Genomic DNA, 72,089 nt, shown 5'->3' on the forward strand with positions numbered 1-72,089 from the left:
GTTCGCATTGAATTTGGACAGTCGGTAAAGAAACAACGGAGCCAAAAACTGGTGGGCCATCATTTTTAATCCTAGCTTGCACCCAGCGGGCAAGTAAAAACACACACTGGGCTCCAAAACCCACTCACATTCAGTGCTCACAAAGCTACTGACTTATCCGAGTTTCCTAGAATCAAAGGTTTCTAGCTCACCAGACTTATTGACCTCTGTTCCCCATCTCCTTCCTTCTCTCTACACAAACTCTGCACAAACTGGCTTCTCACTCAACACTCCGCCATCTTGGCTGCTTCTCCTGGCCTCTTCCACGTGGCCTTTCTCTGCTCTCTACTCTCTAATGCTAATCTCAGGAACCAAGAGAGCAAGCTTTCGTTCTGCCCCTATTTTATACTGTAGAAATCCAAACCTTTAATCCAATATACAAAATAGGGAAGTCTCTAATACAAAGTCACTTATCAGAGACATGATGGGATTGTACCACCCCACATCAAAAAGGGTGGGAAAGGCTCAATCCCAAAACCAAGCCCCAGGCTACAAGGATTCTGCCTGCCCACAGCCAGCAGAGACACACATTAATATCATCTGGGCAACGGCCTCCATGTGGGCAGTGTCATCTTTAACAAAGTGAGCATAATACATTTTATCTGCCCAACAGAGCATAATATATTTTATCAGCCCAACAATCCCTTTGGGCTAAGTATTAGTAGATAAGGCATCAACATATGCTAAGTACTAATAGTTGCTGGAGGTACATAAAGATAAATAATATGTGGATCTTGCCCACATATTATTTACAGTCTGGAAGACCTGTAAATAAATTTCACAGGATAATAAAGTTTGGCTTGTCTGTCTCAGCTTCAACTGCAGTACCAGTGAATAGATATCAGTGCATTAAAGTAAGTTGACAGTAACCATCCCCTCCCCCCATGCAGAATTTACACAGGAAATGAAAAACACCTTGTTTTGTGGTAAGGTGCCAAAAAACTGTAAAACTTATGTAAAGCCAGCAGCCAGGGCCAGGGCCACTATCACAGCCGCCTGGCCCATGCAGGTTCGCATTGGATTCGGACAGTCGGTAAAGAAACAGCGGAGCCAAAAGCTGGTGGGCCATAGTCTTTAATCCTAGTTTGCACCCGGTGGGCAAGTAAAAATACACACTGGGCTCCAAAACCCAATCACATTCAGTGCTCACAAAGCTACTGATTTATCCGAGTTTCCTAGAATCAAAGGTTTCTAGCTCACCAGACTTATTCTCCTCAGTTCCCCATCTCCTTCCTTCTCCAGCGTCAAACTGCACAAACTGGCATCTCACTCAGCACTCCGCCATCTTGGCTGCTTTTCCTGGCCTCCTCCACGTGGCCTCCTCCTGCTGCTGGCTCTACTCTCTCTGCTCTCTCAGGCTAATCTCAGGAACCAAGAACCAAACTCCCGCTCCGTTCCCATTTTATAGTTTAGAAATCCAAAACCTTAATCCAATATACATAATAGGGAAGTCTCTTAATACAAAGTCACTTCTCTGAGGCATGATAGGATTGTACCACCTTACACCAAAAAGGGTAGGAAAGGCTTAATCCCAAAACCAAGCCCCAGGCTACAAGGATTCTGCCTGCCTTTAGCCCACCCCAACACACATTAATATCACCTGGGCAACGGCCTCTTTAACAAAGTGAGCATAATACATTTTATCTGCCCAACAACTTAGTATTGGCAACGCCATTTTATAGAGGAAAAATCAGGCTTTCTGTCCCGTCCTTTCTTTGGAAAATGGAGGGAGAAGGATATGGAAGTCTCTTGACTTACAAGAACAACTGGGTCATTCAGTTTTAGTTCTCTAAAAGGATTAAGGTTATCTGAAGAACTTCTTTTCCCTTTCAATAAGAGACCCTACACTGATTTTAACTCTCCTTCCCTTCCTGGAATCCTGAGAGTAACATACCTCTGGCAAAGGAAGGGAGATAGACACTAAAAGATTTGTGAATGTCTTTGATTGTATTACCTTGAAAGTTTTAATGTTTGTTTTTTGTTTTTGTTTTTACAGAGACAGAGAATCAGAGAGAGGGATAGACAGGGACAGACAGACAGGAACGAAGAGATGAGAAGCATCAATTATTAGTTTTTCGTTGTGCATTGTGACACCTTAGTTGTTCATTGATTGCTTTCTCATATGTGCCTTGACCATATCTGCCTTCAGCAGACCGAGTAAGCCCTTTCTCGAGCCAGTGACCTTGGGTCCAAGCTGGTGAGCTTTGCTCAAACCAGATGAGCCTACACTGAAGCTGGTGACCTCGGGGTCTCAAACCTGGGTCCTTGGCATCCTAGTCCGATGCTCTATCCACTGCGCCACCGTCTGGTCAGGCGAAAGTTTTAATGTTTTTTGTTTTTTTTTGTACTTTCCTGAAGCTGGAAACGGGGAGAGACAGTCAGACAGACTCCCACATGCGCCCTACCCGGATCCACCTGGCACGCCCACCAGGGGCGATGCTCTGCCCACCAGGGGGCGATGCTCTGCCGTGACCAGAGCCACTCTAGCGCCTGGGGCAGAGGCCAAGGAGCCATCCCCAGCGCCTGGACCATCTTTGCTCCAATGGAGCCTCGGCTGCAGGAGGGGAAGAGAGAGACAGAGAGGAAGGAGAGGGGGAGGGGTGGAGAAGCAGATGGGCGCTTCTCCTGTGTGCCCTGGCAGGGAATCGAACCCGGGACTTCTGCACGCCAGGCTGACGCTCTACCACTGAGCCAACCGGCCAGGGAAAGTTTTAATGTTTTTAATGGGTAACCTAGACCAGTGGTCCCTGACCTTTTTTTTGGACCACGGGCCGGTTTAATGTAAGGAAATATTTTCATGGGCCGGCCTTTAGGGTGGGATGGATAAATGTATCACGTGACTGAGACAAGCGTCAAGAGTGAGTCTTAGACGGATGTAATAGAGGGAATCTGATCATTTTTTAAAAATAAAACATCATTCCAACTTAAATATAAATAAAACGAAAATAATGTAAGTTATTTATTCTTTCTCTGTGGACCGGTACCAAATGGCCCATGGACCGGTACTGGTCCGTGGCCCAGGGGTTGGGGACCACTGCCCTAGACAAATGTTATAAGCTTGTTAATGATTGTGTCTTAATGTCATGTTCCCCACAACCTGTATGTAATTAAGACTATATAAGCAGCCTCTGAGATATACTCTAGGCTGCATGATTTGAGTCAGATATGCCCCATGTCAATCATATGCGACTGGCATAATAATAAATCTCCTCCTTTTAATAAAACTCTTCAAAATTCATTTGGACTTGGTGTCTCTACGTAAACCCATGGAAGTGAGGTACGGTACTTTACAAGTTTTATATTATAGTTCTTAGATTACTGTATGACCAGGAGCCGCCATCATGGCCATTCACATGCAGGTTCCCATTGGATTCGGGCAGACGATAAAGAAATGGCGGAGTCGGAGGATGATGGGCCATTCTGTTTATTGGTGTCTCACCAAGACAGGCAAGCCACAAGAGAAGACAAAGGAAAAGCAGAAAACCTGCTTTTCCCATGAAGGGCAAGGGATCAGGGAGGCTCCTGCAATTGTGATAGCAGGAACCGAGAGAGCAAGCTCCCAGTCTGCGCCACTTTATAGTATAGAAATCAAAACCTTTAATCCAATATACAAACAAGGAAGTCTCTGATATACAGTCACTTATCTGAGGCATAATGGGATTCCTCATGAGAGTGCACCACCCACATCATGCAACAGTCAAGGGTGTGGGGAAAAGCTTAGTCTTAAAACTAAACCTCCAGGCTCTAAAGACTGGCCTGCTTATAGCCTGTCCCCCACACCCAATGCAAACTATAAGTGAGCAAACATATATATCAATTTACAAACTTATTTGACCAGCAATTACTTAGTCTGATCAAGTCTGTAGAAGGGGAGACGGCTCAATCCCTGACAGAACAGACCTGTAATGTGACCTTTTTAATCTCATGCTTGAGGGTTACCCCAAGGGGATACCTTAGAGAGCTTTCCAATATATTTCTTTTGTTTGTTTGTTTGTTTTTTGGGGTTTTTTTGTATTTTTCTGAAGCTGGAAATGGGGAGGCAGTCAGACAGACTCCCACATGCGCCCGACCGGGATCCACCCAGCACGCCCACCAGGGGGCGATGCTCTGCCCATCCGGGGCGTCGCTCTGCCGCGACCAGAGCCACTCTAGCGCCTGGGGCAGAGGCCAAGGAGCCATCCCCAGCTCCTGGGCCATCTTTTGCTCCAGTGGAGCCTTGGCTGCGGGAAGGGAAGAGAGAGACAGAGAGGAAGGAGAGGAGGAGGGGTGGAGAAGCAGATGGGCACCTCTCCTGTGTGCCCTGGCCGGGAATCGAACCCGGGACATCCGCACGCCAGGCCGACGCTCTACCACTGAGCCAACCGGCCAGGGCCCAATATATTTCTTTAGAGAGAATAAAAGGGAAAAAAATGACAGACTTAAGCCTTAACAAATCATTAAGTGTAAATGGTCTAAATGCACCAATTGAAGCATAAGACTTAGTGGAGTGGATAAAATGCATGACCTGATTTTAGGCTGTTTGCTAATAGGGTTGCAGGCAGGGACCATGACCCCCTCCACCCTTAAGTAGATGAAGGGACATTAAAAAACTGGACGTTTCAGCAGTGGCACAGTGGATAGAGCATCAGACTGGGATGCCGAGGACCCAGGTTTGAGACCCCGAGGTCGCCAGCTTGAGCATGGGCTCATCTGGTTTGAGCAAAAGCTCACCAGCTTGGACCCAAGGTCGCTGGCTCCATCAAGGGGTTACTCGGTCTGCTGAAGGCCCGCAGTCAAGGCACCTATGAGAAAGCAATCAATGAACAACTAAGGTGCCGCAATGCACAAGGAAAAACTAATGATTGATGCTTCCCATCTCTCCATTCCTGTCTGTCTGTCCCTGTCTATCCCTCTCTCTGACTCTCTCTCTGTCTCTGTAAAAACAACAACAACAACAAAAAAGACTGGACGTTTCAGATCACCTTTCCCCAGACATCCGGATTGACTCACCCAAGTGTGGAAGGTCCCCTAGTTTACTTATGGTTAATCTTCCCCCGCACCCCTAAGGACTACAAGCCCCCACCCTAGAATCCTCTATTTAACTACCTGTTAGAGAACTGGTTGCTGACCTCCGCCTTAGGAGTCAGCCTGACAAATGACCCCCTAATAAACTTTTCTTGCCTGAACTCGGCTGTTCTCCTTCAGCTGACCTTACATCTACAAGGAACTCATTTCCAATATAACCATACAAGTGGGTTAAAATGAGTTTGTTCCAGTTGAGAGAAGCAGAGCGCAAGCTTGGGAAATTTCAAACATGCCATGGAAGAGGGTTTGGTTCTCATTTTGGACTATTTATTTATTTATTTATTATTATTTTTTTTACAGGAACAGAGAGAGAGTCAGAGAGAGTGATAGATAGGGACAGACAGACAGGAACGGAGAGATGAGAAGCATCAATCATTAGTTTTTCGTTGCAGCGCCTTAGTTGTTCATTGATAACTTTCTCATATGTGTCTTGACCGCAGGCCTTCAGCAGACCGAATAACCCCTTGCTTGAGCCAGTGACCTTGGGTCCAAGCTGGTGAGCTTTTTTTTTTTTTTTTTTTTCTCAAGCCAGATGAGCCTGTGCTCAAGCTGGCGACCTCGGGGTCTCGAATCTGGGTCTTCCGCATCCCAGTCCGATGCTCTATCCATTGTGCCACCGCCTCGTCAGGCTCATTCTATTCAATTTAGTGAGAGGGAGGGGTGCTGCTTTGGTGGTGGAGTCAGAAGACTGCCCTGCGCTGGAATTGCTCTGCACTCGCTGTGTTCTCTCCAGTAGCACTGACTGCATAGAACAGAGAGAGGCTGCAGGGCCCCAGAGGCCAGGGGCTGAGACTGGAGGCACACATGACTCTTCAGAGAAGCAGTACATCCTCCTGTGCAGGGAAATGGTGAGAAAGGGGCCCATTCACCTTCCTTCCGACTCTGATCTGGCAGTAGTAGGGAAGGAAGTGAGCAAGGAGAGAGCAGAAGGATCCAAGTTCTCTTTTGTACTGCAGGGGGAAGATGGACAGGAACATAGACATTCTGATTTTTGTTTTCTTTTTTTTTTTTTTTGCAAAAGAGAGAGATAGGGACAGACAGGGACGGACAGACTGGATGGGAAAGAGATGAGAAGTATCAACTTATAGTTGCAGCACCTTAGTTGTTCATTGATTGTTTTCTCATATGTGCCTTGATGTGTGTGTGGGGGAGCTCCAGCTGAGCCAGTGACCCCTTCCTTGCTCAAGCCAGAGACCTTGGGATCAAGCCAGTGACCATGGGGTCATGTCTATGATCCCACTCTCAAGCCGGTGACCCTGCACTCAAGCTGTTGAGCCTGCACTCAAGCCAGTGACCTCAGTATTTTGAACCTAGGTCCTCAGCATCCCAGGTTGACTGTGACAACATCTGGTCAGGGCGTTCTGATTTCTTAATTGAGAGTGTATTTGATTTGCTACTGTAAAGCCAGTAGCCACGTAGCCACGGCCACCATCACAGCTGCCTGGCTCATGCAGTTTCACATTTGATTCGGACAGATGGTAATGAAACAACGGAGTTAAGAACTGGTGGGTCATTAGCTTTTAATCCTAGCTTGCACCCGGTGGGCAAGAAATACACACAGTGGGAAAACACTTCCCTTTCCATTCAGGGCTCCCAAAGGCACTGATTTATTCGAGTTTCCTAGAATCAAAGGTTTCTACCTTACCAGCCTTATTCACCTCTGTTCCCCATCTCCTCTCTGCACAAACTCTGCACAGACTGGCTTCTCCTTCAGCACTCCGCCATCTTGACTGCTTCTCCTCTCCTCCATGTGGCCTTTCTCTCTTCTCCTCCTGTATGGGCTCCTCTGCTCCATTTTATAGTATAGAAATCAAAACCTTTAATCCAAGATACAATCAAGAAAGTCTTTGATACAAAGTCACTTATCTGAGGCATAAAATGGGATTCCTCATGAGAGTGCACCACCCCACATCATGCAACAGTCAAGGGTAGGAAAGGCTTAGTCTTAAAACTAAACCTTAGGCTATAATGACCCTGCCTGCTTACAGCCTGTCCCCCACACCCAATGCAAACTATAAGCTAGCAAACATATATATCATACAAACTTATTTGACCAACAGCTACTTAAATTGAATGTAGGAAAAGTGAGCATCTTACCTGACAGACACCGGTCCCAGAGCAGGTCTGCCAAGGGCAGGTAGTGTATGGGTTCTTCACTTTGTGCAAGAAAGATTTCACAGCAAGTCCAAGTGATTTTGAGAGTACCTTTATTATGGCTGGGAATAGTGAAACAAGTAATGGCTTAAGACAGAAGAAGCAATAGGAGAGTGCCTGGAGGGGATTTTGCTCACTGGAGAGTCTGAGAAAAGGGGGCTTTGGAAACAGGTTCAGGAAGTTATCCTGGGATGAACTGCTGCTGCTCATTGCTCCCCTGGTTGCAAGTCTCATGGGGACTCTTAGAGTTGGGAGATGCATGCCTGAGAGAGAAGAAAAGTGTGGGCGTGAGACCAGGAAGGGGAACGCTCCCTGGGTCCTTCTTGAGGGTTGTAAGGACTAGGAGTTTAGGAGAGGTCTTAGAATAGTCATCAGTTTTATGCTAATGTGCCAGAATAAGATTTATCCCTTTAATTTCATCTGTCCTTGGGTGTGGTTGGCACAAATGGCACTAATTAGATTTCTGCTATCTCTCTTCCAGAGTAGGGTGATTTAAGCTATTTACCCTTTGCTTGGGGAGAAGTGTAAACCATTTACTATTAAATGTCCTTGGTTAGGGAAGATAAGATTTTTTTTTGATTCACTAGATGGCTGTAAACTGCTTCGCCTTTTAACTATCGATCTCAGTTTCTCTAATCTACTTGTCCTGGCTTATTGGCAGGTCTCAAGTCATAAGACTACTTGTAAGATTGAGCAGAGGTATCATGGGCCAAATGAACCTTCAGCTAGTGCCAGGAGAAGAGGAACTCCACTGAATAAAAAAAGACAGCATTTTATGGATATTGACCCATCAAGGAATTACAGTTAATTTTTAAAGAGTGACAACAGTCTCTATTATTATTATTATATTTTTTAAAAAGATTCATCATTTAGAGATACATCCTGAGGTATCTGTAGATGAACTGATATGAAGTCTGGTATTTGCTTCTGCATAACCCTGTTGGGAGGAGCAAATGGCTGCAGGCCTAGATGAACAATTTTGGCCTTGAGCTGATGTTTGGTGAAGCTGGGTGGTGAAAGCTCGAAGATTATATGATTCTCTTTACTTTTATATGTTAAAATTTTCCATTCTATAATGTTAAAGAAAAAAGAAAGCAGGAGAAAGTTGGATTTTGATCACAATCTATGCAGGATGTTTGCTCAACCTACTGGTTCCAGATAAGTTAAACATTTGGTGCTAGGGGCTATAAGATAGCAAAAAAGAGAGATATCAGCCCCGAACAAGAATATCTAATGCAGGAGAATCAAGAATGCTTTACACAAGAGAGCTACTTGTTTTGGCTCTAGAAAGTGAATTAAGAGTTGCTAGACCGAAAGTGGGGGAGGACATTGCAGGTAGAATAAATCATCATGTTCTAAGACAGAATTGTAAAGGGACATAATATGCTTAGGGGATGGTGGTGACACCACAGGCCCAAAATGATGTCACTTACCATCTGTCCCCATGTACAAGACACACATTTTTTTTGAAAAATTTGGGGTCTAAAAACTGGGTGCATCTTATACAGTGGTTATAGATTTTTTAAAAATGTTTTTTATTTTATTATTTATTTATTTTTTAAAATTTTTATTTATTCATTTTTAGAGAAGAGAGAGAGAGAGAGAGAGAGAGAAAGAGAAGGGGGGGAGGAGCAGGAAGCATCAACTCCCATATGTGCCTTGACCGGGCAGGTCCAGGGTTTTGAACCGGCAACCTCAGCATTCCAGGTTGACGCTTTATCCACTGCACCACCACAGGTCAGGCGGTTATAGATTTTTTTTTTTACTTGCATTTCCAGCTTCTTCGCACTTGTTTTTGCGCTCATGTTGAGACAGTGATTCGTCATCAGACACAGATGAGGACAAGCTAATGGACGGGAATTTTGACAATGATGAGGAGTTGTATGAATTTTATGATGAAAAAGCTTGAGTTCAATAACTTTGTATAATATATTTTTCTTCATATTTTGGGCCCCAAAATTAAGGTGCATGTTATACATGGGGAAATACAGTATGCTAAAAACCTATGATACCATGAGTCGATCAAATAAGTTTGTAAATATGATATATGTTTGCTTGCTTATAGTTTGCATTGGGTGTGGGAGACAGGCTGTAAGCCTGCAAAGTCATTATAGCCTAAGGCTTAGTTTTGTTTTTTTTTAATTTTTATTTATTTATTTACAGAGACAGAGAGTGAGTCAGAGAAAGGGATAGATGTTAGGTTCAAGGAAGTGTGCTGTGGCTGCCAGAGTCTAACTCTTAGAAAAACAGGAGCAGGGAAGTGCGGACAAGGTCCCTGTGAGGCTGAGAACAAAGAGTTCAGCACAAATGTAGACCGAACATTCTGCATCCTATGAGTCAGAGACCCTTATCAGGGGTTTATGTTTGAAATTCTCCACTGAGCTATACCCCCCCCCCCCATTGCTATGCTGCGCGTGACCTCCCTAGCGAATAGCTAACTGCCACATCTGCTTCTGTATAATGCATGCTCAGCCTAGATAGCCACCTTATAAAAAGGAGCCATTTTAGAAGCTTGGGGCTTCAGTGCTCCCTTGCGTGGGTTGCCTGCAGTCCCTGCGCAGGTTTGCAATAAAACTTATAAAATTCACTTTGGGTTTGCTGTGCTCTATCTCCTGGAATGTAACAATAGACAGGGACAGACAGACAGGAACGGAGAGAGATGAGAAGCATCAATCATTAGTTTTTCATTGCGCGTTGCAACACCTCAGTTGTTTATTGCTTGCTTTCTCATATGTGCCTTGACCGCGGGCCTTCAGCAGATCGAGTAAACCCTTGCTGGAGCCAGCGACCTTGGGTTCAAGCTGGTGGGCTTTTCCTCAAACCAGATGAGCCCACACTCAAGCTGGCGACCTCGAGGTCTTGAACCCGGGTCCTCTGCATCCCAGTCCGACGCTCTATCCACTGCGCCACCGCCTGGTCAGGCAGCCTAAAGCTTAGTTATAGACTAAGCCTTTCCTGCCCTTTTAATACTAAGATCTTCTCAACACTAAGCTTTTACCCACATCCTTGACTGTTGCATGATGAGGGGTGGTGCACTTATATGAGGAATCCCATTTATGGTTCAGATAAGTGGCTTTGTATCAGAGACTGTCTTATTTGTATATTGGTTTAAAAGTTTTGATTTCTGCCCTGGCCGGTTGGCTCAGTGGTAGAGCGTCGGCATGGCTTGCAGGAGTCCCGGGTTCGATTCCCGGCCAGGGCACACAGAAGAAGTGCCCATCTGCTTCTCCACCCCTCCCCCTCTCCTTCCTCTCTGTCTTCCTCTTCTCCTCCCGCAGCCAAGGCTCCATTGGAGCAAAGTTGGCCCGGGCACTGAGGATGGCTCTATGGCCTCTGCCTCAGGTGCTAGAATGGCTCTGGTTGTGGCAGAGCAATGCCCCAGATGGGCAGAGCATTGCCCCCTGGTGGGCATGCCAGGTGGATCCTGGTCGGGCACATGTGGGAGTCTGTCTGACTGCCTCCCCATTTCCAACTTCAGAAAAATACAAAAAAAAAAAAAATTTTTGATTTCTACATTATAAAATGGGGCAGACCAGGGGCTTGCTCTCGCTTGGTTCCTGAAATTAGCATTGCAGAGGAGAGGCAGCCAAGATGGTGGAGTGCTGAAGGAGAAGCAAGTTTGTGCAGAGAGAAGGAGATGGGGAACAGAGGTGAATAAGGCTGGTGAGGTAGAAACCTTTGATTCTAGAAAACTTGGACGAGTCAGTGGCTTTGGGAGCCCTAAATGGAAAGGGAAGTGTTTCCCACTGTGTGTATTTCTTGCCCACCGGGTGCGAACTAAAATTAAATATAATGGCCCACCAGTTCTTGGCTTTGTTATTTCATTACCATCTGTCCAAATCAAATGCAAACCTGCATGGGCCAGGCGGTTGTAATGGTGGCTGTGGATACTGGCCTTACACCATGATACCAACTTTAATACATGACCTGCCTGACTTGTGGTGGCACAGTGGATAAACTATCAACTTGGAATGTTAAGGTAGCTGGTTTGAAACCTTGGGCTTGCCTGGTCAAGGTGCATACGGGAATTTATGCTTCCTGCCCCCCCCCCCCCCGTCTCTCCTCTCTAAAAAAATGAATAAATAAAAATAATTAATACATGACCTAACTTCAGTTATTTTGAGAGAGAGAAATAGAGACAGGGACAGATATGAGAAGCATCAACTCATAGTAGCAACACCTTATTTCTTCATTGATTGCTTTCTCATATGTGCCTTGATGGGGGAGGGGCTTCAGTCAAGCCAGTGAGCCCTTGCTCAAGTCAGCAACCTTGGGCTCCCAGCCAGCGACCATGGGGTCCCATGCTCAAGCCCATGACCCCGCACTCAAGTTGGTGATCTTGGAGTTTTGAACCTGGGTCTTCAGCATCTCAGGCTGATGCTCTATCCACTGCATCACCACCTGGTCAGACCCAGAAATATAATCTTAATCAATCAGTATTGAATTTTCTGGTCAAGCACTAGTAAGGTAATCTGTCACATGGATCCCCATAGAGAAAAGGCAATCTGCATTATAAAAGCCTTTCCTGTTCTATTCCCCTCAAAGAAAAGGTGTCAGCCCCCAAATAATCTTTTTCTTCTTTCTTTCTTTCTTTCTTTCTTTCTTTCTTTCTTTCTTTCTTTCTTTCTTTCTTTCTTTCTTTCTCTCTCTCTCTCTCTCTCTTTCTCTTTCTTTCTTTCTTTCTTTCTTTCTTTCTTTCTTTCTTTCTTTCTTTCTTTCTTTCTTTCTTTCTTTCTTTCTTTCTTTCTTTCTTTCTTTCTTCTTTTTTATGGTTAATAGCTCCTTTACCCTACCCTTCTTCCCATAAGAACCTTCCATGTTGTGCAATCCCTCTGAGTACCCTTCTAGTTGCTAGATTGGATGCTGCCTTATTCATGAATCCCTTAATAAAACCAATTAAATCTTTACATTTACTCAGTTGACTTTTGTTTAACAGTGGCCATCCCACCATGGCCAGAGTGAAGGGCTTGTTTGTGCAGGGCAGGGAATGACTTGACTGGTAATGTGAGGCAGACTGAACAGTTCTGTAAACCATGCCAGAGAGTTTACCTAGTATCCTGTAGTTGATTGAAGAGAGCCTGCAGAGACCTTCAAACACATTTCAATTAGATTATATAAAGCTCTAATGACAGAAAGAACAAAAAATGTCCCACTAGGTGGGGGAGGCTGGTGAAAGGGAGACCAATAAGGAAGTTATTGCTGCAATGTAGTGCACACAGAAAAGGAGATGATGGGGCCAAATTAAGTCTTATCAGAGCCTGCGACTTCATTTTGTCTTGTCTTCTAAATAATTACTCTTTGTCCCCAACCTTTACAAACATCCTAATCACTTCTTGTTAGAAAACCGACCCAAACTCTCCAAACAAGAACAATCCTTCCCATAGTCTTCCCCACCAAACAGGGATGTCCCCACCCCAAAATAATCCTTTCTTTTCTTTTGTTAGTAGCTCCCTTGCCCTACCTTTCTTCCTATAAACACCTTGCTGCCTGATTCATACATTGCTTAATAAAGCCAATTAAATCTTCAGATTTACCCAGTTAAATTTTTTCCCTCGACAGTTCATAGGAAATACAGGGGATAGAGGATTGGGCTAATAGATACAAGCAAGGCAATCAGACAAAATCGGAAGGTGGGACAATTGTCTGAGTGTCCTCACTAGTCAGTGTCATGCTGCAACAGACCAGCTGAATAAGAAGGAGTTAAAGGAGCAGAATAACTAGATGTAATGGAAATCCTTCATTGAATCTTCTAAAACAAACCAAATGACATTGACTGTAGGATCTGTGATAACCTCTGGTTTTCATTTTTGTTTATCTGCATTTTACTTTTTTTACTGACCATACCTCTGTGCTGAGTGGGTTAATGTGTTGTCTTGATATACAAAGGTTGCAGGGTCGATCCCTTGTTATTCAGGGCACATACAGGAACAGATCAATGTTTTTCTCTCTCTTTCTCTTTTCCTCTCTCTCTGAAATCCTTTCCTCTCTCTCTGGGATCAACAAATAAATTTTTAGCCATTTAAAAAATGGTAGAAAATATTTAGTTCCATTTCATCTTCCTATGATTGATTGATCAGTTTACTTACTCTAAAAAAATACTGCCACACAAAAAGACAATGTTTAATTGGTTTAATTGTGGGAGATATTCAACTTCATATGTAACATTTCTAAGTTAGTTATTCATTGAAATGAATGAATGTGACTGACCAGGTGGTGGCGCAGTGGATAGAGCATAGGACTGGGATGCGGAAGACCCAGGTTTGAAACCTCGAGATCAGTGGCCTGAGCGTGGGATCATAGACATGACTCCATGGTCGCTGGCTTGAGCTCAAGGTCGCTGTCTTGAGGCCAAAGTTGCTGGCTTGAGCAAGGGATCACTCACTCTGCTGTAACACCTGGTGAAAGCACATATGAGAAAGCAATCAATGAGAAACTAAGGTTCTGCAAGGAAGAATTGATGCTTCTCATCTCTCTCCCTTCCTGCCTGTCTCTTCCTATTTGTCCCTCTCTCTGTCTCTCTCTCTGTGTCTCTCTCACTTAAAAAAAGAAAAAGGAAAAGAAATGAATGTATGTTGCATCAAATGATGTTTTTAATAGTTTACTTATGTCATATAGTTTGCTTTGTGCATCACATTCTGTTTGTGCTTCACCCTACATTCCAATGGTTTTATTCATTGTTATGTATTTTGTGATTATTTAATAAATGTTTGTTGATGATTTTATGTATAAAACATGCAATTAGAAGTTTGGGGCACTCTCCCTCCTGGAAGCACTTCAGTACCTTTCCTTTGCCCCTCCCTCTTTTCCTTTTTCATTGGTATATATCTCTTAAACTTTAAGGGTTCCCACAAGACTTGCACCAGGGAAGCAATGAGCAGTGGTAGCTCACCTTGGGCTAAGCTCCTGAACCTTCTCTAACTTCCCAGTGTGGGCTCATTTCTTTCTCATAAGGTTTCTAGCCTGACGAGGCAGTGGCGCAGTGGATAGAGCATCGGACTGGGATGCAGAGGACCCAGGTTCAAGACCCTGAGGTCACGAGCTTGAGCGCGGGCTCATCTGGTTTGAGCAAAGCTCACCAGCTTGGACCCAAGGTCGCTGGCTCAAGCAAGGGGTCACTCAGTCTGCTGTAGCCCCACGGTCAAGGCACATATGAGAAAGCAATCAATGAACAACTAAGGTGTCACAATGAAAACTAATGATTGATGCTTCTCATCTCTCTCCGTTCCTGTCTGTCTGTCCCTATCTATCCTTTTCTCTGACTCTCGCTCTGTCTCTGTAAAAATAAATAAATAAATAAATAACAATAAGGTTTTTAGAAAACCAAAACAGCCCTGTTGGAACTTTTTCCTGTTGCTTCTATCCTAGGCCCTTTCTTGTTTCACTGTCCCCAGCTCTAATAAACGTACTTGCAGAAGGAGAAGGAGAAGGAGAAGAAGGAGAAGGAGAAGATCTGATCTTTTTTCTTCCATCAGCACTACAGTTTGGAGACAAAGTCATGTGTTTCTGTCCTCATTTTCATTCTATTCTGTGGTTGAAGCTGATGACCCAGTTACTGTTTCCTGATTTTAAAGTAATTATGTGTGGGCATGAATGCTATTGTTATTTCACCTTCTAATAGTTCCATGTTACAGAAATAGCAGTGGACTTGCAGCTAGCCTACTTGACTTCCAATCCCAGTGAAGTCACCAACTCACTTAGTTTTTCACATATTTGAGGTGAAAAAGTAAGAGTAGATGACGTCTAGGGTTTCTCATAGCTCCAAAGTTCCATAATCTTAAAGCATTGCTTTCTTAAATTTTTTTCAATATGAAGTTCTCCAATCTAAAACAAACCACAACCAAATCCCATACATATTGTGGGGTTTTAGTCTGTGGCAATCTGTACGAATGGCATCCCATAATTGGCCCATGATGACTTCATAAATAAAGAGATAGAAATCAGAAATTACTGTTATTTCTTATTCCAGAAAAAATAAAAGCTATAGGTTGCCTCTAGTTTTACTGATGATCCAGCAGATTCCAAAACAACTACACATGCAAGCTGAATCTAACAAATTTGGCAATATAAGATGTATTTTCATTACAAGAAAATTCAAATTCATAATTCAGGTAAGATATTGTTAACAAAATGTAAGATATCTTTCTCTTATTTTCATAGGCTTTGGGGTCAGGCTAACTTGGATAAAAATGACAGTTTTGACACTTTCTACTTCATTTTTTCAAAACTTCTATTTATTTTTTCATATTTACTTTTAATTTGGAGGCCTTTCTATAAATGCTGTTTCCTTTTTCTCTTCTCAGTAGGGTCCTGTTACAGTTTCATGATTACTGATTGCCCTCTCTCTGCACTATCTCTGTTTCCTATAAGTTTCTTTTTTTCTCTTTGCTTGTCCTGGTTCACATCTTTGACATTAGAAGCTTCCTTCTGATGTCTGCTAATCTTCAGGTGTTTGCTTCTATTTGATTGAATATATATATTTGAGTGAAATTGCTGGGCCACTCAATGACGTCAGAGTAATGGCGGGGTAGGAAGCGATTCCGATAAATCTCCCCCAAAACTCAACAAGATCTTCAACCAGAAACAGAAAAACCTATACTTGGAGCCTCCAGATGCTTCGCAATACACCCAAAGGTATGGTCGAGTGAAAAATTGGCTAAATATATAACCAAATCCCAAAGGAAATAGGGAGTAAGAAATGCTCCGCCTTCCTCACTAACCTAAACAGGGCGGCTTTCTCTGGTAACTGTGAATATAGAAACTGAGGCGGGCAAAGGGGGTGAATAGATTCAGGCCACGGCACAAACGGCTGAACCAGGCTGTGGCACGGAGATCCAAGCCTAGGAAAAACTGATCCTGTGGCAACCCGGGCAATACAAGCTAACACTCGCGCCAAACCCAAACAAAGAAAGACAAGCGGGGCGGCCATTTTACCCGGTCTCCTGGTTGGTGCGCAGTTAGTGGGCGAGAGATTTCTTCCTAGGCCCCGAGAGTGGGTGCCCGTGTTGCCCCACGGAGAGGCAGGGTCAGAGGCCTTTCTGTGGGCCGAGGGCAGAGTCTCTGGGCAGCCCCAGCGCCCTGGGAAAGCCACGCACGGGAGGGAGTGAGAACTAATTCCAACGGTGGAAATTTTCCGTGCTGCTGGGGGTTTCACTCAGAGGGAAACGCGGCCGGCCTCATATCCGGGTTTGCGCGCGCAGATAGTGAATGAGAGATTCCTCCGAGTGCCTCGGCAGTGCGCGCCCGTGTTATCGCACAGAGGGGCAGAGTCAGGGGCCTTTGTGTGGGCCAAAGCGGAATCTCGGGCCGCCCCAGCGCCTTGCAAAAGCCGCACACGGGGACGGAGCGAGACTCAATTCCAACGCTGCAACTTTTCCCTGCGGTTGGGGGTTTCACTCAGAACGTGAGACTGCTGGCCGGGTATCCTGGTCTGCGCACGCAGCCAGTGAGTGAGAGTTTCCTCCAAGCGCCCCGGAAGTGGGCGCCCGCCTGTGTTACCGGACAGAGTGGCAGACAGAACCAGAGGTCTTTGAGTGGGTGGAAAGCCCGCCTGATTATGCTAGCAGCTCTGACTGACTGAGCCTTACCCAGAGCCCTGTGCTGAGTGGAAATAGAGTGGGGAGTTGCCAGCTCTTTGAGCCTCTTACTATCCAGGCAGAGGCAGCAGCAACCCCATAACTGGATTATCAGGCTACTAATTGAGGAAGGAAAGACTAGGAGAAAGGCTCCAGGAACACGGACTCTCTCACTGTCGGAGCCTATAAATGCTAATAGCCTCGACTGCCAACGAGATTAAAGCACAATACATGACATTGCCATAGAGACTTATCAACTGCAAACCTCTACCTGAGCGTGCCAAAGGGGCAGAACCCGGGGTACAGAGTCACCGACCAGGAAGAGGGAGAGAAAAGAAAAAGCAAGAAGATAACCTCTCAAAATCAAGAATAATCTGCAGACTTTATAACCTATCCCATTTTATTATATTTGTTCGTTTGTTTCTCTTATCTTCATTCTTGATACTTTTTTTCCTCCTCCAATTTGGCCGATTAACTCTCTGCCGGTCTTACTCTCTCCTCTCCTTGAACTACACTACCCATAAGTGTTACATCTCCCATTATCTTTTCTCTTCTCTTCCTTTCTCTCTATGAGGGTTGCACTCCAAAACCCTTAACTCTCTCTCTCTCTCTCTCTCCTTTCTTTTTTCTTCTATTAGTGGTTCCCTCTTTTTTTCTCTCTCTGTCTTTCTTTTCTCCCTCTATATTAGTTTCTTCCTTTCTCCTTTACATATCCTCTCATTCAAACCTCAATAACAAACAAATTATCTTATCTGGGACTCAAACTTATGTTTGTGGCATTTTGGGGGGGGTTTACTTCACCTTTTTAACTCACTAGCAGTGCTCCCATCCCTGGCTCCCCATTTTATCTAGTTCTTGATCCACTAAATACAATAGTAATTTTTTAATTTGTCTCCCCATTTTTCCATTTTCCTCTTATTCCTCTCATCATAACTCTTAGACAACCAACACCTAAAAGCAAATCATTTTATTCTTGACCCAAATTTTTTCATTATTTGCTTTTTGTGGGTCCATACGCTCTTTTTTTTTTTTTTTTGCCCCTTTATTACTTTTCCCCAATTCAGGCCCTCCATCACAGGCATTGTTTGTTATAATTCACAGTTCACCACAAGATTTTCTCAAGAAAGAGGGGAGAGGAGAGGAGAGGAAAAATGGAGGGGGGGAATAATTTCCTTTTTTAAAAAATTTTTATTTTATTTTATTTTTCTTTATTTCATTATTAATTTTTTTTAAAAAAAACAACTATTTTCGATTTTTTATTTTTTTTATTATTTTTTTAACTTTTTATTCTTTATTAAATCTCATTAATACTATCAACAAAACCATCCTCAGATGCCATTAAGGAAGATAAAATCGAATATCATGGATACAAAAGAAAGAGAGGTAACACAGCTAGATGAGGAAAAATCTATGGAGAAAAAATTTAATATATTGGAAACCTTGGAGCTAAATGACAGAGAATTCAAGATAGAAATCCTAAAAATCCTCCGAGATATACAAGAAAACACAGAAAGACAATTTAGGGAGCTCAGAAAACAACTCAATGAACACAAAGAATATATGTCCAAGGAAATTGAAACTATAAAAACAAATCAAACAGAGATGAAAAACTCAATTCACGAGCTGAAAAACGAAGTAACAAGCTTAGCTAATAGAACAGGTCAGATAGAAGAGAGGATTAGTGAAATAGAAGACAAGCAACTTGAGGCACAGCAGAGAGAAGAAGAAAGAGACTCAAAAATTAAAAAAAATGAGATAGCCCTACAAGAATTATCTAACTCCATCAAAAGAATAACATAAGAATAATAGGTATAACAGAGGGAGAAGAGAGAGAAAATGGAATGGAGAACATACTCAAACAAATAATAGATGAGAACTTCCCAAGCCTGTGGAAAGAACTAAAGCCTCAAGTTCAAGAAGCAAACAGAACTCCGAGTTTTGTTAACCCCAACAAACCTACTCCAAGGCATATCATAATGAAATTGACACAAACCAACAGCAAAGAAAAAATTCTCAAGGCAGCCAGGGAAAAGAAGAATACAACATATAAAGGAAGGCCCATTAGATTATCATCATATTTCTCAGCAGAAACTCTACAAGCTAGAAGAGAGTGGACCCCAATATTTAAAGTCCTGAAAGAGAGGAACTTTCAGCCACGAATACTATACCCATCAAAGCTATCCTTCAAATATGAAGGAGAAATAAAAACATTCACAGATACAGAAAAGATGAGGGAGTTTATCATCAGAAAACCCCCACTCCAGGAATTACTAAAGGGGGTTCTCCAATCAGATACAAAGAATAAAAGAAAACAGAGCCACAAGTAAAAGCTCCAAGAAGAACACAATAAAACCAAATTTAAACTGTGACAACAACAAAAAGAAAGAGGGGGAGAAGATGGAGATTAACAGTAGCAAAGGACGATGGAGTGCAAAAGTACTCACAAAATAGTTCGCTACAATGAACAGGGTAGGGACCCTTTTCATTACTCAAAGGTAACCACCATTGAAAAAACCACCACAGAAGCACATGAGATAAAAAAGATAGCAACAGAGGAAAGATGTATGGAATACAACCAAATAAAAACAAAAGATAGAAAAACGAAAGAGAAGGATCAAACAAGACACAAAACTAACAGAAAGCAAAATATAAAATGGCAATAGGGAACTCATAAGTATCAATAATTACACTAAATGTAAACGGATTAAACTCACCAATAAAAAGGCACAGAGTAGCAGAATGGATTAAAAAAGAAAATCCAACTGTATGCTGCCTACAGGAAACTCATCTAAGTAACAAGGATAAAAACAAATTCAAAGTGAAAGGCTGGAAAACAATACTCCAAGCAAATAACATCCAAAAAAAAGCGGGTGTAGCAATACTCATATCGGATAATGCTGACTATAAGACAGGAAAAGTACTCAGAGACAAAAATGGCCATTTCATAATGGCTAAGGGGACACTGAATCAAGAAGACATAACAATTCTTAATATATATGCACCAAACCAAGGAGCACCAAAATATATAAGACAGCTACTTATTGATCTTAAAACAAAAACTGACAAAAACACAATCATACTTGGAGACCTCAATACACCGCTGATGGCTCTAGATCGGTCATCCAAACAGAGAATCAACAAAGACATAGTGGCCTTAAACAAAACACTAGAGCACCTGGATATGATAGACATCTACAGGACATTTCATCCCAAAGTGACTGAGTATACATTTTTCTCCAGTGTACATGGATCATTCTCAAGAATTGACCATATGTTGGGACACAAAAACAACATCAGCAAATTCAGAAAAATTGAAGTTGTACCAAGCATATTTTCTGATCATAAAGCCTTGAAACTAGAATTCAACTGCAAAAAAGAGGAAAAAAATCCCACAAAAATGTGGAAACTAAACAACATACTTTTAAAAAATGAATGGGTCAAAGAAGAAATAAGTGCAGAGATCAAAAGATATATACAGACTAATGAAAATGACAATACGACATATCAGAATCTATGGGATGCAGCAAAAGCAGTAATAAGAGGGAAGTTCATATCACTTCAGACATATATGAACAAACAAGAGAGAGCCCAAGTGAACCACTTAACTTCCCACCTTAAGGAACTAGAAAAAGAAGAACAAAGACAACCCAAAACCAGCCGAAGAAAGGAGATAATAAAAATCAGAGCAGAAATAAATGAATTAGAGAACAGAAAAACTATAGAAAAAATCAATAGAACAAGGAGCTGGTTCTTTGAAAAGATCAACAAAATTGACAAACCCTTGGCAAGACTTACCAAGGAAAAAAGAGAAAGAACTCATATAAACAAAATCTAAAATGAAAGAGGAGAAATCACCACGGACACCGTAGATATACAAAGAATTATTGTAGAATACTATGAAAAACTTTATGCCACTAAATTCAACAACCTAGAAGAAATGGATAAATTCCTAGAACAATACAACCTTCCTAGACTGAGTCAAGAAGAAGCAGAAAGCCTAAACAGACCTATCAGTAGAGAAGAAATAGAAAAAACCATTAAAAACCTCCCCAAAAATAAAAGTCCAGGCCCTGACGGCTATACAAGCGAATTTTATCAAACATTCAAAGAAGACTTGGTTCCTATTCTACTCAAAGTCTTCCAAAAAATTGAAGAAGAAGCAATACTTCCAAACACATTTTATGAGGCCAACATAACCCTCATACCAAAACCAGGCAAGGATGGCACAAAAAAAGAAAACTACAGACCAATATCTCTAATGAATACAGATGCTAAAATACTAAACAAAATACTAGCAAATCGAATACAACAACATATTAAAAAAATAATACATCATGATCAAGTGGGATTCATCCCAGAATCTCAAGGATGGTTCAACATACGTAAAACGGTTAACGTAATACACCATATCAACAAAACAAAGAACAAAAACCACATGATCTTATCAATAGACACAGAAAAGGCTTTTGATAAAATACAACACAATTTTATGTTTAAGACTCTCAACAAAATGGGTATAGAAGGAAAATATCTCAACATGATAAAGGCCATATATGATAAACCATCAGCTAACATCATATTAAATGGCACCAAACTGAAGGCTTTCCCCCTTAAATCAGGAACAAGACAGGGTTGTCCACTCTCTCCACTCTTATTTAATGTGGTACTAGAAGTTCTAGCCAGAGCAATCAGACAAGACAAAGAAATAAAAGGTATCCATATCGGAAAAGAAGAAGTAAAGGTATCACTTTTTGCAGATGATATAATCCTATACATCGAAAACCCCAAAGAATCCACAAAAAGACTACTAGAAACAATAAGCCAATACAGTAAGGTCGCAGGATACAAAATTAACATATAGAAGTCAATAGCCTTTCTATATGCCAACAATGAAACAACTGAGAAGGAACTCAAAAGAATAATCCCCTTCACGATTGCAACAAAAAAAATAAAATACTTAGGAATAAACATAACAAAGAATGTAAAGGACTTATATAATGAAAACTATAAACCATTGTTAAGGGAAATCGAAAAAGATATAATGAGATGGAAGAATATACCTTGTTCTTGGCTAGGAAGAATAAATATAATCAAGATGGCTATATTACCCAAAGCAATATACAAATTTAATGCAATTCCTATCAAACTTCCAATGATGTTTTTTAAAGAAATAGAGCAAAAAATCATCAGATTTTTATGGAACTATAAAAAACCCCGAATAGCCAAAGCAATCCTAAAGAAAAAGAATGAAGCTGGGGGCATTACAATACCTGACTTCAAACTATATTATAGGGCCACGACAATCAAAACAGCATGGTATTGGCAGAAAAATAGACAATCAGACCAATGGAACAGAATAGAAAGTCCAGAAATAAAACCACATATATATAGTCAAATAATTTTTGATAAAGGGGCCAACAACACACAATGGAGAAAAGAAAGCCTCTTCAATAAATGGTGCTGGGAAAACTGGAAAGCCACATGCAAAAGAATGAAAGTGGACTACAGTCTCTCCCCCTGTACAAAAATTAACTCAAAATGGATCAAAGATCTAAACATAAGACCTGAAACAATTAAGTACATAGAAGAAGACATAGGTACTCAACTCATGGACCTGGGTTTTAAAGAGCATTTTATGAATTTGACTCCACAGGCGAGAGAAGTGAAGGCAAAAATTAATGAATGGGACTACATCAGACTAAGAAGTTTTTGCTCAGCAAGAGAAACTGATAACAAAATAAACAGAAAGCCAACTAAATGGGAAATGATATTTTCAAACAACAGCTCAGATAAGGGCCTAATATCCAAAATATACAAAGAACTCATAAAACTCAACAACAAACAAACAAACAATCCAATAAAAAAAATGGGAAGAGGATATGAATAGACACTTCTCCCAGGAAGAAATACAAATGGCCAACAGATATATGAAAAGATGCTCATCTTCTTTAGCTATTAGAGAAATGCAAATCAAAACGGCAATGAGATACCACCTCACACCTGTTCGATTAGCTGTTATTAGCAAGACAGGTAATAGCAAATGTTGGAGAGGCTGTGGAGAAAAAGGAACCCTCATACACTGTTGGTGGGAATGTAAAGTAGTACAACCATTATGGAAGAAAGTATGGTGGTTCCTCAAAAAACTGAAAATAGAACTACCTTATGACCCAGCAATCCCTCTACTGGGTATATATCCCAAAAACTCAGAAACATTGATACGTAAAGACACATGCAGCCCCATGTTTATTGCAGCATTGTTCACAGTGGCCAGGACATGGAAACAACCAAAAAGCCCATCAATAGATGACTGGATAAAGAAGATGTGGCACATATACACTATGGAATACTACTCAGCCATAAGAAATGATGACATCGGAACATTTACAGCAAAATGGTGGGATCTTGATAACATGATACGAAGCGAAATAAGTAAATCAGAAAAAACCAGGAACTGTATTATTCCATACGTAGGTGGGACATAATAGTGAAACTAAGAGACATTGATAAGAGTGTGGTGGTTACGGGGGGGAGGGGGGAATGGGAGAGGGAAAGGGGGTGGGGAGGGGCACAAAGAAAACAAGATAGAAGGTGACAGAGGACAATCTGACTTTGGGTGGTGGGTATGCAACATAATTGAATGACAAGATAACCTGGACTTGTTATCTTTGAATATATGTATCCTGATTTATTGATGTCACCCCATTAAAAAAATAAAATTATTATATAAAAAAAAAAAAAAAAAAGAAATTGCTGGGCCATAGGGTAATTCTATGTTTAACCTTTTCAGGAGCCGCTACACTATTTTTCTTTTTCTTTCTTTCTTTCTTTCTTTCTTTTCTTTTTTTTTTTTTTTTTTTTTGTATTTTTCTGAAGTTGGAAACAGGGAGGCAGTCAGACAGACTCCCGCATGTGCCCAACCAGGATCCACCCGGCATGCCCACCAGGGGAAGATGCTCTGCCCATCCAGGGTGTCGCTCTGTTGCGACCAGAGCCATTCTAGTGCATGGGGCAGAGGCTACAGAGCCATCCTCAGCACCCGGGCCAACTTTGCTCCAGTGGAGCCTTGGCTACAGGAGGGGAAGAGAGAGACAGAGAGGAAGGAGAGGGGGAGGGGTGGAGAAGCAGATGGGTGCCTCTCCTGTGTGCCCTGGCCGGGAATCGAACCCGGGACTTCCTCACGCCAGGCCGACACTGTTACCACTGAGCCACACCGGCCAGGGCCCAGGGCCTCTTTTAAAAATAAAAATTTCCCATTGAGCCCTAGCCGGTTGGCTCAGTGGTAGAGCGTCGGCCTGGCGTGCAGAAGTCCTGGGTTCGATTCCCGGCCAGGGCACACAGGAGAGGCGCCCATCTGCTTCTCCACCCCCCCTCCTTCCTCTCTGTCTCTCTCTTCCCCTCCCGCAGCCAAGGCTCCATTGGAGCAAAAGATGGCCCGGGTGCTGGGGATGGCTCTGTGGCCTCTGCCCCAGGTGCTAGAGTGGCTCTGGTCACAACAGAGCGACGCCCTGGATGGGCAGAGCATCACCCCCTGGTGGGCATGCCGGGTGGATCCCAGTTGGGGGCATGTGGGAGTCTGTCTGACTGCCTCCCCGTTTCCAGCTTCAGAAAAATACAAAAAAAATAAATAAATAAATTTCCCATTGATTTGAAAGAGGAAGGGGTAAGGGTGGAGGAAGAGAGAGAGAGAATCATCAATTTGTTGTTCCGCTTAGATATTCCATTCATTGGTTGCTTCTACTATGTGCCGTGACCCAGGATGAAACTTCATCACCTCTGTGTACTGGATGACGCTCTAACCATTGAGCATACAGCCAGGGTCTAGACTGCCTTTCAAAGAGACTGCACCATACATTTCTAAAGCAATATATGAGGGTTCCAATTTCTTCAAATCCTCACCAACGCTTGTCATTACCTGTCTTTTATTATAGCCATCCTAATAGATGTGAACTAATATCTCATTGTGGTTTTTTAAAAATTTATTTTAGAGAGGGAAAGGAAGACAAGGGAAGAGAGAGAGAAAGAAAGAGAAAAAGAGAAACATCTATTTATTGTCCACTTATTTATGCATTCATTGTTTGATTCTTGCATGTGCTGACTGCGGTTCAAACCACCTGCAACTTTGGAATGTCAATGATGCTCTGACTGAGCCACTTGGCCAAGGATCAGTTCATTTATTACTTCTAATGGTTTTTTGATTGGTTCTTTAGGATTTTCCAATATTTAAGGTCATGCCATCCGCAAATAGAGATAGTTTTACCTCTTTCTTTCCAATTTGAATGCCATGTATTTCTTTTTCTTACCTAATTACTCAGGCTAGAGATTCCAGTACAATAGTGAATAGGAATGGTAAAAGTGGACATTTTGTTTTGTTTCCTATCTTACAATGCCTTTAGTTGAAAGAGAGTTTTTGGAGACTAAAAATCTGATTGGAGGGCACTCTCCCTCTCGGGAGCAGCCCACACCTTTCCGTGCCCCTCCCCCTCCCCCTGCCAGCATGTTACCATTGCCTTTCTCTCTCCTAAGTTCCAAGGTCCTTCTTCTGCTTCTGTACCTTTCTAAATAAACTTCCTCTTATAATTTAAAAAGAAAATCTGATTTGAAGCTTTGGTCCGTGCATGGACCTTACTGACTGAATTCTCTGTAGTTGGTTTGGTTGTGCTAGTTAGTTGGAAGACCTTCAGTGTTGTTAACTTCAGGTTTCTCTGTCTGCTAAATTCCTTGCCTTCTGCTTTCCAGCTTTCAAAATTGTGTTGCCATTGTCTCTTTTCCCATTCTTCTTGTCCTTGTGGATTTTTGCCTTAAAAAAAAAAATCCTTCTAGCCCTGGCTGGGTAGCTCAGTTGGTTGGAGTGTCTTCCCAATATACCAGGGTTACAGGGTTTGATCCCCAGTCTGGGCACATACAGGAGTCAATCAATGAATGCATGAGTAGGTGAAACAGCAAACTGAAGTTTCTCTCTCTTTTCCTCTCTTTCTAAAATCAATCAAAACAATTTTTTTTTAAATCCCTTGACATTGTATACTGTTTTTTTAAGGGGAAAAAGTCTTTACCATCTTTCCTTGATACTCTGAAACTAAAATTGATAGGTTCTGTGCCATGTGGTTTTATTTATTTATTTGTTATTGTCATTTCTAACTCAAGCACTCAGGCCTAATTCAGTTCCATGGAAACATATCAGTTTCTCTTTCAGTAGACTTTCAGAGTTTGAAATGGCTTGAACTTTCTCTTTAGATGTCTTAGTAAGCCAGAGACACCACTAACATGCCCTCCTGGCCCTGCTAGATGTGGTGGTGGGCTGTCCTTTAGAAACACCAGAGTTATCCAACAATGTGAAGGAGTTAATCAGCAGCTAATGGGAGCCTCCATTGAGGTTTTCATCCTCATTCACTATTTTTGGGCTGTTTTTGCTGATCTGCATCACAGAATCAACTCTAGTCACAAAAACTACTTGTGAATTGGCCTATATCACACCAGGAAGAAGTCCTTCCTGTAGATCAGGGGTAGTCAACCTTTTATACCTACTGCCCACTTTTGTATCTCTGTTAGTAATAAAATTTTCTAACCGCCCACCAGTTCCACAGTAATGGTGATTTATAAAGTAGGGAAGTAAAAAAAAAAAAAAGTAAAAAAAAAAAAAAATAAAGTAGGGAAGTAACTTTACTTTATAAAATTTATAAAGCAGAGTTACAGCAAGTTAAAGCATATAATAATAATTACTTACCAAGTACTTTATGTTGGATTTTTGCTAAGTTTGGCAGAATAAATCCTTATAAAACAACTTACTATAGTTAAATCTATCTTTTTATTTATACTTTGGTTGCTCTGCAACCACCCACCATGAAAGCTGGAATGCCCACTAGTGGGCGGTAGGGACCAGGTTGACTACCACTGCTGTAGATCATCAGAAATCTGTTCCACCATCGGGCTTTACACAATGGCCTTCCGCAGAGATTTATTTAGACCAGGGGTCCCCAAACTTTTTACACAGGGGGCCAGTTCACTGTCCCTCAGACCGTTGAAGGGCCAGACTATAAAAAAAACAACTATGAACAAATCCCTATGCACACTGCATATATCTTATTTTAAAGTAAAAAAACAAAATGGGAACAAATACAATATTTAAAGAACAAGTAAATTTAAATTAACAAACTGACCAGTATTTCAATGGGAACTATGGGCCTGCTTTTGGCTAATGAGATTGGTCAGTGTCCGGTTCCGTATTTGTCACTGCTAGCTGTAACAAGCGATATGACGTGCTTCCGGAGCCGTGATACATGCGTCCCGCGTCACTGGAAGTAGTACTGTAGGTGAGCGACGCCGTGCTTTGTGGCGCTGCCACACACAGTACTCCAGGAGCACCAATGAAAGAGGTGCCCTTTCCGGAAGTGCAGTGGGGGCTGGATAAATGGCCTCAGGGGGCCGCAGTTTGGGGACCCCTGATTTAGACCCACGACTTCTGCTTGGGCCTGGGAGTCACTGGTTTCACTAACTTTAGGGCACAGTCTCCAAACCGTGACTGTACATGAGAATTGTCTTTTTAAAAACCTTGAGAACTTGAGTTTTCAAGGAACTTAAAAAAAAAAAAAATAAGCTTGTCCTCAGTCCTCACTCCAGGCCAATTAATTCAGAACATCTGAGAATGGAGAACAGACAGTGGTGATTTTTTGAACAGACCTGATGGTCTAAAGTGCACCTGGCTTAGGACCCCTGACTTAATGAGCCCCCTGGAGGGAAGTGCTTGGCTGGAGCTTCTGGAGAGTTCAGGAAACTCCTCCTCTAGGGAGGGCCAAGCCAGAGCAGCCCAGGCCTCCTCTCCCCAATTCTGAGAGCCTGGAAATGAAGCAACAAAATCTTTTGACATTTTGTCTTCTAAGGTGTTTGACATATGCATGCTTTTTATACATGATCTTAGCCAAAAGGCCAAGAAGCAATGACATAGGTGTGCTTTTTAAAAGGGCTTATTACTTGGGTGTGGCAAGGAATACTGAGCAGTCCTGCTTTCACATTTACACTCCTGAGCTGGTGTTGTAGCACCTCTTAGCTTCAGTTTCCTAATGTATAAAAAAATGAGAATAAAAATTTCATAGTGCTCAATAAATAACAGCTCTTCTGTTGTTTAAATAATAAAAATAAAATAAAAGACAAAATAAGAACCCTTTTCCTCATTTGAGAGAAAGAGGAAGAGAGAGAGAAGAGGCATCAACTTTGTTTTTTTTGTTGTTGTTGTTTGTTTGTTTTTGTATTTTTCTGAAGCTGGAAACGGGGAGAGACAGTCAGACAGACTCCCCCCGCATGCGCCCGACCGGGATCCACCCGGCACGCCCACCAGGGGCGATGCTCTGCCCCTCCAGGGCGTCGCTCTGCCGCGACCAGAGCCACTCTAGCACCTGGGGCAGAGGCCAAGGAGCCATCCCCCAGCGCCCGGGCCATCTTTGCTCCAATGGAGCCTTGGCTGCAGGAGGGGAAGAGAGAGACAGAGAGGAAGGAGGGGGAGGTGGAGAAGCAAATGGGCGCTTCTCCTATGTGCCCTGGCCGGGAATCGAACCTGGGTTCCCCGCATGCCAGGCCGACGCTCTACTGCTGAGCCAACCGGCCAGGGCGAGAGGCATCCACTTATTGTTCCATCTTGTATGTGCCCTGACGCAGGGGATCAAACCTGCGACCTTGGTGTGCCAGACACCTTATCCACTGAGCCAGCCTGCCAGGGCCACAAATCAAGAACTTAAAAATGGTACTAGTGAGGTGAAAGATACTACTGAAAAGTTGCTCTGGGTAAAATGTGTCTGGTTAGCATTGTGCGGTACAGGAATGTTGCAAGATTGGTGTTGCATAACAGTGCTTTGCAAACTTGAATGTTCCTGCTGCTCACCTGGAGGATTGTGTTTAGGATGCGTGTTTGGATTCAGTAGGTCTGGAGTAGGACTGGAAGTCTGCATTGCTAACAAAGTAATGCTCATGCTGCTGGTCCAGGAACCACACTTTACAGAGTAAAAATAGAGCACATGTCAGCCACAGTGTTTGCCACAATGTCAGCTGAAACTCACCATCTTCTTCCTTAGTCCTCCATTCAAGACTTTTGCAAGGAATGGGGAGAGGAGGGTTTTGACTGGAACAATGGTGGACTTCTGATCCAAGGAGAACTCATCCACAGGCTGGTCTTCAAATTCAGGATGATGGAGTTCAATGGGCCCCACAGGCAGTGCCTGTAGTTTCCAATGGGGCCAGCTAGGTTCTGGGGTTCCATTCCTTGTGTATAAAAAACACTCCTTCCACACTTCTCCAAAGAAAACACGTGAATTACCAGTAGACAAGAAAACATGCTCAATGTCATTAATTATCAGCGAAATGCAAATTAAAACCACAATAAGATATTACTTCACAGCTGTCAGAACGGCGCTCATCAATAAATCAACAAACAAGTGTTGGCGAGGATGTGGAGAAAAGGGAACCCTGTACACTGTTGGTGGAAATGTGGAATAGTGCAGACACTATGGAAAACAGTATGGAAGGTCCTCAAAAAATTAAAAATGAAACTACTTTATGACTCAGTGATTCCACTTCTGGGTATATATCCGAAGAAATCCAAAACACTAATTTGAAAGAACATGTGCACTCTTGTATTCACTGCGGCATTATTTACAATAGCCGGATATGGAAGCAACCCAAGCACTCATTAATAGAAGGGTGGATAAAGAAAATGTGGTACATATACAATAGAATATTACTTGGCCATAAAAAAAATGAAATGTAACCATTTGTGACAGCATGAATAAACCTAGAGGGTAGTATTATGTTAACTGAAAAAAGTCAGTCAAAGAAAAACAAATACCATATGATTTCACTTTATGTGGACTCTAAAGAGGAAAATAAATAAATAAACAAAATTGAAACAGACTCATAGGTACAGAGTACAGACTGATGGTTGCCAGAGTAGAGGAGGGTAGAGAGACTGAGTGAAAAGATGAATAGATTAAGAAGTACAAATGAGTAGTTACAAAATAGTCCCTGGGATGTAAAGTACAGCAAAGGGAATATAGTCAATAATATTGTAATAACTATGTGTGGTGCCAGGTGGATACTGGAAATATCAGAGGAACACTTTGTAAAGTATATGATTGCCTAACCAGTATGCTGCACACCTGAAACTCATACAAAATAATATTGAAAATAAATTATAATTGAAAAGTGAAATGTAAAAAAAATAAATAAAACACCCTTTCCTTCATATAGTCCGGGTACATTCCCTCATCCTTTCATTTATTCAATAAATATGGATGGAACAGTTACTCTATTTCAGGCACAATTTGGCCTCCAAGAATACCAGAGAAGGCCCTGGCCGGTTGGTTCAGCGGTAGAGCGTCAGCCTAGCGTGCGGAGGACCCGGGTTCGATTCCCGGCCAGGGCACACAGGAGAAGCGCCCATTTGCTTCTCCACCCCTCCGCCGGGCCTTCCTCTCTGTCTCTCTCTTCCCCTCCCGCAGCCAAGGCTCCATTGGAGCAAAGATGGCCCGGGCGCTGGGGATGGCTCTGTGGCCTCTGCCTCAGGCGCTAGAGTGGCTCTGGTCGCAACATGGCGACGCCCAGGATGGGCAGAGCATCGCCCCCTGGTGGGCAGAGCGTCGCCCCATGGTGGGCGTGCCGGGTGGATCCCGGTCGGGCGCATGTGGGAGTCTGTCTGATTGTCTCTCCCTGTTTCCAGCTTCAGAAAAATGCAAAAAAAAAAAAAAAAAAAAAAAAAAAAAAAAAGAATACCAGAGAAAAACAAGGTAGTTTGCATTTGAGTGAGAGATTTCTTGTGGCCAAATAGGTGAGCTAAATGCAAAAGGGATCCTCTCATAGGGCCTCTAGGATCTGTTAAACACTTGGAATGTGTTTAACTATGTTAAGGGAACTTGTTACAAAAGAGACTTTGTTAGCCAGAGTGTAAAAACATTTCAAAAGAATCAAACAAAATAATGTATGATGAAATCATAACTGTAATTAATGTATCAATTACATATGCATTTAGGTGACAAAGAATGTGGAAGGTATATGGAGGTACTGTTTAATCATTGATAATTTTGTACATTAGAGACCATTTGTCTTATCTGAAAATGATTTGGGACGGGCTATTGGCCACCACTGTTATGCTGAGCATTTTTAAGCACTATAGTAGGATACAAAAGAAAGGCACTGGCCTTGACTGGTGGTTCAGTGAATAGAGCATTGGCCTGGCATATGGACATCCTGGGTTTGATTCCTAGTCAGGGCACACAGGAGAAGAGACCACCTGCTTCTCCCCACCTCCCTCTCTCCTTTCTCTCCCTCTTTGCCTCCTGCAGCCAGGAGCTTGATTAGTTCAAACACGGCCCCAGGTGCTGAGGATAGCTCAGTTGGCACGCATCAGCCTCAGGCACTAAAAATAGCTTGGTACTCAAGCATCAGCCCAGATGGTGTTGCCAAGTGGATCCTGATGGGGGTGCATGTGGGAGTCTGTGTCACTATTTCCCTTCCTTTCACCCCAAAAGAAAGGAAGGAAGGAAGGAAGGAAGGAAGGAAGGAAGGAAGGAAGGAAGGGAGAAAGAGAGAGAGAGAGAGAGAGAGAAGGAAAAAAAGAAAGGAAAAAAACACTTATGCTGATAGTGTGAACTTGTAAGAAAACTACGAGTCTTTTTCTATAGCATTTAGTAACAAAACTATGCCTATATAAAACCTGTAGCACTTTTAGTAGTGCTTTATAAAATAATACTTAATGTATAAAATGGAGTGACTGACTACCAACATTTGGAATTCTGATATTCTGCACCTAGCCTCATTTTTTGTATAAGAAAGCAATAAAGTGCAGAGGTTAAGAACACAGAGTTAGTTCAGTCACATATACTTGGGTTCTTATCCCAGCTCTGCCTCTTGAAAGTAAGTAAGAAAGTTACTTAACCTCTCTGACCCTTGTCTGTAAAACAGAAATAATTATACCACCATCACAGGATTATTTTAGGGGCTAAATAAAACAATTTATATATAATTCTATATGTACTGATTTTTATGGCTTGCTGTACTTATAAAAAGAGATTCCTATCCCCTTTCCCTCACAGTGACCCTGCATTACTATTCGCAGCACCAAAGGGTGCTTCTCTAGTGACTGTCATGACACTCCCTTCTCCAGATTTGGTCCCTTTTGTCCACTGCTGCTGTCTGCAGCTTTAAGGTGATATTTCTGATTCCCATCCCCAAGGTGTGGTCTTAACATTTCCACTTCTCAAGAGCCTAAGAAGAGTGTTGAGGCAAACAGTAGGAGGAGGAGGGACCTCCTTTTCCTCTTTCTATTTTGTTATCAACAAGTCTCTCAGCGCCACTCTTTAATAGACCCTTTAATCTCATTAACTTCTGTCTGTAGTTCTATTTTCACTAGTGAGCTCAAAACGAGTCCAAGGAACTAGGTAGATGCCGGAAATCCTTTTCTCTCCTCCATTCTCCAATTCCTTAATTTGAGCGTCTCCCTCTCCGCAGACTTCCTCTCTGCATTCTGTTACAAAAGAAAACCTCCTTACAGATGAATAGGTATGTGCTAAATGATACTGACACGAAAGTAGGATCAGTGGTGTCTACACTGGCAGAAACCAGACAATGAACGCTCTGTTTATCCCTAAGTGTTTGGATGTTGATTGCACTTCATCCCACATATGACAACTCCCTTGTCCAACTTTTAAATTAATCGAGTAGTATAGAGCATAATTTTGTACAGGATGTACTCTATGAGAGACACACAATTTTTTATCATAGACAGGAGAAATCAATTCTACAGTGTCAAATATTTATTAATAAGATTTTGTAAAATGAAACAAAATGGGGTGCTGCTTCCACCTTGCTTTCCCAGTGGGTAAAAGAGATAATATTAATGTCTCAACTCTTAATGATCTGAATAGTTTTTTGCTTTTTTCTTCCTGGGATCTCCCCGCCCCCCCTTAATTGAATTTATTGGAGTGAGTCTGGTTATGAATGATTTTTGAGGCTAATGAACTGAATCCAAGGTTGGGACTCAGAACAAAAAGAACTGAGAGGGCCAGTTTCTGCTTTTAAATTGTCCAAATGAGCTCAGGGAGTTCCTTGGGATTGACTTGCCTCAGCAATTGAGTTTCTTTTTTCTTCTTTTTTTAAATTTTATTTATTTATTTTTTACAGAGTCAGAGAGAGGGATAGACAGGGACAGACAGACAGGAACGGAGAGAGATGAGAAGCATCAATCATTAGTTTTTCATTGTGCGTTGTAACACCTTAGTTGTTCATTGATTGCTTTTCTCATATGTGCCTTGACCGCGGGCCTTCAGCAGACCAAGTAACCCCTTGCTGGAGCCAGCGACCTTGGGTTCAAGTCGGTGGGCTTTTTGCTCAAACCAGATGAGCCCGTGCTCAAGCTGGCGACCTCGGGGTCTCAAACCTGGGTCCTCTGCATCCCAGTCCGACGCTCTATCCACTGCTCCACCACCTGGTCAGGCAGCAATTGAATTTCAAGGATTCCTTCCTTCCTTCCTTCCTTCCTTCCTTCCTTCCTTCCTTCCTTCCTTCCTTCCTTCCTTCCTTCCTTCCTTCCTTCCTTCCTTCCTCCCTCCCTCCTCCCTCCCTCCCTTCCTCCCTTCCTCCCTTCCTTCCTTCCTTCCTTCTTTCCTTTTCATAGTGACATGATAGAAACCTATCTACCATCTTCTCTACTCATTTTGGAGTCTCAGCATTATTTTAAAGTGGCAAAAAAACATGATGGGGAGGGGTTTCAGATTGAAAGTGAGGCAGCTGGTTCCTACTATCTTGAAGTAGAAAATATTGACTATGTGACCACAGGCACCATTTTCTTAGTCATCTGCTTCTCTCACAGATGGGTAGGACCAGTTTTCTTTGTGGGCTCTGTTCTGGCTACACAGGGAGTTGTTTGCCAGCATCCCTCCTAATTCGTTCATGCTTCATTTGGACTGGTTGGGGCACAAGCCAAATATTTTTACTATCACCACAGAAAGTAGCTATAATAACTATATTGTCCACTTCAAAGGGTTTGAATATTTCATTTTAATGTTTATTGTATTGATTTGAGAGGGGGGGAGGGAAAGAGGAGAGAAAGACAAGAACATCAATCTGCTCTTGTATGTGCCTTGACTGGGGATCAAACAAGCAACCTCTGTACTTTGGGACGATGCTCAACTGAGCTACTGAGCTATCCAGCCAGGGCTGGAAAGGTCGTGTGTGTGTGTGTGTGTGTGACAGAGAGAGGCACAGACAGACAGGAAGAGAGAGAAATGAGAAGTATCAATTCTTCATTGCGGCACCTTAGTTGTTCAATGATTACTTGACTGGGGCGGGGGGGGGGGGGCTTCAGCAGAGCAAGTGACCTTTGCTCAAGTCAGTGACCCTGGGCTCAAGCCAATGCTTTTGGGCTCAAGCCAGTGACCATGGAGTCATGTCTATGATTCCATGCTCAAGCCAGCGACCCCTGCTCAAGCTGGTGAGCCTACACTCAAGCCAGATGAGCCCGTGTTCAAGCTGGTGATCTCAGGTCTCAAACCTGGGTCCTCTGTGTCCTAGTCCTATGCTCTATCCACTGCAGCACTGCTTAGTCAGGCTGGAAAGGTCTTTTTTTTTTTTTTTTTTTTTGTATTTTTCTGAAGTTGGAAACAGGGAGGCAGTCAGACAGACTCCTGCATGCGCCCGACCAGGATCCACCCGGCATGCCCACCAGGAGGCGATGCTCTGCCCATCTTGGGGCGTCGCTCTGCTGCAATCAGAGCCATTCTAGCACCTGAGGCAGAGGCCACAGAGCCATCCTCAGCGCCCGGGAAAACTTTGCTCCAGTGGAGCCTTGGCTGCGGGAGGGGAAGAGAGAGACAGAGAGGAAGGAGAGGGGGAGGGGTGGAGAAGCAGATGGGCGCTTCTCCTGTGTGCCCTGGCCGGGAATCGAACCCGGGACTCCTGCACGCCAGGCCGAAGCTCTACCACTGAGCCAACTGGCCAGGGCTTGGAAAGGTCTTTTTTTTAAATTATTTTTATTTATTCATTTTAGAGGAGAGAGAGAGAGAGAGAGAGAGAGAGAGAGAGAGAGAGAGAGAGAAAGGGGAGGAGCAGGAAGCATCAACTCACATATGTGCCTTGACCAGGCAATCCCAGGGTTTTGAACTGGCAACCTCAGCATTCCAGGTTGACGCTTTATCCCCTGCGCCACTACAGGTCAGGCGGAAATGTCTTTTAAAGCAACTGAAAATATATTCAAAGAATAACAACCATAGAAAAAATGAAAGGATAGAAAAATACTAAGGATGACAACCCAAAGATCAAAATGTGCATGGCTCCATCTGGGGGCTCAGGGTGAGGTTATTTTTAATTTGTTTTGCTCTTTAAGCTAAATCTTTGTTTCTGCTATGCTACCATTTAATATGGGGGAAACAAATGCTGTTATGACCTTGAATTTTATCTAATAGTATTTCAAATATTTTTTTTTTTTATCACAGGAGAGTAAATTATGACAGAAAAGAAAAAAATCTTTTTAATAAATGGGTCATCATGTCATGGATCCATGTAAGCTCTTCTGAGACAAGATTTAATCACTTCATAAATTGCATATGTTGATTGTGTGATAATACTCCTGTGTGCCTCGTTAAGCCCCAAATGCATATCCTTGCATAAAACTCATTCTTTTTCTTGCCAGCCTGAGTGGATGCATTATTTTTGAGGCTGTCTTGGGAAACAGGTGCACCAGGCCCAGAGTTATGCAGGTGTGAGATGTCTCAAGAGCAGTGAAATTTTATGATCTTCCGTTTTGACAACCCATGCTCTAAATTAAATTAACTCTTAGGTTTTCCTGCCTCTACCCTTCCCCCCTTTTTTTTTTTAAATATTTGTTGATTTTAGTGAATGAGGAAGAGAGAGAGAGACTGGAACATAGATCTGTTTCTATATGTGCCCTGACTGGGGATCGAACTGGCAACCTCTGTGCTTCGGGATGATGCTCCAACCAACTGAGCTATCTGGCCAGAAAGATTCCTCTTTTTTTCCTTAACTGGTACAGTCATTAATTAAAATTGCCAGATAGGAAAAGTAGCGTAGCTCCTGAGACTCCAGACAATCTTATTCTATATTTAAGGCTTGAGATGGAGTTTTACAAAATGCATGCCTGCCTTAATTTCTTCTACCAAAACTATTTGAAATATATTTACTAGAATGAGCCAACTTCATTTGATGCAGTAATGAAAAATAAGCCATAGACAGGGAAAAGATTTTTTAAAGTAATAGAGAATGTAATAAGGAGTTCCCACCTTTTATATTGGCGTGTTTACAAGAAACCTACTTATTGAAAAATTGGACTATATGAAATTTGCCTTCCTAAAACAGCTGTGCTATTGAAGATGGGACCCCTTGACTGGTACCGGTCAGCGAACTGTTTATAACTTGCCCATGATAACAAAAGCACAGAAATTGAGAGTAAGCACCTGGGAAATTTTATAGCAATCTAAATATGTGATTATTTTTCCAGTACTGGACTTTATTTTCACTTCCCTTGGCAAGGGTGTCAGTTCATTTTGGATTAGAAATAAAAAAAAAATGTGGTCTTGAGAGAGTTTGAGTTTGAGAAATGCTACTGTAGGGGAGTCTTTCAGCACTTTACTATCTTTCCCAGGGATTACTGTTGTAGCAGGAAGTGGCCTGATAGAGGATAGACACTCAGATAACTTTATTAGAGGAAAAGAGAATGTATTAAAAGCTGGTGGAACACGCAGAGCTAGTAGGTTCAGAAACATGTGCTCCCCAAAGTTGATTATCTCACAGGTTATATACCTTTTACAGAATACGTGTGTCCATTCAAGGGGCTCGTGATCCCTTTGTCGAGAGGTATATGTCGCTCTCATGACTCCAGGAGGGGAGGGTGAGTTTCCGTGGGTCAGCAAGGGGCAAAGGGTTCCCGGACCACTGGTCTCAGCTATGTATAAGTCCTGTCTTTCTTGTTTTATGTTGCAACCAGCTCTAGGCAACCTTTCAGAGAACTGTAGGAAGCAGTTAATCTATAAACTGACTTGCTCGGCTGCCCCTGCAGGCTCCTTTCCCTTGCATTCTTTTCGTCTCTTCCTTCTCAGGGAAGAGGGGGCCTGCTCCTCCTTCCTCACTGTTAGCATAAAAGTTTTTTGGACAATAGACTAAAACTGTTCTGTCCTTTCTAGCTGCTCTGCTTCAAAGTGTGAAGACACATAACCAGTGTTTACCTGCAAATATCAGCCCTTTGACAGAGAACTAGTTACCATTCCTTCTGACCCATAGTCTCCCTCATTCTTTCTAAACAGTACTCATTTCCTCCCAGATCTTATGCAATATCAAAATTATGCCCTTTGTGAGCTGTCTGTAATACTGTGGCTGGCGCCTGTGTTCAGACAGGTGTGAAGAAACATCTCTTCTCTCTGTTGCCTCCACATTCCGCCTTCCTATTCTAGGAGGACCTGCTGTGTTACCATTCTTGCATCAGAGATGTTAGGTTACCTGAGATGTGAGGTAACTTGTAATGGAATATGAGGTGACCTTCCTTCTTCTTAGTCAGCCCTAGATTGTGACTGAGGCACCCTCCTGGTCTCTTTGTTTATTCTCCTGGCCCTAGTGCCTGTCTCCACCCTGACAAGCACATCTGGGAGCCTCTCAAAGCTTCACAGCAGGCAACTGTTTGTAACTTGTCCATGTGTGCACTGGATGATGGGAGGGTTGGACAATTTTTTAAATCAAATGTTTTGGCCTGACCTGTGGTGGCGCAGTGGATAAAACATCGACCTGGAATGCTGAGGTTGCCAGTTCGAAACCTTGGGCTTGCTTGGCCAAGGCACATATGGGAGTTGATGCTTCCTGCTCCTCCTTTTTTTTTTTTTTAAACATTTATCTATTTATTTATTTATTATTTATTTATTTTTAAGACTTTACTTATTCATTTCAGAGAGGAGAGAGAGAGAGAGAGAAGGGGGGAGGAGCATCAATTCACATAATGTGCCTTGACTAGGCAAGCCCAAGGGTTCAAACTGGTGATCTCAGTGTTCCAGGTCGATGTTTTATCCACTGCACCACCATAGGTCAGACCTCCACCCCTTCTCTCTCTCTCTTCTCTAAAATGAATAAATAAAATCTTTAAAAAAAACACAACAAAAACCTTTCGGCCCTGGCTTGTATGCTCAGTGGATAGAGCGTTGGCCCAGTGTGCAGATGCCCGGGTTCAACTCCTGGTCAGGTGACCATCTGCTTCTCCGCCTATTCCCCTCCCCCTTTTCTCCCTCTTCCTCTCCCATAGCCAGTGGCTTGATTGGTTCAAGCCTCTGCCCTGGATGTTGAGAACAGCTCAGTTAATTTGAGCATCCACTTCAGACAGGGGTTGCTGGGTGGGTCCCGGTCAGGGCACATGTGGGAATCTCTCTATCTCCCCTTCTCTTGCTTAAAAAAAGAAACCAAAAAACCTTTCAAACCCAGAAAGAACATGCTAATTTTACCTTCTTTCCTGATATATTTTGTTTGTATTTAGAAAACTAACACATAGTCTTCCCCAGTCTCAATCTTCTTTCTCCCTTTCCCAGATGCATTTACTATCTGAAGATGGCAGGTACACCTCCTGCCTCTGTTTTTATATGTTACTGCTTAATTTATTTTAATAAACACTTATAAAACACTATACAGTTATCTTTATCTGTTGCCACATTAAAAAACACTCCAAATTTTACTGGCTCAAGGTAATAACAATAATTGTATTATTATCGTTTGCTGTTCTGTGGGTTGACAGGGCTCATGAGGCGGTTCATTCATAAGATTGCAGTCAGATGGCAGTTAGGGCTGGAATCATCTTAAAGACTTCTCCACTTACAGACCTGGTGACTCATGCTGGCTATTGGCTAAGGACACATCTAGGGCCATCAGCTGGAACACCGACATGTGGCTTCTTCATGTGGCCTGAGCTTTTTCACAGAACGTGGCTGAATTCCAGGAGGAAATATTTTAAGAAGGCCAGGAAGAAGTTAGATTGCCTTTTGTGATCTATTTTCAGAAGTCACATGACATTATTTCTGCCATAGTCCACCCAGATTAAAGAAGAGGGAATAGTCCTGGCTGGGTAGCTTAGTTGGTTGGAGTGTGTAGGTTTGATCCCCAGTCAGGGCACATATAACAATCCACCAATGAGCCCTGGTCTGATAGCTCAGTTAGTTAGAGCTTCATCTTGAAGCACAGAGGTTGCCCATTCGATACCTAGGCAGGGCATATACAGGAGCAGATTGATGTTCCTATCTCTCTCTTTCATTTCCACTCTGTCTAAAAATAAAATAAATAAATAAAAAAGAAAAGAAAAATATCAACCAATGAAAGCATAAGTAGTGGAATTGATGTTACTCTTTTGCCCCTGCTCTCTATCTTTCAAGTCAATAAATAAAAATATTTTTAAAAACATCTTTTTATAAATGATATCATGTGGTATGCTAGAATTTTGTAACATTTTTTTACTCAGCTTTATAGTTTTGAGTTCTACCTAGATAAAAAGCAAGGATTAATTAACTTCTTTTAATTGCTATTTTCTATTGCATTGTAGGAACATATTACCATTTATTCATTTTCCATGTATATATATTTCTTTTAGTTGAAATGACATATTACTCTGTGACGTTCTTTTTTTTTTTGACAGAAACAAAGTCAGAGAGAGGGACAGATAGGGACAGGAAGGGAGAGAGATGAGAAACATCAATTCTTTGTTGCAGCTCCTTAGTTGTTCATTGATTGCTTTCTCATATGTGCCTTGACTGGGAGCTACAGCAGACCAAGTGACATCTTGCTCGAGCCAGAGACCTTGGGCTCAAGCTGGTGAGCCTTGCTCAAACCAGATGAGCCCATGCTCAAGCTGCCAACCTCGGAGTCTTGAACCTGGGTCCTCCACATCCCAGTCTGACGCTCTATCCACTGTGCCACTGCGTGGTCAGGCTGTGACGTTCTTTAAAAAACTACAGTAAATGGTCAGCACCTTCCCATGCCATCAAATACTCTCCCAACACAAAATTTTAGTGGCTACATTGTATTCCTCCATTATATGAATGGAACATAATCTTTAAACCCTTAGAGGTGAAATTTTAGATTGCTTGTAATTTTTTTCACTACTATCATACTTGTCCTTTACCCTACCTTGTTCAAACAAGCCTTCTCTGACTCCCCAAATAAGAGATGCTTTACTCTTACAAAGCACTTACCATAATTCTTTCTTTTATTTTTTTTATTTATTTTTTTTATTTTTTCTGAAGTTGGAAACAGGAGGCAGTCAGACAGACTCCCACATGCACCCGACTGGGATCCACCCGGCATGCCCACCAGACGGCGATGCTCTGCCCATCTGGGGCATCACTCTGTTGCAACCAGAGCCATTCTAGTGCCTGAGGCTGAGGCCATGGAGCCATCCTCAGTGCCTGGGCCAACTTTGCTCCAATGGAGCCTTGGCTGCGGGAGGGGAAGAGAGACAGAGAGGAAGGAGAGGGGGAGGGGTGGAGAAGCAGATGGGCTCTTCTCCTATGTGCCCTGGCTGGGAATCAAACCCAGTACTCCTGCACTCCAGGCCGATGCTCTATCACTGAGCCAACCGGCCAGGGCCTACCATAATTCTAATAAACAATTCATTGTGTAATTAGTTGTTTAATGTCTATTTCTCCCACTAGAGCAGTGGTTCTCAAAATGTATGCCCTAGAAGATTTCCAGGTGCGCCCTATGGTATTTTAGAGAAATACGTGCCTGTTGGGGACCAAAAAACCAACAGGGTTTTTGGAGTTTAGATTTTAGGGGGACAGAAATATGGGGAATTGGCTGTAAGCTGACAGTCTGCCCAACCCCCCACCTCACTGGCCTGATTAGGTTGCAAAAGGCTGTTAAGCTGTGGTGCTGGATTGTTTACACTACCCCCCATGTTCCCCAGAAAGACTGGAGGCAAGTTTCTTCTATCCTTTGTTTGGTGTAAAGTTAAGATTTGCTAATGGCCTCACTTTGTCCTATAAATAAAGCAAGATGCGGTTATTGGGTGCACTTTGTTCTTGCCAGCAGCAATTTCAGGGCCCTCCTAACCCCGTATTTTCTTAATTCCATGTGTTTTCTTAATTCCTCACTGTTCCCACTCAGGATCTGGAATTACTAGCTGCACTGGTTTGCAGCATGTGTCCAGATATAAAAATAAATATAATTACTCTACCATACCATTTTTATGGAAATACCGCTCTTTATGTTAACACATCATTATTATATTTATTATTAACACATTATTATATTATTTTTAGACAAATATATCCAATTAAAATGGATAAGTTTCTCAAAACGAAGCGTGGTTTTGAAGAATCTGATTCTGGAAGTGAGCAAAAGTTAAGTGTAAATAAAATAGGACTTGAAGGCTGATGGGCAGAATTTAATTTATAGCATTTTCCATCACTTAATACTGAACAATATGATTGGATTAGAAGAAACCCATTCATGGAAGCTTCAAGTTATTTTGGTTTAACATTAACAGAAGAAGAAGAACTGGCACTATATCCACTGATCGTGGATTGATGATTAAACATAAGAAATTGTCTCTTGAAGCCTTTTGGATTTCTATAAAAGAATATGTGACAATATCTAAAAAAGTTTTGAACATTTTACCTCAATTTTCAACATCCTATTTATGTGTATTAGGATTTTCTAACCTCAACACAATTAAGAGTAAAAAGAGAGGAATTCTTCAATGTACTGACGAGGAAATGAGAGTTTGCCTTTCAAATATATGCCCAAACATTGAAGAAATCACTAGGACACATGAGGCTCATGTTTCTCATAAACACAAGAATGAAAAAACTTCACATATTCGTGCTGGTACCTGCCGAATTTACTAAATCTTACTAAGAATGTATCTATATATATAAAAAGGTAACTTTTTTGTCATTTTTTATTTTTTAACCCTTCTTTTTTATGAATTCTAAAAAGCATAACTCAAAAAATGTAACATAAAAATGTTTTTAATGTCAGAATAAATTTAATTTTGTTGTATTTATTTTATTTAATTACATAAAAGCACACTTGGACTTTATATATTTTTTTAAATATTTGACTTAATTATTATAACATATTTCTCAGAAATTTGTATATAGTGCACCTACAATTATTTGTAGGATTTTAAATGTGCCCTGACTTCAAAAAGTTTGAGAACCACTGCATGACTAGACCATAAGCTTCATGACAGCAGAGCACACCTGTGTTTTTCATTTCTATAATCCTCAGAATCTAAATAACTATTTCTTGAATAATGAATGAGTGAGTGAATGAATGGAGAAATAAACAGATGGCTTGATGGTGCTCTCATCACCCTCTTGAATAACCTTAGTTTTCAGTACTTTGGTAACTAAAAATGTATATTGCAAATTCTCTTTCTCTTTTGAAACTAAGGAATAAAATGATATTCAGGGAAAGTCTTCTGCTATATTCTAAATACAAGTGCTAGAATATCAAAATTTAGGTAGATATTTTGAAAATGCCAACTGTCAACAAAGAGGGCACACAACTCAGCTAGTGCTTGACCTAGGAAATAGCATTTTACTGTGCACAAAGTGTTGGGAGACAATTCTCCATGGGTATCATGATTCTCCATGTCTTGTGAGAAGAAGCATCAACAGTCTTGTTTTGTACTGCCTTTTCAAGGATAGTGTAACCTGGGAAGATAGAGACGGAGTCTCCCACAAAAACAGAAGGTAGAACATTTGCAATATAATAAAGATAGTATCTCCCTCTGGGGCAAACGTTGGACAATGGGTTTGCTTGTTGCCCATTAAAGAAAATTGGAGTCTCCTAAACTTGGGGTTTCTCTCCTGGAATGAAGCCCACCTTATATGCAGGCATTGCCTTGCTCTTGTGTCACCTCTAGGAATCAGTGAAAGAAAATGATAGTCTGGATATTGCTATAACTGTGAATAATAAACCGTCTTTGGTCACTAACCTAGGAGATTTGTCTTGGTCAGTATCCATAAAACTGGCTGACTAACTTGTTAGCTTGCAAGTTGGATAAAAATCTCAAATCCTACATAGTTCTTGACAGAAAGTGGCTATTTATTGTGTGTGTGTGTGTGTGTGTGTGTGTGTGAGAGAGAGAGAGAGAGAGAGACAGACAGACAGAGAGAGAGAGACCGATAGGGACAGACAGACAGGAAGGGAGAGAGATGAGAAGCATCAACTCTTCATTGTGGCACCTTAGTTGTTCATTGATTGCTTTCTAACGTATTCCCTGACCGGGGGCTACAGCAGACCGAGTGACCCCTTACTCATGCCAGCAACCTTAGGTTCAAGCTGGTGAGCTGTGCTCAAACCAGCTGAGCCTGCGCTCAAGCCAGCAACCTCGGGGTTTTGAACCTGGGTCCTCTGCATCCCAGTCAGATGCTCCATCCACTGCGCCACAGCCTGGTCAGGTGAAAGTGGCTATTTATAACACTCATATGGTTTGTTTGGTGATTAAGAATCAAATGTTTTAAAATTTTTATATGCTAATATTATTTTTAATATCCTAATATAATTGATTGTCACACTTATAAGTCCTTTAGAGTGTTGTAGTTATGACTTAGAAAATAGAGTAATTATACTTGCTCTCTTTCTTTGATTTTATTATTTGTGTGTGTGTGTGTATGTGTGTGTGTGTGTGTGTGAGACAGAGACGAAGAGAGACAGAGAAAGGGACAGATAGAGACAGATAGACAGGAAGACAGGAAGGGAGAGAGATGAGAAACATCAATTCTTCATTGCGACCTTAGTTGTTCATTGATTGCCTTCTCCTATGTGCCTTGACCAGGGGGCTACAGCAGACCAAGTGACCCCTTGCTTAAGCCAGTGACCTTGGGCTCAAGCTGGTGAGCCTTTTTTGTTTGTTTGTTTGTTTATTTTTTTACTGAGACAGAAAGTGAGTCAGAGAGAGGGATAGACAGGGACAGACAGACAGGAACGGAGAGAGATGAGAAGCATCAATCATTAGTTTTTTGTTGCACATTGTGACACCTTAGTTGTTCATTGATTGCTTTCTCATATGTGCCTTGACCACGGGCCTTCAGCAGACCGAGTAACCCCTTGCTGGAGCCAGAGACCTTGGGTTCAAGCTGGTGGGCTTTTTGCTCAAACCAGATGAGCCCGCGCTCAAGCTGGTGACCTCGGGGTTTCGAACCTGGGTTCTCCTTGTCCCAGTCTGATGCTCTATGCACTGCACCACCGCCTGGTCAGGCCCTCTTTATTTTATTTTTAAAAAGATTTTATTTATTGATTTTACTCAGAGGGGAAAGGGAAGAACAAGAAGTATCAATCCATAGTTGTTTCACTTTAGTTGTTCATTGATTGTTTGCCATATGTTCCTCACCCTGACAAGGCCAGGGTTTCAAACCTAGGACCTCAGTGTTCCAGGTCGATGTTCTATCTACTGTGCCACCACAGGCCAGATGTGATTTTTATTTTATATAAATCATCCATTAATTCATAAAAAATTTTTTTCATAAAATTTTTTAAATAATGTCTACAAGGTACAAGCTGCCATGCTAGATCTTAAATAAAACTTGTTTTCTGTTTTTATGGATTCTATGAAGTTGAGGGTGGGTTTAGAACTATAACGTCAACTGAAATTCTTTATTTTTTTAACCTTTTTTTTTTTTTTTGTAACAGAGACAGAGAAAGTCAGAGAGAGTGACAGAAAGGAACAGCCAGACGGGAAGGAAGAGACATGAGAAGCATCAATTCTTTGTTGCGGCACCTTAGTTGTTCATTGATTGTTTTCTCATATGTGCCTTGCCTGGGGGGCCACACCAGACTGAGTGAGTCCTTGCTTGAGCCAAGGACCCTGGGCTCAAGCTGGTGGGCTTTTGCTCAAACCAGACGAGCCCTTGCTCAAGCTGGCGACCTCGGGGTCTCGAACCTGGGTCTTCCGCTTCCCAGTTCGATGCTCTATCCATTGCACCACCGCCTGGTCAGGCTGAAATTCTTTATTCTTGACCTCATTCTTTTGGTTTTCTATGATTATGTAACAAGCTACCTCCAAACAACAATTTATTATTATTGTTAATGGTTTTGCATGTTGACTGGGTTCAGCTCAGCAGTTCTTGCTTGGTTTCTCATGCAGTCAAATTGGACTGCAGTCATCTGAAGGCCCAACTAGGTTAGACATCAAAGATGACTCAATTATCTGACTGGCCAGGAGCACAACTGAGGCTGTCACCCATAACACCTACATGTGGCTTCTCCATGTGGTCTGGACTTCTCACAACATGAAGGCTGAGCTAACAGAGGAAGCAGCCCAAGTGTTCCAACAGGCAAGACCAGAAGCTGCTGGGCCATTAAAGGACTATGCCTGGAACTTCCCCAGTTGTATTTCCACCATATTTCTACTGGTCAGAGACTCACAGGATTTCCCCAGAGTCACGGAGATGGAGAAATAGACTCCACCTCTTAATGGGAGAATGATAAGGTCACATTGCACAAGAGCAATGTGATGGGGTGGGAGATATCACTACAGCAATCTTTGGAAAATACAATCTACCATATTGGAATAACAATAATATCTGGACAGAATCTTGTACCAAGCCTTATAAGGAGGAGAGGGATGCAAAAGAAGAGCATGCATGCACCTTGCTTTTGAGGTGATTGTTGGTAATGCTGGCTTACACTTGAAAGAATGAGTTAAGGTACTTCCAAAACTGCATTATCAGTAAGCATGGACAATGGCACAGGCATCTCCCACTCTGTATCAGAAAAGCTCTTAGGAAAAGTAAGAACTCTGTATGAAAACCCACACTGGAAGCCAATTTTATAGTATTTAAAGGAAGAACCTGACCTGAAGAGTTGATATTTCTCATTCCCCCACACACCTCTCTTCTCTCAGTAAAATCAATAAATAAAAACTTCTAAAAAATCACTATAAAGTAAAGATGCTAATCCCAGATTTTTAAAAAAGTGTTGATTTAGTCATCTATAGATCAAACACTTAAAACTCTTCTTTCTTAATTTAAATTAACCTGACTTCTTAGGCATGGACAGATATGCAGACCAGAATCAATATAACCTGTTTGTCAAATATTCTCAAGTAGCTTTTATTTCACAAAACTATTTCCAATACCACTTTTATTATATGATACTATTTAAATAAAAATTGACAAATTCACACTTATGCAAAACCTGTTTGATCGCAAATTTGAGTGCAGGTAGGAGGATATTCCAGAACTGGTTTTGCTATTGTTGGGCAATAATTTGAATCTGATGTTGTTGTGGTAGCCTAACATGGATGCTTATTTGTCACCCTTTCTAAAACATTAAGAATGTGAGGTCATGGTTCTGGGGATACAGTCTTCAGATTTCAAAGCACAAAGTGTTTTTTGTCTCAAAAAATAAATGACTATGATGTGTAGCAGTGAGCAGCAATATCCTCCCCACCCCTCAGTCTATACTGTGTTTCTTTTCCATCACTCCTGTGTTCCAGCCTGGCTGATCTCTGAAGTCCTCAAATATACCATGTTCCTTCCTGGCACGAGAATTTTGCACACGCTATCGTATCATCCTACCTCTAGCTCTTCAATTTCTTCATCTGGCCACACTGTCATTTTGCCTCAATTCAAACACAAGTTCTTCAAAAATGCTTCTTCTGACTTCTGCAGTGTAGGTGAGGTGCTCCAATTATATCACAACATATTTTGCAATTACAATTACATATTTCAATTGTGTAATTACTGTATTCTCCTAAGGTCCATGTAACTTTTTACATGTTTGTGAGACAATCAACATAGCTTGCTGTATATACTATTCTATAGCTGCCATCCACATAACTATGCCAGGAAACTCTTGACCAGGAAGATAAAAATTACAAACAACTTTATTGTTGATTCTAAAATCAGTTGTTGTTTTTTTTGCATTTTTCTGAAATGAGAAATGGGGAAGTAGACAGACTCTCACATGCGCCCGACTGGAATCCAACTGGCATGCCCACTAGGGGGCAATGCTCTGCCTGTCTGGGGCGTTGCTCTGTTGCAGCCGGAGTCATACTAATGCCTGAGGCAGTGGCCATGAAACCATCCTCAGTGCCCAGGCCAACTTTGCTCCAATGGAGCCTTGGCTGCGGGAGAGGAAGAGAGAGACTGAGAGAAAGAAGAGGGGGAAGGGTGATGTTGGTCAAATAAATTTGCAAATATGATGTATATGTTTGCTCGCTTATACTTTGCATTGGGTGTGGGGGACAGGGTGTAAGCAGGCAGGGTCGTTATAGCCTAAGGCTTAGTTTTAAGACTAAGCTTTTCTCCACATCCTTGACTATTGCATGGTGGATTGGTGCACTCTCATGAGGAATCCCATTATGCCTATAAGTGACTTTGTATCAGGGACTTTCTTGTTTGTATATTGGATTAAAGGTTTTGATTTCTACACTATAAAATGGGGCAGAGGAGCCCATGCAGGAGGAGAGAAGAGAAAAGCCACATGGAGGAGAGGAGAAGCAGCCAAGATAGTGGAGTGCTGAAGGAGAAGCCAGTTTGTGCAGAGAGAAGGAGATGGGGAACAGAGGTGAATAAGGCTGGTGAGGTAGAAACCTTTGATTCTAGGAAACTTGAATAAGTCAGTGGCTTCGAGAGCCCTGAATGCAAAGAAAAGTGTTTCTCACTGTATTTCTTGCCCGCCGGTGTGAGCTAGGATTAAAGCTAATGGCCCACCAGTTCTCGGCTCCATTGTTTCATTATCATCTGTCCAAATCAAATATGAACCTGCATGGGCTAGGTGGCTGTGATGGTGGCTGTGGCTACTGGCTTTACAGGTGGAGAAGCAGATGGTCACTTCCCCTGTGTGCCCTGGGAATCAAACCCGGGACTTCCACATGCCAGGCCAATGCTCTACCGCTTAGCCAACCGGCCAGGCTTGATTCTAGGATATTCTTGAAAGATGCGTGAACTCTTTAAAATAAAGTATCAAATGATAATTTATACTCTAAGACACACTTTGCCCTCATACATCATGATTTATCCAATTTTGACTTCTCTCTCCCCAGTGAAAGACTCACCCTTTTTTTTTTTTAAGAGACAGAGAGAGTCAAGGGAGAGGGATAGACAGGGACAGACAGACAGGAACAGAGAGATGAGAAGCATAAATCATTAGTTTTTTGTTGCACATTGTGACACCTTAGTTGTTCATTGAGTGCTTTCTCATATGTGCCTTGACCGTGGGCCTTCAGCAGATAGAGTAACCCCTTGCTCGAGCCAGCGACCTTGGGTCCAAGCTGGTGAACTTTTGCTCAAACCAGATGAGTCTGCGCTCAAGCTGGCGACCTCGGGGTCTTGAACCTGGGTCCTCGGCATCCCAGTCCAACACTCTATTCACTGCGCCACCGCCTGGTCAGGCTGAAAGGCTCACCTTAAAGCAGACTTTTAAAGTCCAATAAATAGTCCAATTTTGCCCTTATCTTCTGTAAAGCCACCATCACAGCCGCCTGGCCCATGCAGGTTTGCATTAGATTCAGACAGACATTAATGAAACAATGAATTCAAGAACTGGTGGGCCATCTTTAATCCTAGCTTGCATCCAGCGGGCAAGTAAAACACACACTGGGCTCCAAAACCCACTCATTCAATGCTCACAAAGCTACTGACTTATCCGAGTTTCCTAGAATTGAAGGTTTCTAGCTCACCAGATGTATTGACCTCTGTTCTCCATCTCCTTCTCCCTGCACAAACTCTGCACAAACTGGCTTCTCCCTCAGCACTCCACCATTTTAGCTGCTTCTCCTGGCCTCCTCCATGTGGCCTTTCTCTGCTCTCCTCTCTAATGCTAATCTCAGGAACTGAGAGAGAGCAAGCTCCTGGTCTGCCCCACTTTATAGTATAGATTCAAAATCTTTAATCCAACATACAAATAAGAGAGTCTCTGATACAAAGTCACTTATCTGAGGCATAATGAGATTCCTCATAGAATGCACCATCCTACATCAAAAAGGGTGGGAAAGGCGTAGTCTTAAAACTAAGCCTTAGGCTATAGTGATCCTGCCTGCTTATAGCCTGTCCCCAACACACATTAATAGAATCACGCCCATCACAAGCAAGAAGGGCAACCAATACCATCACCTGGGTGATGGGCTTCCAGGTGGGCAGCGCCATCTTTAACAAAGTGAGCATAATATATTTTATCTGCTCAACACTAGGAAACTCAGATAAGTCAGTAGCTTTGTGAGCACTGAATGAGTGGGTTTTGGAGCCCAGTGTGTGTTTTTACTTGCCCGCCGGGTGCAAGCTAGGATTAAAGATGATGGCCCACCAGGTTTTGGCTGCATTGTTTCACTACCGTCTGTCCGTCTGTCCAAATCAAATGCGAACCTGCATGGGCCAGGCGGCTGTGATGGTGACCGTGGCAACTGGTCATACATTTGTACATTGGATTAAAGGTTTTGAATCTACACTATAAAGTGGGGCAGACCAGGAGCTTGCTCTCTCTCAGTTCCTGAGATTAGCATTAGAGAGGAGAGCAAAAAAAGGCCACCTGGAGGGGGCCAGGAGAAGCAGCCAAGATGGTGGAGTGCTGAGGGAGAAACCAGTTTGTGCAGTTTGTCAGAGAGAAGGAGATGGGGAACAGAGGTGAATAAGGCTGATGACATTAGAAACCTTCAATTCTAGGAAACTCAGATAAGTCAGTAGCTTTGGGAGCCCTGAATGGAAAGGGAAGTGTTTTCCCACTGTGTGTATTTCTTGCCTGCTGGGTGCAAGCTAGGATTAAAGCTAATGGCCCACCAGTTCTTGGCTTTGTTGTTTCAATACCATCTGTCCGAATCAAATGCGAACCTGCACGGGCCAGGCGGCTATGATGGTGGCTGTGACTACTGGCTTTACAGTGATATTTTAGGGAAGGCATTTTTTTATACTAACATCCAATGAATGTGCATATTTAATGTGGTGGCTTTTCTTTTTCATTTTCCTGAAAGGCTGTTATAGAATCCATGGTGGTGTAAGGAAAGAAAAAAACTTTCTTTTACCCTCAAGGTTCTTCTGGCTGGTCTAACAATCAAACAGACATGGAACAGATTAACAAGAGAAAATAACCAAATTTAATACTATGTATGCACGGGAACCCCGCACACATGAAAGAATCAGAGACCCCACATACATGAAAGGTTCTAGGATAGAAAGTTAAAATGAGGTTTATTTGGCATTCTGGGCTAAGGCTGAGGTAAAGGGTCTTGGGGGCTTCAGAATATCATTGCAGGATAAGAAGAGAAAATGTTTAGAAGTGAGAAGTTTGCCCTGCCCTATAGATAGGTCATTAAAAGTTATTCCTGGAGTTAACACTTATTATGGGCAAGGCTCCTAATTTAAATTCCTTAAAGTTAGGTTTGGATCCCTTTAAACTCAAACTCCCCTCACCCAACCTCGAGAGGGAGCAACATCCTCATTCACCCAAAATCCCTCCCTTTAAGCTAATCCCCTCACCCCAGGAGGATCTGGGAAGTGTCCTTGTGACAAGGCATGGGAGGAGACCAAGGGTTGGAAAAAGAGAGACAGACGGTGGCCAAGGACATAAACCAGGATAGGCTAATCTAAGCATACCAGGTGTAACAACCCCCACATCAGCAGATGTCTGCAGTAGTCCCTATATCACACCCCCCCTCTCACAGCTTCAGGGCTGATCCCACTAGGGCCTCAGCCCGTCTGTTCTCAGATGCATAAATAAAGTTCTTATAAAACTTATCAGGCCTTGTGCGTCCCTCCTTTGGCAACCTGCCACTTAAAATGGGAAGTAAAAGTTTCACATGAGCCTGCAAGGTGTCAATTGTCTTCTGCTTAAAATATTTCACATGCCAAAGAGAAACATTTTGGGAAGGCTTGTTTGAACCCCTATGTTGGGCAGATAAAATATATTATGCTCACTTTGTTAAAGATGGCGCTGCCCACGTGAAGGCCGTTGCCCAGGTGATATTAATGTGTGTTGGGGGCTGGCTGTGGGCAGGCAGAATCCTTGTAGCCTGGGGCTTGGTTTTGGGATTAAGCCTTTCCCACCCTTTTTGATGTGGGGTGGTACAATCCCATCATGCCCCAAAATAAGTGACTTTGTATTAGAGACTTCCCTATTTTGTATATTGGATTAAAGGTTTGGATTTCTACACTATAAAATAGGGGCAGAACGGGAGCTTGCGCTCTCGGTTCCTGAGATTATCATTAGAGCAGAGAGCAGAGAAAGGCCACGTGGAAGAGGCCAGGAGAAGCAGCCAAGATGGCGGACTGTTGAGTGAGAAGCCAGTTAGTGCAGAGTTTGTGCAGGGAGAAAGAAGGAGATGCGGAACAGAGGTGAATAAGTCTGGTGAGCTAGAAACCTTTGATTCTAGGAAACTCGGATAAGTCAGTAGCTTTGTGAGCACTGAATGTGAGTGGGTTTTGGAGCCCGGTGTGTGTTTTTACTTGCCCACCAGGTGCAAGCTAGGATTAAAGATGTTGGCCCATCAGTTTTTGGCTCCATTATTTCTTTACTGACTGTCCGAATCCAATGCGAACCTGCATGGGCCAGGAGGCTGTGATGGTGGCCGTGACTACTGGCTTTACAACCTATAATAGAAATCAATGATGCCTTAGATCTGAGGAAATATAGTAGCTGATTGATAGGTTTTTCATGAGAATTCACATTCTTCATTAGGACATGGACCTGGTCAGTTCTCACTGGTTTATTTTCATGTCACAGCAGAATAGGTGCTTGTGCTTGACTACATAATTGTTGAATAAAAAAGTGGATCAGTCAGCAGATGGTCAACTAAGATGGATCTCCTGGAGTACAAGGGTAATGCTTACTGATGAGACTCCCTGGCTGAGACTTGTGGCAGAGTAAATTGGAAAAGATAACTCCACTTTCTCACCCTTCCACTGTAGCCCAATTCCAGAGAACATTGTGCAGCCACACAGGATTTTACATGGAGCTCTGATAGTGACTTCATGTTGTTATACAGCTGCTTATCTGCTAGCTCATGATTTTTATTTACCCAGCCTAGTTATGTAATATGGCCATTAGGTGAAATAGAAATTGTTCACAAGGGTTGCCATTGTTTGATAAGTGAGTGAAAGAGTTCCTTGTGCACATATGTCAGTGTGGTTTGACTGAAGAGTGAAGGGTAGCAGAATAAGCCACACCAACATATGCCACTTTAGCATAAAGATTATTTTGACCTGAAGGCAATTGAGAAGAAGCAGATATAAGAAAAAGCATCTGCCTTCCCATTTTTCCTTAAAAAAGGACATAAATTTGTCAAGATATATCCCTGTCTCCTCTCTACCTAGAAGGACAGAAGTTAATCATCAGGGACAACTCTAGATCCTTACCAGGCCTGAGACACACCAGAGGAATCTACATAACAAACTTAACTAGCCCTATCTTCCAGTAGTTTCCCCACAGCTATACCTTCCCACAATTTGCCATCTCTGAAAACTCGAAGTCCTTTTCCTTTGTTTTGTTGTTTCTCAACAAATGTATTATTATTTCGTTGAAATGCTATATAAGCCCACATTCTAACCACCCCTTTGAGGAACTTATATCTCTGAGTGCTCCCTTGGATAGCTCAATGCACAATACATTTCTGTTTTTTGGTTTTTTTACCCCTCTTATTAATTGTTTTTTTATTAGTTTAGCTTACAAGGCACTAGCCAATGAACCTACGATGGATGAAGGAAAAATATTTTTTTACTCCTATAAGAGCGTCAACTAAAACCTGATTGATTCTGCGTAGAAGGTTATGGTGCTATATTCATTGGTGATGTGACAGTAGCAGCACTGGGCCATACCCTACGAGAAGAGCAATTTTTTTAAAAAAAATTTTCTTTTATTTTTGGGTGAGAGGAGGGGAGATAGTGAGGCAGACTCTCTTGTGCACCTCAACTAGGATCCACCAAGCAACCCCATCCCAGTGCTAATGCTTGAGTACCAAACTATTTTTAGCACCTGAGACTGATGTGTTTGGACCAACTGAGCCATCCTCAGCGTCTGTCCATGCTTTAACCAATCAAGCCACTGGCTACAGGAGGTGGAGAGGGAGAGAAGGGAGAGAGGGAGGGGAAGAGAAGCAGGTGGTCACTTCTGAGTGTCCTGAGCAGGAATCGAACCCAGGACGTCCATAGGCTAGGCTAATGCTCTATCCACTGAGCCACTGGCCAGGGCAGCCTTATTCACCTCTGTTCCCATCTCCTTCTCCCTGCACAAACTCTGCACAAACTGGCTTCTCCTTCAGCACTCCGCCATCTTGGCTGCTTCTATCTTCTCCTCCATGTGGCCTTTATCTGCTCTCCTCTCTGCTCTCCTCCTAGAACGTAATCCCTCTTCGAGAAGAGCAATTTTTGAGATTTGTCAATCAATGCTGTGATTCATATAAGCCCACCTGTCACTGTTATATACAGATTAGAATGTTCCCTGGCTGGATAGCTCAGTTGGTTAGAACACTGTCTTGAAGTGAAGAGGCTGCTGGTTTGATCCCCGGTCAGGGCACATATGAAAACAAGTCAGTGTTCCTGTTTTTTTCTCCCTTCTTCTCTCTCTACTCAATAAAATTTAAAAACATTAAAAAAAATTAAAAATGTAAGTGGCCATAGGACTGTTCGTCAAATAAGTTGGTAAATATGATAGATAGGTTTGCTCGCTTATAGTTTGCATTGGGTGTGGGGGACAGGCTGTAAGCAGGCAGGGTTGTTATACCCTCAGGCTTAGTTTTAAGACTAAGCCTTTCTCACCCTAAGTGACTTTGTATTAGAGACTTCCTAGTTTGTATATTGGATTAAAGGTTTTGATTTTTACACTATAAAATGGGGTAGACCAGGACTTGCTCTCTTGGTTCCTGAAATTAGCATTAGAGGAGAGAGCAAAGAAAGGCCACGTGGAGGACAGGAGAAGCAGCCAAGATGGCGGAGTGCTGAAGGAGAAGCCAGTTTGTGCAGAGTTTGTACAGGGAGAAGGAGATGGGGAACAGAGGTGAATAAGGCTGGTGAGGTACAAACCTTTGATCCTAGGGAAACTCAGATAAGTTCGTGGCTTTGGGAGCCCTGAATGGAAAGGGACGTGTTTTCTTACTGTGTGTATTTCTTTATTTTTTTATTTTTCTGAAGTTGGAAACAGGACAGCAGTCAGACAGACTCCCGCATGCGACCGACCGGGATCCACCCAGCATGCCCACCAGGGGGTGATGCTCTGCCCATCTGGGGCATTGCTCTGTTGCAACCAGAGCCATTCTAGCACCTGAGGCAGAGGCCATAGAGCCATCCTCAGTGCCAGGGCCAACTTTGCTCCAATGAAGCCTTGGCTGCGGGAGGGGAAGAGAGAGACAGAGAGGAAGGAGAGGGGGGAGGGGCGGAGAAGCAGATGGGCACTTCTCCTGTGTGCCCTGGTCGGGAATCGAACCCGGGACTCCTGCACGCCAGGCCGACGCTCTACCACTGAGCCAACTGGCCAGGGCTGTGTGTATTTCTTGCCCGCTGGGTGCAAGCTAGGATTAAAGCTAATGGCCCACCAGTTCTTGGCTCTGTTGTTTCATTCCCGTCTGTCCGAATCAAATGCAAACCTGTATGGGCCAGGCGGCTGTGATGGTGGCTGTGGATACTGGCTTTACATTTGGCGTAGTCTGTGGCAAGATTCAATACAGTTCAGTATGGAGCCACCACCACCTTTTAGCAGTGGAGAGGACTGGCTGCTGTTATGGATCCCCATGGCTATCATTTTGTGGGCCGTAGACTGGCTGACTTTTACAGCCATGTGTGAGGAAACTAAGAGCTCTGTGGAAGAGGCTGCCCAGGACCTGTGAACTGAGCAGTGGAAAGAGCTGGAGCAAATGTGGGAGAAACAGATGCTGACCCTGGAGCTGGAGGAAGCACTGGAGGAGGAGGCCGACCAGGTTTGCAAAATTTGCCTGGAAATGGAGCAGCTGCTGGAGAAGGAATCACAGGTTCATGAGTTGCAGCTTGCCCTGGACGTTGTGGAGAGCCAGCAACGGCAGGAGGCCGGGGCTAAGGCCGGGGCTGGGGCTGCAAGTTCTGTGGAGCGGAAGGCGGCGGCTTCCCAGAGCTCAAGCCCGGCAGCAGGAGCTGGTGTTTTCAGTTCCCCTTTGGAGGATGAGGAGAATCGAGCTGGAGCTGCAATCCGCAGTCTTCAGAAGATGAGAGGCCAGCAGCAAGGAGTACCTACTATACCCCAGTAGGTCTGCAATTTTGGGATATAGGGGTGGATGCCATCATGCTCTCTGGAGCAGAGATGGAAATGCTGACTGCCATTGCCGTATGCTCCTCTTTGGGACAGTGTAAGACCTGCCAGGACGGCAGGGATGAGGGGGGTGGCTGAGGCCCCATGAGTGTGGACTGATTTCCTGGACTACGACTGGAGTGGGCACTCGCACCTTTGTTGGATAGACTTAGGGATTTTGGACAATGTGAAATACCCTGATGGGGGTGGGGGGGCGGCTTAGCTGGAGGCCATCCCCTGCCCCGGGAAGCTTTTTCCATGGCTAGAAAGGAGGCCAAGGACATTTTGCGCTTTTGGCAAAGTGCTCAGAGACTGGTGAAATGTATCTTTGTAATTGTTGAAATTGTATGATTTGTCATGTTGTTGTAATTTGTGTAATGTGCCTAATTTCCTTGTGCAGGTATACCTGTGCTTTATATTGTGAAGTGAGCAAAAGGGGTGGAAGGTTGGTCAATTAAGTTTGTAAATATGATATATAGATTTGCTCGCTTATAGTTTGCATTGGGTGTGGGGGACAGGCAGGCAGGGTTGTTATACCCTAAGGCTCAGTTTTAAGACTAAGGCTTTCCCACCCTAAGTGACTTTGTATTAGAGACTTCCTTGTTTATATATTGGATTAAAGGTTTTGATTTTTACACTATAAAATGGGGTAGACCAGGAGCTTGCTCTCTCTCAGTTTCCGAGATTAGCATTAGAGGAGAGAGCAGAGATAGGCCACATGGAGGAGAGGAGAAGCAGCCAAGATGGTGGAGTGCTGAAGGAGAAGCCAGTTTGTGCAGAGTTTGTGCAGGGAGAAGGAGATGGGGAACAGAGGTGAATAAGGCTGGTGAGGTACAAACCTTTGATCCTAGGGAAACGGATAAATCAGTGGCTTTGGGAGTCCTGAATGGAAAGAGAAGTGTTTTCCCACTGTGTGTATTTCTTGCCCTCCAGGTGCAAGCTAGGATTAAAGCTAATGGCCCACCAGTTCTTGGCCCTGTTGTTTCATTCCCGTCTGTCTGAATCAAATGCGAACCTGCATGGGCCAGGTGGCTGAGATGGTGGCCATGACTACTGACTTTACAAGGACTGTGGCTTGTTTTGTTTGTTTGTTTCTTTGTTTTAGTGAGAGGAGGGAAGATAGTGAGACAGACTCCCATATGCACCCTGACTAGGATCCACCCAGCAACCCCTGTCTGGGGCCAATGTTGGAATCAACTGAGCTATTTTTAGCACCTGAGGTTGATGCTCAGATCAACTGAGCCACTGGTTGTGGTAGGGAAAGAGGGAGAGAAGGGGGAGAGGGAGGCAAAGAGAAGCAGATGGTCACTTCTTGTGTGCCTTGACCAAGAATTGAACCCGGGATATCTGTCCATATTCTGGGCTGATGCTCTATCCACTGTGACTTGATTTTTTTTTTTATTTGCAAGAAAGATACAGAGAGGGACAGATAGAGACAGACAGACATTGGAAGGGAGAGAGATGAGAAGCATCAATTCTTTGTTGCAGCACCTTAGTTGTTCTTTGATTGCTTTCTCATATGTGCCTTGACCAGGGGGCTACAGCAGAGCAAATAACTCCTTGTTCAAGTCAGTGACCTTGAGCTCAAGCCAGTGACCCTGCACTCAAGCTGGCAACCTCGGGGCTTCAAACCTGGGTCCTCTGCTTCTTAGACTGATGTTCTATCCCAGGGGTCCCCAAACTACGGCCCACGGGCCACATGAGGCCCCCTGGGGCCATTTATCCGGCCCCCGCTGTGCTTCCGGAAGGAGCACCTCTTTCATTGGTGGTCAGTGAGAGAAGCACATTGACCATCTCATTAGCCAAGAGCAGGCCCATGGTTCCCATTGAAATACTGGTCAGTTTGTTGATTTAAATTTACTTGTTCTTTATTTTAAATATTGTATTTGTTCCTGTTTTGTTTTTTTACTTTAAAATAAGATATGTGCAGTGTGCATAGGGATTTGTTCATAGTTTTTTTTATAGTCTGGCCCTCCAATGGTCTGAGGGACAGTGAACTGACCCCCTGTGTAAAAAGTTTGGGGACCCCTGTTCTATCTACTGCACCACTTTTTTTATAGGGCTTATCTAGAAACTTCACTCAGTCAACATTTACTCAGCACTTAAAACATCTTAGATGTAAAGTGTTTTGAGATACATGAATAATTTTTAAAAAATAATTTTTAAAAGGTATTTTAGCCTGACCAGCAGTGATGCAGTGGGTAGAACATTGACCTGGGACACTGATGTCCCAGGCTCAAAACCTCGAGGTTGCAGGCTTGAGCACAGGCTCACCAGCTTGAGTACAGTGTTGCTGGCTTGGGCAAGGGGTCACTGGCGTGGCTGGAACCCCCCAATGCCTCCCTTCCCATGAAGGCACATATGAGAAGCAATCAATGAACAACTAAAGTGATACAACTACTATTACATACTTCTCAGAAGTCTGTCTCTCTCTCTCAAAGAGATAAAAAATAAAAATGTACTTTAAAAGCCTTTGTGCTGAATATATTCTATTATGGTGAAAGATAACCTATGTGTTCATTATAACTGACTATCATAATATATGTGTTGATTTTACAAATAAATCAACCACTAAATAGTCACAGAAGATCTATTATGGACTAAGCTTGGAGACACAATGCATGCAACCCTCAAGAAGCATACAGAAAGGGTAATAACAACATGCATGTCAGGAGAGTGGTGTGCGGCTCAATAGGGTGGTAGTAGAGGTTCAGAGGAGAGTGGAATATTTTCACTCAGTGGTCAGGAAACACTTCCTGGAGAGAAAGGAGCCTTTAAACTGTGTCTGTAGAATGGGTAAAATTTGGAAGAACAGCATGACCAGGTGGTGGCACAGTGGATAGAGTGTCCAACTGGGACGAAGAGGATCCGGGTTTGAAACCCTGAGGTCACTGGCTTGAGCATGGTCTCATCCGGCTTGAGCATGGGTTCACCAGCTTGAGTGCAGGGTCTCTGGCTTGAGTGTGGGAATATAGTAAGGTGACCAATTGTTCTACTTTAGGGAGGACAGGCCTTCTTTTGTAAGTTCCGTCCTCCCTCAAAAAGTGTCCTCTTACATGTCCTCCTTTTTCATATTGGAAGACTAATCTATAAATGTCTGTATTAGATTGATGCAGAGTTGACCCATTGTGTGTGATGTGGCGTGTTTGTATCTAAATGAGTACTTGTCTCTTATAATTATTATTAAAAATTAATAGGCATGTAAGCATAATTACAATATAAAATATTACAAATGTTTTTATTATGCATTTATCATATTATAGTGTATTATTGCTGCAATGAATAAAATGTTTCTTTTATTTATGATATTGTTTTCTTCAATTCATTTTTGTCTTCCCTTTTATTGTAAAAAGTTGGTCACCTTAATCATAGACATGACCCTATGGTCACTAGCTTGAGCCCAAGGTTGCTGGCTTGAGCAAGGAGTCACCAGCTTGGCTGTAGCTCCCTGTTCAAAACACATATGAGAAAACAATCAATGAACAATTAAGGTGCCACAGCCAAGAATTGATACTTCTCAACTTTCTTCCTCCCCATCTGTCCCTCTCTCTGTCTCTCTCGCTTAAAAAAAAAGAAAAGAAAAGATTTGGAGGAATGAAGAGAGAGATGTATCTCAGGGCTAGATGCCAGGGAAGGAGATAAGGGCAGGGGAGTTGACATTTTTTTTTTTTAGAGAGACAGAGTGAGAGTCAGAGAGAGGGATAGAGAGGGATAGACTGGAACGGAGAGAGATGAGAAGCATCAATCATCCGTTTTTTGTTGCAACACCTTAGTTGTTCATTGATTGCTTTCTCATATGTGCCTTGACCGTGGGCCTTCAGCAGACAGAGTAACCCCTTGCTCAAGCCAGCGACCTTGGGTCCAAGCTGGTGAGCTTTGCTCAAACCAGATGAGCTCACGCTCAAGATGGCAACCTTGGGCCCTCGAACCTGGGGCCTCTGCATCCCAGTCCAACACTCTATTCACTGTGCCACCGCCTGGTCAGGCGAGAGTTGATATTTTTGAGGCCTCCTCATGACAAGCACCTTCACAACCATTGCCTTTGTTCAAGAAGCTAAAAAAAACGTAGAGGAAAAAAATAATAAAAAATAAAATAAATTTTAAAATGTAGAGAACAATGATGGAAATGAGGTCTGTTCTCAAGGGTATAACAATCAGGAAACAATAGAAGATGTTAGGGAAGAAAATTCTGAACTGAATATAATCAAGCATGGTTCAGCTGTTGCCAGTGGATTTCCAGGAGAGATTAGGATTCAATCACTGAGTCCAAAAGCCTGCCCAATAGAGATCAAGTAGAGAGCTGGGAAGGTCAGGCTGTACGAGATATGCTCTGAAACAGGTCCAGATTGGCTAGCCTAGACCAGTAGTGGGGTTCAGCTGGTTCACACCGATTCGGCAGAACCAAAACCTAATTTTTGGTTGAGTTTGGCGAACTGGTTGTTAAAATGGCACTTGAAATCAGGGTTCTCGCTAAGGTGGGGGCCAGATCAGCTGCTCAATGTGGAAATCACAAATTTACATTCCTTACTTTTTTTTAAACATTCATCTATGCAACAGCGTATTCTAAGAGCCCATAGTAATGTTCATTCCATCCATAGGTGAAAGCAATTACAGCTGAGGATGTCAATCAAGAAGCAATATGGAAATATTTTAAACAACAGGTTTGTTGTTTTTTTTGTCAGGTATTCTTTAACATTTTTCATTTATATTTTAAAACTCTTTCTTAGAACGCTGCAGCCCTGTGTAAATAGTTTTGACTTTCTCGGGAAGCAGCAGGGCAGATTGGGAAATCCTGTCCAAGGGGTCCTATACTACAATCTGTACCTTCATTTGGAGTTAACCCTCAAGGACTCCTACCAGGACAACTTTGGCAAATGGATGTTACTCATATACCTTCATTTGGCAAACAGTCCTATGTCCACGGCACAGTGGATACATATTCTGGATTTATAGTAACCTCTGTCAGAACAGGAGAGGCTGCTAAACATGTTATAGCTCATTGTCTCTATGCATTGTTCTATTATTGGATTTCCTAAACTGGTTAAACTGACAATGCTCCTGCATATGTAGCAAAAGCATTTACTGTATTTTGTCAAACCTTTTGAATTATGGGTATCTCCTACAATCGTTAAAGTCAAGGTATTATTAAAGTGTACCCAGCAAATATTTTAAGGTCAATTTAAAAAAATTTAAAAGGGGGGAGTCATATCCTGGAACTCCTATGGGTCTACCATATCATGCTTTTTACTTAAAAATTTTTAAAATTTCTTTTGAATGCTGATGAACAAGAGACGCCAAATCTTCTCCGCAAACTTCTACCTTCTTTTATTTGATCCAACTAATAACACTGTTTTGTCTTTTTCCAAATAGCTCCAGATATACGGAAAAGGTTTATATAGGCAGATGGGGACCCTCAAACCCCTCAGTGAGATCTTCTGAGCATGGCCTTTAAGGTACCAAGAGGCAGAAAAAACCCAATAGAGATCAGGGGAATTGCCAGCTTTTAGGATATGCCCTTAAAGGCTCCAACACCCCAAAGAAGTCTCATAGGATGCCATTTGGGTCCTGCTTCAATAGTGAAAAGGAAGGTCATTGAGCTAAAGCCTGCCAGGCTTACATGCCTTTGCTGTGAGGAAAAGGAACACTGGAAGGTAGGCTTCCCCCTCGCTCCTCTAAGGGAGGGTTCAGTCTCTTCCAGCCCTGCTCCAGCCACCTATGACCTAACCTTGCCCAGAATGCTGGGGTTTGCCACTGAAGGCTGAAGGTGCCCAGGGCTGTCGGCCCCATCTACGACACTGTGGATGAGCCTAGGATATTTCTTCCAAGAAGCAGGTAAACAACTCATTTGCACAAGGGCCACTTAACTATGTCTTGCCTGAAGAGTCAGGTATTTTATTCTTCCCTCAAAGATCTCTGTTGTGGGTGTTGATAGTCCTATTTTCTGCTGCTTTGTTCAATATATAGTGTTTTCTTTATTCCTCCTAGCTCATTTCCCACTTATATTTCAGGCTAGGACCTACTCCTAATTTAGAGCTCTCTCTCCCCCTTTTGCCAACTTCTATTGTGAATTTACCTTTGCCACCCAGCTTAGTGTATCCCAAGGTTCTCTTTACCAAGCCACAGTCGCAGACCTCCAGGGAAAAGCAACCTGGTCTCCTGGTCTCCTCTCTCCAGGCAGAGGAGAGCAGAGGCTCCATCGCCACACATGCTGCAGATGGCTTTTCCAGTCTACCTGAATAATTACCAGCTAGAAGCAGCGGACATTGGGACTGGGACATGAGCTGCAAAGTATAGAACTGTGACAACAATTTCAGTGCCATGCGGACTTTTCCTGGATGTGGACTTTTTCTGGACTCCTGCCCCTTGTGATAGCTCCTAACAGACTGAACTGTGGTTGGGTTGCATTCACAGGGATTTGGCATGGTGTTGGTGCCAACTTGGACTTGGTGAACATGTTAAGGACACTACTCTTTTATGGATTCTTGTTGTTTTGGCAAAGAGTTTGTTTAAAGGCTTTAATCACAGTAAAAAAAAAAAAAAAAAATATATATATATATATATATATATATATATATGATGTGGCACATATACACTATGGTATACTACTCAGCCATAAGAAATGATGACATCGGATCATCTACAACAAAATGGTGGGATCTTGATAACATTATATGGAGTGAAATAAGTAAATGAGAAAAAAACAAGAACTGCATGATTCCATACATTGGTGGGACATAAAAACGAGACTAAGAGACATGGACAAGAGTGTGGTGGTTATGGGGGGGGAGGGAAGGAGGAAGAGGGGGAGGGGCACAAAGAAAACTAGATAGAAGGTGACGGAGGACAATCTGACTTTAGGTGATGGGTATGCAACATAATTGAATGACAAGATAACCTGGACATGTTTTCTTTGAATATATGTACCCTGATTTATTGATGTCACCCCATTAAAATTAATAAAACTTTATGTATAAAAAAAACCTCTTTCTTAAAATCTAGTTTTGTGTACCTCCTTTATTGTTCTTATATAAGTATTATATGCATGAACTACCTTTCGGTATATCATTTTTTTATACAAAAAAAATGGTCATTAGGGCAGAGAACCAGTTGTTAAATTATTTGAATCCCACCACTGGCCTAGACTTTGTCATCCTGAGTTCAGCGTATCTGGAAGGGCTCTGAAACCTATTTAGAGAATTTTCAATCTGATTTTATTCAACATTCTTGTGGCTCTGCCCGGCTGATTGCTGAGCATTGGGTGGTCTTGGCAGCACCCTGATCTTATAGGAATATTTCAAATTGGGGACACCTCCATGGGAAGTGGAAGTCTGGGAACGAGGAGTTCAGACAGAAGTTCTTTTCAGAGGGTTGAAGACCTGGATTTGATGTCTGTGGCAGACATAGCACACTTTAGTCCAGGGATTGGGAACCCATGGCTCGCGAGCCAGATGTGGCTTTTTTGATGGCTGCATCTGGCTCACAGACAAATCTTTAATAAAAAAAAATAATAACATTAAAAATATAAAACATTTGCCCTGGCCGGTTGGCTCAGTGGTAGAGCATCAGCCTGGTGTGCAGGAGTCCCGGGTTCGATTCCCAGCCAGGGCACACAGGAGAAGCACCCATCTGCTTCTCCACCCCTCCCCCTCTCCTTCCTCTCTGTCTCTTTCTTCCCCTCCCGCAGCCAAGGCTCCATTGGAGCACAGTTGGCTCGGGCGCTGAGGATGGCTCTATGGCCTCTGCCTTAGGCACTAGAATGGCTCTGGTTGCAACAGAGCAATGCCCCAGATGGACAGAGCATCACCCCCTGGTGGGCATGCCAGGTGGATCCCAGCTGGGCGCATGCGGGAGTCTGACTGCCTCCCTGTTTCTAACTTCAGGGAAAAAAAATATATATATATATATATATTTTTTTAAATGTTTTTATATATATAAAACATTCTTATGTATTACAGTCCATTCATTTCCTACTGCTCATGTTCATGGTTGCAGGTGGCTGGAGCAAATCACAGCTGTCCTCTGGGACAACACCAAATTTTTATTGGATAATGTGTAACGTACACGGGTCATTGTGAGGTCAGAAAGTAAACTTTCCTCCTTTTAATCAAATAGTGAACTAGCTAATTGCAGAAACCCTATTGACGAAGAAGATGGCTAAAAGAAAAAAAGATGAGGAGTATCGTACTTTTCAGCAGGAATGGACAGAGGAATTCGCCTTTGTGGAGATAGCAGGTTCTGCAGTGTGTCTAATATGCAATGATAAAATTACATCAATGAAACGGTCAAATATAAAGCGGCACTTCAACACACGCCATACTACATTTGCATAGAAATATCCAGCGGGGGACAGTAGGAAGAAAGCATGTCAAGAACTACTGTGCAGAGTGCAAGCTAGTCAGCAGCAACTTCGTGTTTGGACCCAACAAGGTGACTGGAATTCGGCTAGCTTTGCTGGTGTTTAGCAATTGTGAGAAACAGAAAGTCATTCACAGATGGGAGTATGCCAAAACATTCGTGCTTGATGTTGCCAATAAATGGGTTTTTTTTTGTTTGTTTTTTTTTCTTTATCCAGTCTTCTTCTTTTTTTTTTTTTTTTACACTGATTAAAGCCTTTAAGCAAACTCTTGGCCAATACAGCAAGAATCCATAAAGGAGTAGTGTCTTTAACATGTTCATCAAGTCGAAGTTGGCCCCAACACCATGCCAAATCCCTGAAAAATGCAACCCAACCCAGTTCAGTCTGTTAGGAGCTGTCACAGGGAGCAGGAGCCCAGGAAAAGTCCACATCCAGGAAAAGTTCACATGGCACTGGAATTGTCACAATTCTATACTTTGCAGCTCACGTCCAAGTCCCAATGACCGCTGCTTCTAGCTGGTAATGATTCAGGTAGACTGGAGAAGCCATCTGCAGCATGTGTGGATATGGAGTTTCTGTTCTCCTCTGCCTGGAGAGATGAGACCAGGTTGCTTTTCCCTGGAGGTCTGCGACTGTGGCTTGGTAAAGAGAACCTTGGGATACACTAAGCTGGGTGGCAAAGGTAGATTCATAATAGAAGTAGGCAAAAGGTGGAAAGAGAGCTCTAAATTAGGAGTAGGTCCCAGCCTGAAATATGAGTGGGGCATTGAGGTAGGAGGAATAAAGGAAACACTATATATTAAACAAAGCAGCAGAAAATAGGACTATCAACACCCACAACAGAGATCTTCGAGGGAAGAATAAAAAACCTGACTATTCAGGCAAGACATAGTTAAGTGGCCCTTGTGCAAATGAGATCAGTTTACCTGCTTCTTGGAAGAAATACTCTAGTCTCATCCACAGTGTCGTAGATGGGGCCGACGGCCCTGGGCACCTTCAGCCTTCAGTGGCAAACCCCAGCATTCTGGGCAAGGTTAGGTCATAGGTGGCTGGAGCAGGGCTGGAAGAGACTGAACCCTCCCTTAGAGGAGCAAGGGGGAAGCCTACCTTCCAGTGTCCCTGTTTCCTCACAGCAGAGGCATGAAAGTGTGGCAGGCTTTAGCACAATGACCTTTCTTTCCACTATTGAAGCAGGACCCAGATGGCATCCTATGAGACCCCTTTGGGGTGTTGGAGCCTTTAAGCGTGTATCCTAAAAGCTGGTAGTTCACCTGATCTCTATTGGGCTTTTTCTGCCTCTTGGTATCTTAAAAGCCATGCTAAGAAGATCTTGCTGAGGGGTTTGAGGATCCCCATCCGCCTATATAAATCTTTTCCATATATCTGGAGCTATTTGGAAAAAGACAAAACAGTGTTATTAGCTGAATCAAATAAAGACGGTAGTAGTTTGCAGGAGAAAAAGATTTGGCGTCTCCTGTTCATCAGCATTCAAAAGAAATTTAAAAATTTTTTAAGTAAAAAGCATGATATGGTAGACCCGTAGGAGTTCCAGGATATGACTCCCCCCTTTTAAATTTTTTTAAATTGACCTTAAAATATTTGCTGGGTACACTTTAATAATACCTTGACTTTAACGATTGTAGGAGATACCCATAATTCAAAAGGTTTGACAAAATACAGTAAATGCTTTTGCTACATATGCAGGAGCATTGTCAGTTTAACCAGTTTAGGAAATCCAATAATAGAACAATGCATAGAGACAATGAGCTATAACATGCTTAGCAGCCTCTCCTGTTCTGACAGAGGTTACTATAAATCCAGAATATGTATCCACTGTGCCGTGGACATAGGACTGTTTGCCAAATGAAGGTATATGAGTAGCATCCATTTGCCAAAGATGTTCTGGTAGGGGTCCTTGAGGGTTAACTCCAAATGAAGGAGCAGATTGTAGTATAGGACCCCTTGGACAGGATTTCCCAATCTGCTGTGCTGCTTCTCGAGAAGCCAATAAATGTTTTGATGACTTTTTGGATAAAGACAAGATAATCAAACAAATAAAAGACATGCCTCTGTCGGCAAGAACTGTTCACGATCATACCATCATGATGGCAAATCAAATTGAGGCAACACAAGTGAAGGACATAAATGCAGCACCATTCTTTTCTCTCGCTTTGGATGAGTCAACAGACATAAGCCATTTATTCCAGTTCAGCGTGATTGCAAGGTATGCTGTCAGTGACACACTACGTGAGGAAAGTCTTGCTGTTTTGCCCATGAAAGAGACAACAAGAGGGGAGGATTTATTCAAGTCTTTCACTAAGTTTGCTAAAGAAAAAAAATCTACCAATGGATAAACTTATTTCAATGTGTACTGATGGTGCTTCGTGCATGGTGGGGAAAAACAGAGGATTTGTAGCGCTTCTTTTTTTTTTAATTTTTTTTAGATTTTTATTTATTCAATTTTAGAGAGAGGGGAGAGAGAGAGAAGGGGGGAGGAGCAAGAAGCATCAACTGCCATATGTGCCTTGACTGGGCAAGCCCGGGTTCTGAACCGGCGACCTCAGCGTTCCAGGTCGACGCTTTATCCACTGCGCCACCACAGGTCAGGCCGTAGTGCTTCTTCATGAACATGAAAAGAGACCCATCCTAAGTTTTCAGTGCATCCTACATCAGGAGGTGCTTTGTGCTCAGATGTGTGGTAAGCAGCTTGGTGAGGTGATGTCGCTGGTATTCAGATGATCAACTTTATTGTTGCCTGAGCTTTAGATGATCGCCAGTTTAAAACACTGCTGGATAAAGTTGGGAATAATTATCCTGGTCTGCTTCTGCACAGCGATGTGCATTGGTTGTCAAGAGGGAAGGTGCTCAGCCATTTCGCGGCTTGTCTGAGCAAAATCCGGACTTTTCTTGAAATGAAAAACGTCAAGCATCCTGAGTTAGCTAACACTGAGTGGCTCCTGAAGTTCTACTATCTTGTAGACATGACTGAACATCTGAACCAGCTCAATGTGAAAATGCAAGGCGTTGGAAATACAGTCTTATCTATTCAACAAGCAGTGTTTGCATTTGAAAACAAGCTGGAACTCTTCATCACTGACATTGAGACAGGTCATTTACTACACTTTGAAAAACTGGGAGAGTTTAAAGATGCATGCACAGCAAGTGACCCTGCTCAACATCTTGATCTCCAGCAGCTAGCGGGCTTCACATCTAATCTCCTGCAGTCATTCAAAGCGCGCTTTGGAGAATTTCGTGAGCGCACTTGTCTTTTTAAGTTCACCACCCAACCACACGAGTGTGCAGTGGACAGCACCGACCTGAGTTACATCCCCAGTGTCTCTGTCAGAGATTTTGAGCTACAAGCTGCTGACCTGAAGGCCTCAGACATGTGGGTGAATAAGTTCAAGTCACTGAATGAAGATTTGGAAAGACTTGCACGACAGCAAGCAGAGTTGGTGAGCAAACACAGTGGGGAGAAATGAGAAAACTTCAACCCGGCCCTGGCCAGTTGGCTCAGGGGTAGAGCATCGGCCTGGCGTGCGGGGGACCCGGGTTCGATTCCTGGCCAGGGCACATAGGAGAAGTGCCCATTTGCTTCTCCACACCCCCCCCCTTCCTCTCTGTCTCTCTCTTCCCCTCCCGCAGCCAAGGCTCCATTGGAGCAAAGATGGCCCGGGCGCTGGGGATGGCTCCTTGGCCTCTGCCCCAGGCGCTACAGTGGCTCTGGTCACGGCAGAGCGACACCCCAGAGGGGCAGAGAATCGCCCCCTGGTGGGAAGAGAGTCGTCCCTGGTGGGCGTGCCGGGTAGATCCCGGTCGGGCGCATGCGGGAGTCTGTCTGACTGTCTCTCCCCGTTTCCAGCTTCAGAAAAATACAAAAAAAAAAAAAAAAAAGAAAAAACTTCAACCCGCGGACCAGCTGATTGTCAAAACTTGGAATGCGCTTTCCATCACATACCACACACTGCAGCTTGTGAGTATTGCTGTACTGACAATGTTTGGCTCTACGTATACATGTGAGCAGTCTTTCTCACATCTAAAGAACGTTAAGACCAACCTACGATCACGTTTAACGGATGGAAGTCTCAATGCCTGCATGAAGCTTAACTTCACCACGTATCAACCAGACTACAAAGCCATCAGCAAAACCATGCAGCACCAGAAGTCACATTAATGGTAAGAAGTACTTTATTCATCATTGGTTAGCAACAGCATAACAACGTTATTAAAAAAATTCAGAGACTTATTGTACTTTAAAAGTGTTGGTCTTACATAAAATGCACACATTTACGTGTATTTAGTGTTAAACATATTATATGGCTCTCACAGAATTACATTTTAAAATATGTGGCGTTCATGGTTCTCTCAGCCAAAAAGGTTCCTGACCCCTGCTTTAGTCAATCCCTTCCTTTGCCCTTTCTTCCTCCTGACCATGCCTGGATGAACAGGAGTTTCTTATCTGTTAGGCTTCCACACATTGTTCCTTTTTCTGGGCAGATGGACTGAGGTTTATTTTTAACTGAGGAACAAGCTAAGAATTTACCATATTTTTCACTCCATAAGACGCACTTTTCCCCCAAAAGTGGAGGAGAAAATGCCCATGTGTCTTATGGAGCAAAAAATACGGTATTTTATTAAATATTTTTTTTTATTATTTCATTTTAGAGAGGGGGGGGGAGATAGAGAGAGAGAGAGAGAGAGAGAAGGGGGAGGAGCAGGAAGCATCAACTCCCATATGTGCCTTGACCAGGCAAGCCAGGGTTTTGAACCGGCAACCTCAGTGTTTCCAGGTTAATGCTTTATCCACTGCGCCACCACAGGTCAGGCTTATTAAATATTTTAACACACTATTTGGTTCAGAATTTTTTTTTTCTTATTTTCCTCCTTAAAACCCTAGGTGTATCTTATGGTCAGGTGGGTCTTATGGAGCAAAAAATATGGTAAGTAATCCTAGAGCTCACTATTGAGGTCCTCTTTCCTGAGGACCCAGTCAATGAAAGGATTGGATATTTCTTAGATATAAAGCCATGTGCAAAGTACTGTTGGGAAAGGATACAGAGTTTAATAAGGTGTGGCCTCTGCTCTCAAAGAGCTAATATAGTCTAGCTGCAAAAATAAAACATACAGCCCTGGCCGGTTGGCTCAGTGGTAGAGCATTGGCCCAGCTTGTGAAGGTCCTGGGTTTGATTCCCGGCCAGGGCACACAGGAGAAGCACCCATTTGCTTCTCCACCCGTCCTCCCCTCCTTTGTCTCTGTCTCTCTCTTCCCCTCCTGCAGCCAAGGCTCCATTGAAGCAGTGGCCCCGGGCGTGCTGAGGATGGCTCCATAACCTCCACCTCAGGCGCTAGAATGGCTCCGATTACAATGGAGCAAAGCCCCAGAGGGGCTGAGCATCGCCCCCTAGTGGGCATGCCAGGTGGATCCCAGTCAGGTGCATGTGGGAGTCTGTCTGTCTGCCTGCCTCCCCCCACCTTCTCAGTTTGGAAACACACACACACACACACACACACACACACAATAAATACATAATAAAACATACATAAAAATTATAATAGTATGCAGTGTTGTCAATAGATCTATCTGCAATATAATGATGAAAATACTCTATAATGTTCATGTCTAATAAAGTAGCTACTTGTCACATATGGCTGTTGGGCTCTTGAAATGTGAATAGTGCAGCTGAGGAACTGAACTGAATTTTTAATTTTAATTAATTTAAATAGTTATATGTGAATCATAGCTTCTGAACTGAACAGCTTTCTATGAAGCATTACATGAGCACTAAAATATAGCTGAGGTAGCCTGAGCTGTTGGTGATGCAGTGGATAAATCATTGACCTGGGATGCTGAGGTCACTAGTTTGAAACCCTAGGCTTGCCCGGTAAAGGCACATTCAAGAAGCAACTACTAGGAGTTGATAATTCCCACTGCCCCTCACCACCATTTCCCTTTTTTTCTTTAAAATCAATAAACAAAATATTTTTTAAAAAAATTACCAGGTGTTCAAACAGCCTTGAAACCCTGTTTGTTAGTCCCAATATCAAGGAAGGGGAGACTTGAAACTTTAGACATTAGACCTGATAACAAGGAAGCAAAGCCTTGAAACTAAAAGTATATAACTCCTAGACCCCAACAGGCGAGTCACTCAGGCTGGCTGAGTGGCCTGCTTGTCCCTCATGCCGAGCGTATAGCTTTGCCTAATAAATTGCTTGCTTTGCTTGAACGCTGCACCCTGTCTCTTGCCTACATTCTTTCTTGCAAGTGTAACAAGAATCAAGGAGGGAGAAACTCCTTTGGACTTGGGCTTTCTCCAGTGACAGTTTCTACTCCTGCTGTGTCATTAACTCACCCACTGGGCTTAGCTTTCTTATCTAAAAAAAAATCAAAGGTTTTGTTCTGTACTTGTGTTCTCTGATTCCCATCACATTGTAGTGGAACAGGATAGTGTAGCCCAGTGTAATCAGCTTTAAGTCTTGTTCAGGGTGAATAAGGAGACTCGTTGAGGCAGGGGGTGATATAGAGATGTAAGAGTCTACAGCCTATCTATCTTTGAGTTTTGGAGGGAGAAAGCAGAGGTGAGTGAGTGGTCAACTCATCTCTAAAGTATCTCTCATCCCCAAGGCAATAGGGGGTCTTCTACAGGTTGAGAGGGGTGGGGAAAGGTAGAATAGGAGTGGGAAACACCTTACACTGAAAAGGGAATGAGTTTAAGGTGTGTTGAGAATATCTGGGGTAAGCTTGGGTATGAGGAGAGAGTTTCTGGAAGGAGGGGGGTGTTGGTGACTGGAAAGTTCAAGTCCTGAAAACATTTCCAACTTTACAATTTCCCACCACTGCTGCCTACTTTCTGTAAATCAAATTTGCTGCTTTACAGCCACAGAAATAAAAGGATGTTTCTTACAGTCATTGGACGCCCTATATCCAAAGTTCTGTTTGACAAAAACTTTCTCCTTTACCAAAATCTAGTCAGGCTCCTTTGAGCTTTATTCTCAACTAGGTCTCAACATCGGCCTATAAAAACTACTGGCTTAGCACAAATAATTTTGTCCACCCCAAACATTCAAGAGAAAACTCACTCCCAGCCCAGGGATCATACTTGCACCACTGCCTCCAGTCATAAAGATGCAAAAGAGTCTGTAATGAATTGCTTTTTAAAAAAATACAGAAAGTTTGTCTTCCAGTTAAATGCCAATTAACAGACACAGATTGACCAGTCACATGGACCAACCCCCTTTACACCCTTCAATACCTTTTCCTTAGCACGCCCCAGCTTTAAAAACATCTCTCTTTTGTTTTGGTGATGTTAAATTCAGTTCAAACTAAGCCCTTTCCCTTATTGCAATAGTTATTACTGAATAAAGTCTATTACTGCTTTAACTAGTGTCTGGCTTTCTCTGTCTCTGACAGTTTTCTGTGTTTTGTGTTGATTCAGAAGGGGGAAAATTTCTGGTACAGTCCTGTGTCCCTCAGCGTTTCAGTCAACGATAGACCACATATATGATGGTGATCCCATAAGATTATAAGGGAGCTGGAGAATTCCTGTGGTCTAGTAATGCTGTAGCCATCTTAAAGTCATAGTGCAACACATTCCTCACTTGTTTTTGGTGATGCTGGTGTAAACAAACTTACTGAGCTGCCAGTTGTATAAAAGTTGTATATAGCATGTACAGTTACATGAAACCTTTTCTCCATCAGTCCTGTCTTGAACAGTACGTGAAACTTGATAATGATAATACTGTAAATGACTGTTGCTGGTTTATGTATTTAACTATATGTTGGGCAGATCAAGTTATTTTTTCTCACCGTTATTGTTAAAGATGGCTGCTGCCCTCACATGATACAGCTAGTTGCCCTTCTTGCTTGGGATGGGCTTGGTTATGCTAATGTGTGCTGGAGGAAGGGGTTGTCCCAGGGAAAAGTTTTAAAAGGAGTAGTTAAGAGGCCATTTTGGAGAGTGGCCACGTTCTTGTAGAGAGGAGGAGCTCATGCTGTGGCAGGGCAGAGAAAGGCCACGTGGAGGAGAGGAGGCAGCCGAAATAGAGGCAAAGAGGTGGGAGCCTTTGATTCTAGGAAAACTCGAATAAGTCAGTGGCTTTGGGAGCCCTGAATGGAAAGGGAAGTGTTTCGTGCTGTGTGTATGTACTCACTTCACGGGTGTAAGCTAGGATTAAAGGAAAATGGACCACCAGCTTTTGGCTCAATTGTTTCTTTACAATCTATCTAAATCAAACCTGAATCTGCGTTGGCCAGGCGGCTTTGATAGCGGCCGCAAATACTGGCTTTACACTATATAATACTTTTGTTATTTTAGAGTGTAATCTTTCTACTTATAAAAAAAAAAGTGTTATATTGCCCTGGCTGGATATCTTGGTTGGTTACCATCATCTGAAAGAGCAGAGTTTACCAGTTCAATCCCTGGTCAGGACACATACAGGAACAAATTGATGTTCCTGTCTCTCTCTCTCTCTTTCTTCCTCTCTCTCTCAAATCAATAAAATAAACAAAAAAAGTGCTATAAAAAATAGACCCTGTTATGCTGGCAACAGCTTCATACATCTTGTGTTTACAATGTCTCTTGATTCCATTGTGCTTGATTTAATCTCATGTTGCTTTGTATAGTAACAAGCTGTGAGGGCTCGTAACCTAGGAGAAATAGACTATACCATATAGTCAAGTGTGTAGTAGGCTTTATCAT

The sequence above is a fragment of the Saccopteryx leptura genome, chromosome 3, assembly GCF_036850995.1.
Source record: "Saccopteryx leptura isolate mSacLep1 chromosome 3, mSacLep1_pri_phased_curated, whole genome shotgun sequence".
Lineage (NCBI taxonomy): Eukaryota > Metazoa > Chordata > Mammalia > Chiroptera > Emballonuridae > Saccopteryx > Saccopteryx leptura.